The sequence below is a fragment of the Oryx dammah genome, unplaced genomic scaffold, assembly GCF_014754425.2.
Source record: "Oryx dammah isolate SB20612 unplaced genomic scaffold, SCBI_Odam_1.1 HiC_scaffold_2, whole genome shotgun sequence".
Classification (NCBI taxonomy): Eukaryota; Metazoa; Chordata; class Mammalia; order Artiodactyla; family Bovidae; genus Oryx; species Oryx dammah.
This window is the reverse complement of record NW_024070186.1, coordinates 91,537,885-91,599,109: the sequence shown is the minus strand read 5'-3', so window position 1 is coordinate 91,599,109 and position 61,225 is coordinate 91,537,885. Positions and strand designations below refer to the sequence as shown.

The 61,225-nt window shown below is 39.9% G+C and overlaps 1 protein-coding gene across 1 annotated transcript; it reads right to left on the bottom strand.

Moving 5' to 3' along the window:
* Positions 1-38,805: 38,805 nt before the first annotated feature.
* LRRC58 (leucine rich repeat containing 58) lies at positions 38,806-59,363 on the bottom strand. The gene is made up of 4 exons (XM_040250949.1): positions 57,433-59,363; positions 45,090-45,218; positions 43,434-43,711; positions 38,806-40,195 (listed from the first exon to the last, which is right to left on the bottom strand). Exons 1-4 carry the CDS (start codon positions 57,930-57,932, stop codon positions 39,987-39,989), a joined length of 1,116 nt encoding a protein of 371 aa, XP_040106883.1. The 5' UTR covers positions 57,933-59,363; the 3' UTR covers positions 38,806-39,986.
* Positions 59,364-61,225: the final 1,862 nt, after the last annotated feature.

Here is a 61,225-nt window from a genome sequence, read left to right as displayed (position 1 = left end):
TGCTGAGGACTGACTTCCCCAGGACCATCACTTCTACTTATCTCTTCCTTATCACAAACATTATAAAGTGGAGACAATGGAGAGGTTTCACACCCCTTCTTCCCCCCCTATTTTTATTATACATTAAAATAAACATCCTGAGGCACTTCTGAATAGGAATCTGAAGGGAACACATGTGGTAGGTGGCCGAACAAGTCCTGTCTATGGGTTGTCAATCTGCATGGCCTCAGTCCTCTATTGCCAGTTGCCTCTCTAGTCACTGCCCAGTAGCCAGGTCAAAGCAAGTCTAAATTCTGTAGCGACGGTCTGCCTGTCTCATCACTTGGTCCTCTGCTGCCTGGCAACCCAGCCTGAAGTATACAGACTCAGATTTAGGTTCATGTGATAAAGGGGTACTTAGATCCTCCCAACTGCCCCCCCACTGAGGCAAAGTGGCCACGAAAGAGAATATATGCTGCCATCAGAGGATGTAGCATACAGTCTATGAATTCAGTTTGACTTGGAGTATTTGTGTGATGGATGAGACCTGTTTCTGGTTAGTCCCAGGAGTATGCTGAATGAATCTGGCCTCCTTCTGTTTACATCCTTTAGAGTAGATTGTACAAAGGCTCTAGACTGGATTGGACACAGCAGAATATTCTGAAAGTGCCTTGGACATAAACAGACCTCAAGGCCTTGCTTGGGCTAGAGGCACCGCTCAAGAATTGCTCAAAATCTGACCTAATCAAAAGTTACATGATTCCCTTCAACAAACAGACTGAAGTCCATGCTCCTGTGTCCTTTACAAGTTGGCCTTTAGCTCTCCTGCTTTATCTCTTCCTGCAAACCTGCCCTAACCCTCCCTGACACCCCCTCTTCACCTTACTCAGGCCACACCAGCACTACAGCCCTGACTCGAATGTCTGCTCAAGTTACTCTGCCTGGAAATGCCCTTCCATGCCACAGGTGCCAGTCAGAGAGCCATAACTCCTTCAGAACATGACTCAAAAAGCACTTCTTCCTTGGAGAAGAAAATAACAATTTCTCCTGAGATAGCTAGTTCTCTTCCCCAACGTGGAAACACTGGCTACCCTCCACTCCTTCTCCCATATTTTCATAGCAGGTGTGACAACTTAATTACAGCACTCGGCATAACTATCTTATACAGGCCTTGTCTACATCGGTGTCAAAGGAACTGTGTCCTTTAAAGGCTTATTCCTTTATTCTTCTATTTGGGATGAATGCATTCCATCTTAAATAATCCCTCCTCATGCTGACAAGCTCTTTTCCACCATCCCCTCTGGGCTCACACCCTCAGGGGTACTCCATTAACAGACTCTGCTTTTTCCAAGTCACTGCTGTCAGCCTGTCTCCTGATCCAAATACTATTAATGCCCATTTTTCTGTATGCTCATTCTCCCCCATCCTTAGAAAGCAAGGCACCCTGCAAGATGGGTTCAGTATTACCAATGTTCTCTGGCTGTATCATCTATCTCTGTCTGAGTAGCTCATGATTATGACAAGCGTCTCCGAAAAACACCTTGAGAAGCCTAGATGAAAACCAATGAAAAAAAAAAAAGAAAACCAATGCCCCATGGAAACACATAAATATTTTATCAGGCTCTGAACAAGACTCTTACTCTTAAATATTTAAACCTCTTGAGAGCAGAATGCTCAGTGGCTGATTAGAGTCAATTTGTACTGGGATGGGGAGCAGAGAGGAGGAGGGGAATACAAGAGCAATGGCGGCAGCATTCTACAGTCTCTTTTAGGGACTGAGAAACACTGAAAGTATGCTTGAGGGCTCCCCAGTTTGCCTGGACACTCATTTTTCAAGTGCTCTCCCTCTCCAGTAGGAGAGAGATCAGCACCCAGTGGGGCTGTCTGGAGAAGGCGCTTGCTGGGGTATAGGCAGGCTGCCATATTGGGCACAGCCACCATAATCTTGCCATATTTCTCTCAGCACTGGTGGCATGAAGATTTTCACATAAAGTACATCGGACTTAAAATGAGGTAGACTCTATAAAATGTTCATGGCAGCTTTGTTCAAAATAGCCCCAAACTGGAAACAACCCAAGTATCCATGAATAAGAGAATGGGTAAATAAAAAGTAGATATTCATACAGTTGAATACTATCTTGGAATAAAAAGAAATGAGCAATTAATATACAACCACAAGGATGAATCTCAAAACACTGTGCTGAGAAAAAAGAAGGCAGACATAAAAGTACATACTGTGTGAATGCATTTATATGATGTCCAGGAACCAGAAACTATGATAAAAGAAATCATAACAAAGGTTGCTTCTGGGGGGGCGGGTAACTAGAAAGGGGCATGAGGGAAATTTCTAGGATTGAATTTTTTTATATCTGGTTTGGGATGAGGGTTTGTCAAAACTAGCCCAGCTTCTAACATAGGATTCAACTTCAAAGCACTGTGGGGATAAGAGTGGCTGCTTATCTCCAGGATCATCATTTATCTATAAAATATTGATTAACCTGAATCACTTACAAGGACTTCTAGTATTTTACCAAGGGTTATGCCACCCTTATGGGAGGCAATGTCTTATCTGTGGCATTTAATCATCTAATTAATTCAACAATTATTTATTTACTTATTGCTTACAATATGCCGTGAATAAGACAAAAAATTTCTTGTCCTTACGAAGCTTACATTTGAGGTGTGGAATATAGAGCTGATTAATAAAGAAAGAGACATACTATTCAATGCCGGGTAATGGTAAATGTAGTGAAGAAAACTAAAGTAGGGTCGAGGACAGGGACTGACAAAGTGTGGTTTTGGATTAGGTGGTCAAGGAAGACCTGACGGAGGAGGTCACATTTGAAAAGAGCCCTGAATGAACTGAGGAAAGAAGCAGTGTAAATATTTGAGGGAAGGGTGTTCAGGCAGAAAAGAGCAAGGAAGACAGTAAAGTGAGGGGAAAGATATAAGGTCAAAGAGGCCAGATCCATTAGGGCTTTGATAAGTCCCAGTAGAGAGCTGGATTTTATTAAAAGTGTGAGGGATCTTATTTCACTGGAGAATGTTAAGCAGGGGAGTGATATCATCCAACTTATGCTTCCCGGGTGGCTCAGATGGTAAAAAATCTACCTGCAATAAGCAAGACCTGGGTTCAATCCCTGGGTTGGGAAGATCCCCTGGGGGAGGGCATGGCAACCCACTCCAGTATTCTTGCCTGGAGAATCCCAAGGACAGAGGAGCCTGGCAGGCTACAATCCATGGGGTCGCAGAGTCAGGCACAACTGAGCGATTAAACACACACATGTTTTAAGAATGGGAAAAGGAAGCAATGAAGAGATATGCCTAGGATTCTTAGGGAAAAGTCGGAAGAATAAGATCCTTTCCTCCCCTACTCAAAGTGTTAATATCCTTCACACATCTATTTCTTGACCACCTTTCAATTTAAGTTCTGTATGTCTGAAGTTTTTCACAATAAAATGTTGGAAGGGAAAAAAAAGAGAAGTAGAGATCCCTTATCAAGCAGAACTCATCAGTAATAAATGAGAATGTTATGGTTTTCAATGCATTTCTGCAAAATAAAGGCTCTGATTTTTAACAAAACATGGAACATTCTTTTCAACTTTCAAATCCAACTTCTGGGCCCAAGTCAGTCCATGGTCCATTGTCTCTGTGGGAAGGCAGAGCCTCACTGCTTTTTTCTTCTCTCCCCCCCTGCCCCCACTTACTCTCTAAAAACCTACAAGAGAGTAGAAAGAAATGCAAATTTGGGAGAAGGAGGGACTTTTCAGAGTTCTATACTCCCCCAACCCCATCTGGAAATGCCCTATGGTCAAACAACAAAAAAGGAAATATTAAAACGCTGAGCAGGAAACAAACTGTTAAGCACCTACTGTCCACCTGAGAGAATCTCTCTCCTGTCTTTATCACTCTGCCACTATTTTGAGAGTCTTTTAGGCTGGAAGTCTAGGCTGGAAGTTGCTTCACCCTACCCACCCCGAGTCTCCCCTGGGCCACAATTCTGCTTTCACTAGACTTGGAAGTTCTCTATCCCGAGGCCACCATAACTCGACGTCTGCCAGGCTCAACCTTAGACTTTACTGGGAACAGGGAGAAGCTAAAAGCTGGAGTGAGAGAAGAGGAAATACAGGGAGCACTCTAGAGACAGTGATGGCCCTGAAGTGGAATTAGGTTGGCAAATTTGGGACCAGAGAGCCACCACTCGCCTCCCAAAAGATCTAACTCAAGCAAAGCCTGCCAAGGCATTTTATTCTCCAGACTCAAACTGCCTTGCATTGTATACTACCACATCCTCAGCCATTTATCTCCATATCCATTCGCTCCAACTGCAGCAAAGGAAGAAGCTACTTACTGTTTTGCAAGCCTGGCTGCTACCCAGCCTGCAGGGAGGCCTTCTATGCTGCATTTAGCCATTGGTAGAGAAAAATTAGTTTTCCTTTGCAGGCCTAGTTGCCTCATACAATTACATCACAAATTTTCCAGCTTTTAATCCACACTTCATGTAGGTACGGAATAATTTGATATTACCCTCCATACCCTGGTAAAAGGACTACACCAGGAAAGATGTTTCATTATAGGCTAGGACATAATTTGCCTATTATTCATGCACACACGTACCTAGGAAACCAACAAAGGGAAGAGTTAGAGCATGCCACGACGTCTCTCCCCACAGATTCCTATTCTAAAATGATAACAACTAAACTCAATTTTAAAGAAAAACTTCAAAGTTCACATTCCGCAGCGCTGCAAGTCAAGTACACCAAGATATCCACCATTCAAACACCGATCTAACAAGTGGCCTCTAGTTTCAGATAGAGTTACAAGGATGCTGCAGCTCCCGGGCGACTCTCTGCCCAGAACAAGGCAGTTCGACAGAAAGCAGAGCAATAAAACGTTCTGTATTCAGGACTTCACAACCCTCGTGAGGGAGTCCACCCTACCCGCCACCTGGCACCCTTAGGGTGCACTCCCCCCGACACCCCCCCATAGTCAGGTCTGGGGACAAGCCCCGTGAGGAGCCTCTACGGGTCTACATGCCGTTCTCGGATCCCTCCGTTTCAGGAGGCTATCGCCTGTTTAACAAAACAGAACAGCCGCAGCCCCTCTTCCCGACAAATACCAGTGCGCTTCTCTCCTCAGGAAACTGCCACGGGCATCCCTGGTCAGGGACCCCGGGCTCGCCTCCAGTTTCTAAGATAGTTTCTCCACCGTTTCCAAAGAAGCGGCCCAGATTCTGCCAAGGAGAGAACGCCCTTCCCCCCTTTCCACTTTTTACTTCAGAATTTAAGTGTTTGACGTTCTGTGGATATATCTTGCCCACAGAGCGCTCCTACAAACTCCCGCCTATGGGATCCTCCAGGGCGCGCTGCTCACCTCACCAGGTCCTGGACCGCCGAGGAGCGCCAGGCCCGCGGCTGGCGGCAGAACGCCGGCAGTGCCCCGGTCTCTCACGGGTTCGCGGGGCCGGAAGGGACGGGGAGGGGCGGGGGCCGTACCGCAGGGCGCCGCGCCCATCACCGCGCTGGGAGCCGGGAGGCGGGCGCGGAGGCGGCGGGACGGCGGCGCCCGGCTCTGCTGTCTGCGCGGGACGTCGGGTGCCTCAGGGGCCGCCCGGACCGGGCTCTGGCGGGGCCGCGCCTCCCGCCCCTCCCCTGGCACCGCCCCGCGCGCTGCGCCGGACCCCGCGCTCCGCCGCTCCGGGCCGTGCGGACCCGCGCCCCGCGCTTCCTTCGCCTGAACGGGGCTGTCCCGGGGGGGTCTCGGCGGCGGAGCGGGAAGAAAGACGCTCAGGCTCCAGTTCCCAAGAGCAGGAATTACGTCTGAGATTTTACCCGGGACTTTCTCCGGATCTCTCATTCTCTACAGCCAGACCCTATCCTGTGGAACATACAGAAAGTGAGAGGGACCAATTTGATAATTTTGTTTTACCTCAGAATTTCTCCTTTCTTTTATATACAGCCCCTGTATATTCTGCAAGATGGTGGGATTCTTCTCCCAGCGTGGTTCCCACTTTCAGTTCCAGTGTTCTCTTTCTCAGATAGGTGTATCCCCAAGCCCTCAGCTGCCAGGCACAGAAGGTTTAACATCTACCAAGGCCTGCCCTGTTTACCTCAAAAATGTTTGTAGAATCTTCTTTCTCTGCATTCCCGTATTGCTGCTCTTGTTAAACTTGATTACCTTGGCCCGAATCATTTTAAGTTTCCTAACTGGTGTTCTTGTCTCCTGCCTCTTCCTACTCCCAAAACAGAACTAAGAATGTTGCTTTCCTGAAAAAACAAACAAACAAACCTCCGCGGCCGCCCTCCTCCCCCACCGTGACCCACCATAAGCCCCCTCTGCAAGTGGAATACAGTCTAAACTACTTTCACAGTTGGAAACTAGCTTACCATTCTAACCTTCTGTCTGCTCAATACCTGTGTTCCAGTCATACTGTGCTGGGCCAATTGCCGTTCTTTGAATATATCCTGTTTAATGCCTCTGTGTGATTTGCTCACTCTGTTCTTTCATTCTGGATTTCTCTTCATCCCCATCTTTACCTGTTGAATTGTTACCAAACCTTCAGGAGCCTACTGAGATGCCTTCTTTAACAATGTTCTTCCAGAAACTCCCAGTCAGATCTGAGAGATCAATTAACTTCTCTTTCCCAACACTATGTGCTTCTGTTACAACACTTACTAAGTTGGTCTGTATGTTACAGCTGGCTGTGTCCTCTTGGCTCCCCACTGTGTTTCTGACTCAACTTCAATCCCATGGCAATTGGCGATATGCTTTTTAAAATGAATAACCATCCTTTGGTTGTATATAAACTTTGCTTATTGTAAAAATTCAAATACATAAAAGTATAAGGAAGGAAATAAACCCCCAACACACTGAAATAACCACTGTTAATGTTTTGATGATCATATTTTCATATATATATTTATGCACATGTCCATCCATCATTTATCCACAAATGGAATCATTTCATGTATGTTATGTTTAGGATACCCCCCTTTTTAGTCTTCTCTTTTCTTACCTGACTCTTCCCTCACTATTCCCCCTCTCAACTATTTAAAAAAGTTAAGCATGCATATATATGCATATTTTACAAAGTGAGGAATCATAGTGTAAACCTTTCTCTGCTTCTTGCTTTCCTCATTAAACAATGTCATAAAAATCCTTCCAGTTTAACTGGTATAGTGCTGATTCATTCTTTTATTTTAGAGGCTGCATAATGTTCCACAGCATGGATGTACCAAAATTAACTCAAGTTTCCCTATTTATCACATTCAAATTCTTAAAAAAAAAATTGCCACTGGCACCAGTGTTTCAATAAACATCCTTTATGTGTATCCAAATGCCCTGGTAATTTAATTTCTGAGGGACTGATTTCCAGGTATGAGATTGGTCTATTTAAAATGTTAATAGATTGCTTTCTAAAAGGCCATAAACAATTTACTTTGCTTATTTTTAGCCATTCTGCTAAGTGAATAGTGATAATTTGTTGTTCCTTTAATTTTTATTTCACTGTCTACTAGTGAAGCTGCTCGTTTTCTGTTTCCCCCTTTGGATATCCTGTTCTATGAATTGTTTATTCATATACTTAGTTCATCTTACTTTTTGAGTTATGGGTCTTTTTTCAAAGTGTAAGAATTTCCTGTATGTTACCCTGCTTAGCTTCTGAGATCATGAGATTGGGAGCATTCAGGGTGGTGTGGCAGTAGACATTATTATAGATAGTAACTATATATGTATGTCACAGGTTAACATGTCATATGTTTTGCAAGTACTTTTCCCAATTATTCACTTACTCTTTGTTTAGAATTTAAATACCAACTACAACTTATTCCAGTTTGTGGCAAGTTAATATCACATGCCTTAATTTCACAAGTCAATATAGCACTTAGAAAACTAAAATAGACTTTAAAGTTTCAAACTTCTTAGGGAAATCAATCTTCTATTTCAGTATTTTAAAAATTTGACATACCATCCTACTTTCTTATCCTTATCCCATACTCAGTCACTATTAATCCAAATTGCCCTATTCACAAATATACATCTGTTTATAGTACAGTATAAATTTCTATGTATTATTATCTGGCAGAGTCACATTAAATAGACCATTTTGATTCTTTAATATTCTGGTTAACAAGATGTTAACCCATTTAGTGGTCATCACTTATTTATTTTTCCCCAAACCCACTTATTTGGGAAAAGGCCTCCCATGCAATTCTAGAGATCTGCCAGGCTAGGAACCCCTCTTTTGACCATAATAGTGGGCATGACCCACACTAGAACAGATAGACTCTATGCTCTGGGAATTTGAATCCTTAATTTTAGACTGACACTGTCTTAAAATGATTATCCTTAATCCAAGCCACTGAAATCTTCAGCTCTGCCTTGTTTCTTTTTATTGTATATATTTTTGTTTAGAATTTAAAAACTAAAATTTATTCTCTTGGTGGGTGCCCTGGGCATTGTAATTAATATCCAAACCTAAAATAATCTAATTTGGGGTAATACCAACTTAATTTCAATAGCATACAAAGCTTTGCTCCAGTGTAACTCCATCCCCTCCTCCCTCTTTTGTGATATTTTCATGCAAATATTATTTGTATCCTTCTTGCACTATAAGCTGATCAACTCACTTTTATAATTAATTACTTTTTCATGCAGTTTATTTTAAAATCAATTAGGAGATGAGTACAAACAAGAAATAAATTTATAATGTCTTTTGTATTTATCTGCATAGTATGTTTCCCAGTGTTCTTTATTTCTCAGTGTGGATTTTAGCTACTGTCTAGCTTCCCTGGTGGCTCAGACGGTAAAGAATCCACCTGCAGTGCAGGAGACACAGGTTTGATCCCTGAGTTGGGAAGATCCCCTGGAGGAGGGAATGGCTACCCACTCCCATATTTTTGCCTGGAGAATTCCATGGAAAGAGGAGCCTGGCAGGCTACAGTCCATGGGGTCGCAGAGTTGGACACAACTGAGTGACTAACACACTGGCGCCCTCTTATTTCAGCCTGAAGGACTTGCCTTAGCATGTATTGTGGGCAGGTTTGCTAGCCAGAAAATCTTTCAGTTTTTGTTTCCTTGTAATGGTTGAATTTCTTCATTTATATCCAATTCTGGATATAGAATTTTTGGTTGACAGGTTTTTCTTTTTAGTTCAGTTCAGTCGCTCAGTCGTGTCCGACTCTTTGCGACCCCATGAATCACATTACGCCAGGCCTCCCTATCCATCACCAACTCCCGGAGTTCACTCAGACTCAAGTCTATGGAGTCAGTGATGCCATCCAGCCATCTCATCCTCTGTCGTCCCCTTCTCCTCCTGTCCCCAATCCCTCCCAGCATTCGAGTCTTTTCCAATGAGTCAACTCTTCGCATGAGTTGGCCAAAGTACTGGAGTTTCAGCTTTAGCATCATTCCTTCCAAAGAAATCCCAGGGCTGATCTCCTTCAGAATGGACTAGTTGGATCTCCTTGCAGTCCAAGGGACTCTCAAGAGTCTTCTCCAACACTACAGTTCAAAAGCATCAATTCTTTGTCTGAATGTATTATCCTACTTCCTTCTGGCTTCCATGTTTCTAACTAAAGTCAGTTACTAATTTTACTGATGATCCCTTGGATGTGAAGAGCTGTGTTTCTCTTTCTGCTTTAAAGGTTCTATCTTTGGTTTTCTAAAGTTTGACTCTAATATGCTCAGTTATCAGTCTCTTTGTGGTAATCATACTTACAGTGTGTTGATCCTCTTGGATACATAAGTTAATTCTTTTCATCAAATTTTGGAAGTTTTAATCTATCATTTCTTCAATATATTTTTGTCCTTTTCTCCCCCTCCTCTCCTTCTGGGACTCCCATTATGCTTATGTCAGGACACTTGATGGTGTCACACAAATCTGTGAGGTTTTCTCATTTTTCTTTTTTCTCCTTTCTGTTCTTCAGATTACATTATCTCAGTTGACTCATCATCAAGTGTGCTGATTCTTTCTTCTACCTGTTAAATCTGTCATTAAGCCTCTCTAGTGAATTTGTTATTTCGCTTATTGCAATTTTCAACTTAAAACTTTGAACTTCATTCTTTTGTAAAATAATCTCTTTATTGATATTCTAGATGTTGTGGGAAATCATTCTCATTCTTTTTAAAAAGCTCTTTATGTGTGATTTCTTTTAATTCTGTGACTATGTAATAGCTGACTTAAAAATCTTTAATAGTAGATAAAAAATAGGTTGACGTTAGCACTGGAACTCTGACCAAGTTAAGCTCCTAAAGCTCCCCCACTCCCTGTCACTCATGCTAATCCTTCTTAAAAAAAAAGATAGCCTCCATACTTCACCCTCTTGTCTCCTCATCTTGACTCCCTTTTAATTTTGTTCCACTTGTAATTTAAAAGAAGGCCCTAGTCTCTGCCTTAGCGCCATCTTTTGAGAAACCTCTGCACCATGAGAGCGAAGTGGAGGAAGAAGCGAATGCGCAGGCTGAAGCACAAAAGAAGAAAGATGAGGCAGAGGTCCAAGTAAACTTGTACACCTGTGGAAGCCACAGAAGCAGAAACAAGGGAAGCCAGAGGCCGGGGACACTGGTACAAAGTGTGGACTGCATGCCTACTATCTAGAACTTCTCAAGGGATCTGGAACATCTATGGCCATCCTGATCGCCTTGACCACCTTTGAGAGACCTACCTTGCTCATATCAAAGCCGTCCCTTTTGGTCCATTGCCCTGGACCTGTGAAAACTATGGACTAGTTCTCTTCTCAGTTGTGGCTGAATGTAACGTGTACAATAAATCATCTCTTTTGCTGTCTTAGCTGAAGAAAAAAAAAAAGAAGGCCCTAGATTTTTACCTTGACATTGACTTGAAAACCATTAGAATTCTCAGACTTCCCACTCTCTACCCAACTAGTAGCATCAGGAATTGAGACTTAGCACCTAGCTCAGTTTCTTAAGATGCTCCATGCCTAACCTCAAATTGACCTCCAAGTGTTGGCTTCAATTTGCATTACCAGGTAGAAGGCTGTGACAGGTTTGTGAATAGTACATTCTAGAATGGACCATTATCAGGATGGCACACATACTTTTGTTAACCATCAAATGTAAGAAATGACAACCCCTCCCTTTCCGTGACTTCTTGCCTTGGTCCAAAACATAGTTTTGCTTTCTCAGAAGTATTAAGGAGAAAGCATCAGTCCTTTTTGTTCTTTCACCTCCCAGTGTTTCTTATGGGAAATACAATGATTTGTGCGATTGTTATTTTAGAAAAAGGTTCACTGCATATACATAGCCATGTTCTTCCTTCACTTTCTGTGGAATGATCTTACCCACAGGGGATATGCAGTCTTCTTGTCTTCATGCAGTAGACTAGCTAGAACAGACTGCATGTATGTTTGTATAAGTTCTGCCTGTGCTTGGGTGGTTTGGTTCAATTTGAGATGAAGGAATGTGAAAAGTATATTTTGATTTCTGAACCAGGCTGTGTTCTCCAATCTAACATTACCATGAAAAACTGATACCTGGGGAATTCCCTGGTTGTCCAGTGGTTAGACCTCTATGATTTCACTGCTGAGCACCAGGGTTCAATTTGAAGAGAAAACTAAGATCCCACAAGCTGAACAGTACAACCAAAAAAAAAAGCTGATATTTGGATTATAGTCTGATTCCTGGATTTATATTTCTGTTGTTCAGAACTAAGAGGCAAAGGGATATGATTCTCCTTCTAGCATTCCAATTATTGGTGTTCATTTTGTGTAATATACTGCTAAGAGCTATGAGAAATTCAAAGGATTATGTACATGATCCTTGCCTTTTAAAAAATGTACAGTTTTGTAGTAGAGCTAAAACATTTAAACAATAACAATTCAAATAAGAATGTCATCATCAGATATTTTGGAATCATTTTCTGTTTTAGTTTTGCCATCAATACTAAAGATACAGATGTTATGGTTTCTGTTTTCAAAGACCATATGGAACAATCATCACAAAGAAAAGGGAACATGACTTCATTTAAGAAGGATAAGATTTCAAAGCACAAATGTGGGAAAAGATATTCCAGGTAGAGCAAATAACATGAGCATGAACTTAGAGGCAAGGCTTTCCAGGTGGCTCAGTGGTAAAGAATCCACCTGCCAATGCAGGAGACATGAGACACAGGTTTGATCCCTGCGTCAGGAAGAGCCCCTGGAGGAGGGCATGGCAACCCACTCCAGCATTCTTGCCTGGAGAAGCCCACGGATAGGGGAGCCTGGCAGGAAGGTCTCATAGAGTTGGACATGACTGAGCGACTGAGCATGCGTGCACACACAAACTCAGAGGCAAGAATCAAGGTAAGCAGTTTACTTTTGATAGAACTGGAGGGATCTTTGAGGAAAGCAATGATGATAACTGGACAGGTAGATTGGAACTAGACTGTGTGGTTTCTTGATTCTGGCCTAATTAGAGGCATTAGAGCCTAATGGGGTTAAGTATCAGTGACTCCAGGTAGAAAAGAAATCTCCCAATAGAAGATGAATGTCTTAAGAGGGGGAAAATTGTCCCCCAAATAAATACTTTCCTTTGTAATTTACTTGTTATACAGTTACAGAATATCAAAACTGGCAAAGACTTTAGAAATATTCTAGTTCAAAATTCTTTTTTTTTAATGAAGAAGCTCAGAGAGATGAAGTTAATATTCATACCTAAAAATCTTAAAGGTGATGCTAATGTGAGAAATCTACCCCAAGAAATAAAAATTGCAACAGCATCATTTTTGGAAAAGAAGGGGAAATGCTCTTCAGAATTCCAGTAACACAACAGGTAATTGTGGTGCTGGAGAAGACTCTTGAGAGTCCCTTGGACAGCAAGGAGATCAAACTAGTCAATTCTAAGGAAAATTAACCCTGAATATTCATTGGAAGGGCTGATGCTAAAGCTGAAGCTCCAATACTTTGACCACCTGAGTGATAAGCCGACTCATTGGAAAAGACCCTGAAGCTAGAAAAGATTGAAGGCAAGAGGAGAAGGGGGCGACAGAGGATGAGATGGTTGAATGGCATCACTGACTCAATGGACATGAGTTTGGGCAAACCCTGAGAGATAGTGAAGGACAGGGAAACCTGGCATGCTGTAGTCCATGGGGTCGCAAAGAGTCATACACAAATTAGCAACTGAACAACAACAACAAGAACTATTTCAGGAACACAAATTGAATAATTTCATATAAAGCAAGTGGGAAGACTTCTGGTCCTTACATGTATGGATACCGATCTTGAGTGAAACAGGAGTCACAGTAATTAGTAGATTATTTTTTCATGTTACAGTCATGTCCCTAAATGACTCTTTGGTTAACTTTTCAATCCCCAGCAAGTCTTTAAAGGTAAGAGACATCTTTTGTTGGTGCTTGCTGGAATGATGGGAGGCCATTGGAAAGGGCTGCCACTATGAGTCTTAGCAGGGAACCTGTCTCCTAGGCCTTACTTGTCAGACAGTCAGTTCCATGGGACAGGCAGAAACAAGATACAAAGGGGAACATCTGTGGGAAACAGAAGTAAACATCATATTAAGAATAATTAAATTAATAAAATGGACATTCTCCAAACCACTTTCGTCACCAAATGCTTAATGCACTGTGGCCCCACATAGCCAGAGGGAGAGTTTTAATGTACACGAGACTCCCTGAAACTAGATGTCCAGAATCCAAAAAAATTGATGCAAGCTGCCAGTCCTTTGAGGTTGAAAAGCTTTCTCATTGTCCAGCCTTTCTTGGGGATAGAAGTTGAGAAGGGTTCAGCTTTAGTGCTCTTAAGCAAATGTTTTTCTGTTTTGCTTTTTTAAGAGACAAATTTGTTTATTCATGTATGATACAATTCACCAATTTTAAACTTTACAATTCAGTAGTTTTTAGTATATCCATAGATATGACAACCATCATCATAGTCAATTTTAAAATAATTTTATTACCTAAAAAAAAACAAAAACTGAAGTCGCTCAGTCGTGTCCAACTCTTTGCGACCCCATGGACACCAGGCTCCTCCGTCCATGGGATTTTCTAGGCAAGAGTACTGGAGTGGGTTGCCATTTCCTTCTCCAGAGAACTTCCCGACCCAGGGATCGAACCCAGGTCTTCCACATTGTAGACAGACGGTTTCCATCTGAGCCACCACTTGATCTCAGCCAAAAGGCCAAGAAGCGAAAGAAACCCTAATTGATGAGAATGAAATGTAGAATTACTATATAACAATTGCAATTCTATGTATATACCCAAATGAATTGAAAGCAGGAATTCAAACAGATATTTGTATAATCATGTTCATGGCAGTATTATAGATGAGGCAAATGGTGGAAGCAATCTAAATGTCCACGAGCAGATGAATGGATAAACAAAATATTGTATATACATACAACAAAATATTATTCAGCCTTAGAAAAGAATAAAGGCTGACACGTGCTATAACATGGATGACAATATTATACTAAGTGAAATAAGCCAGTTACAAAATGACAAATACTATATGATTTTATTTATGTGCAGGGTCTAGAATAGTCAAATTCACAGAGACAGAAGTAGAATGATGATAGAGGCTGTGGAAATGTTACTGAAACAGAATGGAAATAAAAAATTTAGAGTGTATTTCATAATTTCTCCATATAGGTATATCTTCATTTAAGAATACATCATGACATTTTTCTTGTTAGTTCACAAGAATTTACTTCATTGTTTTTAACAGTTGTTTAGTAGTCCATTATATGAATGTGCCATTATTTGTTTTAGTATTCTCCATTGATAAAATTTGAGTAGTTTCTACTTTTTCACTGAAATGACACAATCAAGATATTTACACTGTTTCTTTGTGCTAGTTCCATTTCCTGGAAGTGGAATTTCTGAGTCAAAGGTTATGGACATTCAGTGTTATGTAATCTGCTTTTTAAAAAACCCTATTAATATATTATGAACCTCTTTTCAGGTCATTAAATATCTAATTTAGCTGCCTAATATAATTTATGGAGGTATTAAAATTTATTTTTCCAATCTCCTAACATAAGGAATTATTTCTAGATTTTCACTAGATTGTTTCATTGTAAACAACTTTGCATTAAACATTAGTTAAATCTTTGCATGCACACTTAAAATTATACTCTTCAGATGAATTCCTAGATATAGAATTGCTCTTTCAAGGAGCATTACATTAAAAGTAATAACTTTTATTGTTTTTTCTTATTATAGAAATTATAGTCATCCTAGATTAGAAAAATATAGATAAGTAAGAAGATCAAACACGAATAACCTCACTATCCAGAGGTAACCACTGGTAATGATGTGGAAATGGTGGTGGTTGGCAGTTTAGTCACTATGTTGTGTTCGACTTTTCTGACTCTATGGGTTATAGCCCACCAAGCCCTTCTGTCCCTGGAATTTTCCAGGCAAGCATACTGGAGATGGTTGCCATTTCCTTCTCCAGGGGATCTTCCCAACCCAGGGATCAAACCCATGTCTCTTGCATTGCAGGCAGACTCTTTACCAGATGAGCCACCAGGGAAGCCCCACTGCTAACTAGTCTGTCTGCATACTTTTTCTTTACACAAATGCAAATATAGAGTATATGCTGCTTTGAATCATCTATGATAAGCATTGTTTCAGTTATCTCCATCACCACTTTTAACATCTGTACAATATTCTGTCTTATAAATGCACCAGAATTGATTTGCTAAGTCCTTATTGCTGGGCATTTAGGGTCTTAATGTACATATTTTGAAAACTTTTCAGGTGAATGCAGTATATGTGTTAGGTTAGCTGCTCAGTTGTAGCTGACTCTTTGCGCCCCCATGGACTGTAGCCCACCAGGCTCCCCTGTCCATGGAATTCTCCAGGCAAGAATACTTGAGTGGGTTGCTATTCCCTTCTCCAGGGAATCTTCCTCACCCAGGGATCAAACCCAGGTCTCTTTCATTGCAGGCAGATTGCTTACCATCTTAACCACCAGAGAAGAACATATGGAAGCAATCATCTCCCTGTCAAGAAACCCTGAACAAAAGTTCCTGCCTGTTCGTGGACTATGGGCCAGGGGGAGGGAGAGAGAGAGAGGGGCTAAAAGTAAAAAGGTACTGAGTCAAAGCAGAGAAAAGTACCCAAAGTTCAGTTAAGGCCCCCAAAGAGGAGGACTGAGTAGAGACATCTAGGTTAGGAATGTAGCTATGTGTCTGAGCATGGCTGGTTGGATTAGGGAGAAGGAAGACTGGGTCCTTGACTGCAACTCCCTCCAGAAACTTGCAATGGATTGGCAGTGCATAGTCTGATGTGGGGAGGGCAACTTCTGTCCATGAGGCCTGCCAGGCAAAGCCCTGTAATTTTCAATGATCAGTTCTAAAATATCACACAAAGGATTTTGGCCTGGAGCTGAACTCTTGAATAAATAAAGACAAAACTTGTCCAGCATCCGTCCAACACCAGAGTATGCAAGAGTGCCAGTAGAAATGGAAGTCTGTCAGGGACTTGATAGAGAAGACTGAAATGATTTCTTTTGTGGTATATAAACTGATATCTGTGGGCAGGACAAAGAATTCCAGCATGACCAGGCAACTGAATGAGCCTGAGAATCCTAAGTGGGCTGAGCCAGGATCTGATGTAATGGGTCCCCTCCTTTTGGGAGATGAGACTGAGTCATCTTCATTATCCACTCAGCTGAGGGCTCTACTTTTGGAGTGAGTTCTAAGCACATGTTGTGTGAATGCTTGACTCTGTTCCAAGACCTCAGAAAGTTATAACAGCCTAATTTTATTTTTTCTTAAGAAATAATCTATTTTGGCTTGTCCCTCTTGAATTTCCTCTAAACCTTTTGGATATTTTTAGCTTTCGCTGTTTCACTGAGTAATGGATTCTCTCATTCCATGTCCCACTATATATATTGCATGTATTCAATTTTTCTGCTTCAAGATTCAAATACTTTGAAATGTAATGGAGAATAAGCATTCTTATCCTTCTGATCCTTCATGATTTAAGAAAATTTTTTCCCAACTTCTTTCAGTCTTCATTGTTTTGACCTGGTTTATTCCTGTTTAAAAAAAATGTGTTTTTTTTTTATCTATTGGCCACACAGCACTGCACAGTTAGTTCCCCGACTAGGGATCCAACCCAGGCCTCCTGCATTAGAAGCCCAATCTTAACCACTGGACCGCCAGGGAAGACCCTAGTCTATTCCTTCTTAACCCATTAGATGGATGATTCTCAAGCCTTCTGACTACCAGAAGTGGACATTCCTGTTTCACTAAATTATTATTGTGATTACTACTACCACTGTTATTATTTTAGTATCTGTCATAGGGAAGCACGATTATATGTTCTCAGAGAGGGACCCATAGTTGAATAACTTATGGTCCCTGATGAACCTACTATTCTCTTCCCTTGACCTGTAGAAGTAGCCCACTGGACCAAGTCTTTTGAGCAGAGATACATGAAGACATTCCAGGTGGGCAATCTCTTCGCTAGGCCACAGGGTTGTTTGACTTTTCAGTAAGGAACATAGATAGAAATTAATTTTCTTAACTCTTTTTGTCATGGAAGTAGGTTCCCATAAGGGTGACTGTGGTTAGACCTCACAGTTCTAACTTTTGCCTAGAGATTCTCCCTCAGTGTAAGAAGTTCTGACACCAACTTCTGAGAGTTAGGCCAAACTTCACAGGTTAAGGGCACGGTCCTCTATAAAACTGTCCTTACTTCAAACACCAGCTGCAAGTTCAGTGGTCTCCAGCCCACCTTCTTACTCACTGGCTGCAAATTTAGGAGTTTCCACTGTCCTCTCAGGGTTGATAACATTCTGGAATGACTCACAGAATTCAAGAAAGTGACATACTTACAGTTATAATTTTATTATAGTAAGAGAATATAAATAAAAATTAATGAAAGGAAGAGATATGTAGGGCAAAGTTGTTGGTGGTAATGGTGGTTCAGTTGCTAAGCGGTGTCTGACTCTTTGAGACCTACCAGGTCTCAAAGTAGCCTACCAGCCTCTTTGAAGCCTAACAGGCTCCTTTGTCCATGGGATTCTCCAGGCAAGAATACTGGAGTGGGTTGCCATTTCCTTCTCCAACGGATCTTCCCAACCCAGGAATCGAACCAGTTGATTGAACTACAAGGGAAGCCCCAGGGCAAAGTTGGGAGGTTTTCAAAAGCAAAACTTCCATCATCTTCAAGGATGCATTGCCTTCTGGTCAGCATATCAGTGTGCAACAATATGTAAAACAAAATAAAACTCACCTGAACTTTGGTTCCCAGAGTTTTTACTGGTGTTTCCTTATGTAGATATGATTGAAATATCATCCATGTGGCTGAGCTCAATCTCCAGACACTTCTCCTACCTGAAAGTTGAGCTGATATCATTTAAAATCTAATCCTCTAATCATATAGTTAGTCTTTCAGGTATGTGAAGCCCGCATCCTGAGCTACCTCATTAGCATAAACTATCAGAAATTATCTGAGGGGCCAACCACAAATAATAAAGACACTTATCACTGAAAATTTCAAGAATTTGGAGGTAATCACCCAGGACCTCCAGACAAAAGCCAGTTAAATATCTTATTATACACCTTCCTAAGTACCTCAACATTATCCTCACAGGGTGCTAGCTTCTCCTCTACTCTCCAGCATTCACAACAGGTCCATTGCCCTCGGATAGTACCTGTTCTCAGAGCTGACAGAGGCAAGACATCAGTTCAGTTCAGTTCAGTCGCTCAGTTGTGTCCGACTCTTTGTGACCCCATGAATTGCAGCACACCAGCCTCCCTGTCCATCACCAACTCCGGAGTTCACACAAACTCATGTCCATCAAATCGGTGATGCCATCCAGCCATTTCATCCTCTGTCGTCCCCTTCTCCTCCTTCCCCCAATCCCTCCCAGCATCAGAGTCTTTTCCAATGACTCAACTCTTCACATGAGGTAGCCAAAGTATTGGAGTTTCAGCTTTAGCATCAGTCCTTCCAAAGAACACCCAGGACTGATCTCCTTTAGAACGGACTGGTTGGATCTCCTTGCAGTCCAAGGGACTCTCAAGAGTCTTCTCCAACACCACAGTTCAAAAGCATCAATTCTTCAGTGCTCAGCTTTCTTCACAGTCCAACTCTCACACCCATACATGACCACTGGAAAAACCATAGCCTTGACTAGATGGACCTTTGCTGGCAAAGTAATGTCTCTGCTTTTGAATATGCTATCTAGGATGGTCATAACTTTCCTCCCAAGGAGTAAGTGTCTTTTAACTTCATGGCTGCAATCACCATCTACAGTGATTTTAGAGCCCCCCAAAATAAAGTCTGACACTGTTTTCACTGTTTCCCCATCTATTTCCCATTAAGTGATGGGACCAGATGCCATGATCTTCATTTTCTGAGTGTTGAGTTTTAAGCCAACTTTTTCACTCTCCTCTTTCACTTTCATCAAGAGGCTTTTTAGTTCCTCTTCACTTTCTGCCATAAAGGTGGTGTCATCTGCATATCTGAGGTTATTGATATTTCTCCCTGCAGTCTTGATTCCAGCTTGTGCTTCTTCCAGTCCAGCGTTTCTCAGGATATACTCTGCATAGAAGTTAAATAAGCAGGATGACAATATATATCCTTGATGTACTCCTTTTCTATTTGGAACCAGTCTGTTGTTCCATGTCCAGTTCTAACTGTTGCTTCCTGACCTGCATACAGATTTCTCAAGAGGCAGGTCAGGTGGTCTGCTAATCCCATCTCTTTCAGAATTTTCCACAGTTTCTTGTGATCCACACAGTCAAAGGCTTTGGCATAGTCAACAAAGCAGAAATAGATGTTTTTCTGGAACTCTCTTGAATTTTCAATGATCCAGCGGATGTGGGTAATTTGATCTCTGGTTCCTCTGCCTTTTCTAAAACCAGCTTGAACATCTGGAAGTTCACGGTTCATGTATTGCTGAAGCCTGACTTGGAGAATTTTGAGCATTACTTTACTAGCATGTGAGATGAGTGCAATTGTGCGATAGTTTGAGCATTCTTTGGCATTGCCTTTCTTTGGGATTGGAATGAAACTGACATTTTCCAGTCCTGTGGCCACTGCTGAGTTTTCCAAATTTGCTGGCATATTGAGTGCAGCACTTTCACAGCATCATCTTTCAGGATTTGAAATAGCTTCACTGGAATTTCATCACCTCCACTAGCTTTGTTCATAGTGATGCTTTCTAAGGCCCATTTGACTTCACATTCCAGGATATCTGGCTCTAGGTGAGTGATCACACCATCGTGATCATCCGGGTTGTGAAGATCTTTTTTGTACAGTTCTTCTGTGTATTCTTGCCACCTCTTCTTAATATCTTCTGCTTCTGTCAGGTCCATACCATTTCTGTCCTTTATCGAGCCCATCTTTACATGAAATGTTCCTTTGGTATCTCTAATTTTCTTGAAGAGATCTCTAGTCTTTCCCATTCTGTTCTTTTCCTCTATTTCTTTGCACTGATCGCTGAGGAAGGCTTTCTTATCTCTCCTTGCTATTCTTTGGAACTCTACATTCAGATGCTTATATCTTTCCTTTTCTTCTTTGCTTTTCACTTCTCTTCTTTTCATAGCTATTTGTAAGGCCTCCCCAGACAGCCATTTTGCTTTTTTGCATTTCTTTTCCATGGGGATGGTCTTGATTCCTGTCTCCTGTACAATGTCACGAACCTCAGTCCATTGTTCATCAGGCACTCTATCTATCAGATCTAGGCCCTTAAATCTATTTCTCACTTCTACTGTGAAATCATAAGGGATTTGATTTAGATCATACCTGAATGATCTAGTGGTTTTCCCTACTTTCTTCCATTTAAGTCTGAATTTGGCAATAAGGAGTTCATGATCTGAGTCACAGTCAGCTCCTGGTCTTGTTTTTGCTGACTGTATAGACTTGACTGCTGACTGCATCTTTGGCTGCAAAGAATATAATCAATCTGATTTTGGTGTTGCCATCTGGTGATGTCCATGTGTAGAGTCTTCTCTTGTGTTGTTGGAAGAGGGTGTTTGCTATGACCACTGTGTTCTCTTGGCAAAACTCTATTAGCCTTTGCCCTGCTTCATTCCATATTTCAAGGCCAAATTTGCCTGTTACCCCAGGTGTTTCTTGACTTCCTACTTTTGCATTCCAGTCTCATATAATAAAAAGGACATCTTTTTTGGGTGTTAGTTCTAAAAGGTCTTGTAGGTCTTCATAGAACTGTTCAACTTCAGCTTTTTTCAGCATTATTGGTTGGGGCATAGACTTGGATTACTGTGATAATGAATGGTTTGCCTTGGAAACGAACAGAGATCATTCTGTCGTTTTTGAGACTGCATCCAAGTACTGCATTTTGGACTTTTTTGCTGACCATGATGGCTACTCCATTTCTTCTAAGGGATTCCTGCCCACAGTAGTAGATGTAATGGTCATCTGAGTTAAATTCACCCATTCCAGTCCACTTTAGTTCTCTAGACATACTCTGTAGCTAATTATTAGAAGTCAAGTATATACACATAAAATAGCCCAACATCTAAACAACAAATACTCATATGATAGCACGGAGATTGGGGCTCTGTATTCCCAGTCTGATTTCTTTTTCTTCTTGCTCCTATAGAAGACAAAGTAAACTGAGAAGCTTGGTTCAACCAGGAGCTTTGATCTTCAAAAATGTTGAAGGGAGACTTCCCCGGTGGCCCAGTGGTTACAAATCCTCCTGCCAATGCAGGGACATGCGTTTGATCCCTTATCCAGGAAGATTCCACATGCCATGAGGCAACTAAGCCCGTAGGCCACAACTACTGAGCCTGTACCCTAGAGCCTGCGTTCTGCAACAAGAAAAGCCATCATAATGAGAAGCCCACACACCCCAAATAGAGAAAGCCCAAGTGCAGCAACGAAGATCCAGCACAGCCAAAAGTAAATAATTAAACTTTTTTTTAAAAAAAGAAGAAATGTTAAAGGGAATGTTAGGAAAGGTTTGGCAAACAGGCATTCCCATTTGCTGTTGATGGTAATGTACATCAATATAACCTTTTTGGAGAGTAGTTTGTAAATAACTAAATGCATGTAACAAGAAATTGAGAGGGACTTTTTCCTCTTCCTAAATTGCATTTTAAACCCAAAGTTCATACTGTTGGACACTAGGTAAGAAAAACTAGAGATGTATACATCTACAGCCATCAGTCACCTTGAGATGGGAGTCAAATACTTTCCCAGGGCTTATGGAAGGAAGCAAAACTGGCACTCCTACCATCAACATACCTCAACAACATGCTGAGCCAATTTAAGAAGACTCAGAAAGAGTGGGAAGAATGGTCACTGGTGGTCTTGTGAGAAAAGACAATCACGATCACCATGAGAAGCTTTTCATTATTTGTGAGAGGGAAGGAAGGATGCGCCCTCCTCCCTGAACCCAGCTGAATGTAACTCCAAGGGTGGCAACGACACTTGGTTGTTCTGTGGGTTGAGAGGACCCTACAGAAGGTTTCTGGGCTTGAATTACCTTGCCAGTACTTCATCTAAGAAGGTTACCCATTCAGGGAGCAACAGCTGTGAAGTGGACCCCCGTGATCCCATGGTGGGTGCTCAGGAAGAGGCTGAACTACAGCCATGTTGCCCATGTTGGGGATCGTGAGACACCTCCACAGAACTAAAGATCTTGCTACCTGCCACAAGCATCAACCATCCACCTGGTCAGCCAGAGAAACAGCATAGCCAACAAGAGATGTTTAAAGTCAAGAAGAATTTGCTTTTTTCCCACCTCCATTCCTCCTCTGTTCTATCATGAAGGAGTCCTTCCAAGTATCTCAAGGGAAAAGGAGAGCTTTGAATCAGCTTTGAAGTTTTAAATGGACTGGAAAGTTATGGAATCTGCTCAAGACACCGTTAAAAGCCTGAAGGGTGTTCAAAATAACACAGTTGAAAATGATGGTTTGAGAAACAAAACTTTCACATTTAGACTCTACAAAGAAAAGTCTTTAAAATAAACGAGTTACATGCATATGCCCTTTGATCCTGGAATTCCACAGTTAGGAACTGAGACTAAAGATATAGTAACTAACATATGACATATTATATATACAAGGATGGTTATGGCAGCATTATTTGTAATAGCAAAAATAGCAGTTACAAAAATAAAAAAATAATAGCAACAAAAAGTTAGAACCAATATGATACTATCCATAGAATACTTGTTAAATCAATTATCTTATAAACACATGTTTAAAAACAACAACAAAAAATTGAAGTAGAATTATATGTGTTGACACAGAAACAGTTCCAAGATTTTTTTTTAGGTAAAAAAGCAAAGGCAGCACAATGGGCATAAATCTTTAAAATTAAAAAATCTGCTTGTATAAATATTTTTTAAGTATAGAATACATATTGTATATTGTTGTTTTTTAGTGGCTAAGTCATGTTCAACTCATTTGTGACACCAAGGAATGTAGCCTGCCAGACTCTTCTGTCCATGGGATTTCCCAGGCAAGAATACTAAGTGGGTTGCCATTTCCTCTTCCAGGGGATCTTCCCAGCACAGGGATTGAACCCATGTTTCCTGCACTGGCAGGCAGATCCTTTACCACTGAGGCGCCAGGGAAGCCCCACATACTATATATACTGATATATAAATTAAAAATAATTCTGGAAGGATCCACAAGAAATATGAGTGGTTTCCTTTGGCACAAATGACAAAGAGACTAATTTTTCATTTGATACCTTCAGGTGCTATTTGAATTTGTTACTAATTTTTTTTTAACGAGAAAATTAAATAGGTTGTACAATGTGAATGTACTTAATGCTACTGAACTGCACACTTAAAATGGTTAAAATGATGTTGTATGTCATGTCTATTTTCTGCAATAAAAATGTAAATAAATGAATGTAAATTCATTTTAAATAAAAGAACTATCAAGAGGAGAATAAGGAGCTGCAAGAAAAGAGAGAATGTGAGAAAGCTCTGAGCTGGCAATAAACACAAGTCCAGTGCCTTGTCTTGGGCTCTCACTGAAGGCTCCTGCACAGGAGGCCTCCTCGGGCTTTCATGGAAGGGGTTTCAGAAAGGAGCCAGGACATAAATATTTGTCTGGAGTAAGGTGGGGAGGGGAATCTGGTGATTTTTCATTTTCACAGGAGTTGTGGTTACACTCACTATTGTATGAAATTAAAGAGTAGGAAGATTTATTGGGCAGCGTGACCAGTTTTCTACCTGAGTAACCAAGGTTTGACTTATACAAAGTCCGGTATAAAACCGGGGCTGGATTCATCATGGATGAGACACTGCCCTAGACTCATGAGCTCCCAGAATATCAGTGCTGGAAAGGGCTTCAGGCAGACCCTTCTTTCACCTTGGGACACTGGAACCAGGGAGTGACACATCCTGGTCCAAGTTACACAGAAGCTCAGTGACTGGCTAGGATTATAAGTCAGATCTCTGGGCCCTTGGTCAAGTACTGTTTTTCTAAAAGTGATATCAGCACTGTTCTAGTCGACTTAACTCTCTTCACTCAATTTCTCTTTCTGTTTATTACCACTGCTCCTCAGATTTGAAGGTCTGGTGTTCGGTCTTATTTCTTTGATGCATTGTAGGATTCTCATTGATGGTGTTCTAGAATGTTTACACTGTATTCCATATGTGAGATTATGGTTTTGCACTATTTTTCTTCAAATTTATGATGCATATTGTTTCATGCTTTAGAATCTCTGAAATCAAGGTGCCACTGACAATTGCCATAGGCCAGGCCTAAGTTGTGACACAGCTGTTATGGCTGTGCCTTGTGTGAACTTGTCTGAAACCTTCCATTGACACCTGCAGCAAGAGTAAGAAAGATGTGGCATCAAAATTTGCCAATATCAGCATTTTGGGGGCGGGGGAAACCCAGAGACAGCAATGGACCCTTCTCTGGAGAAAGGCGGTATTACCAATGCTTTGGTGGTACAGTATTTTACAGAACAGTATTTTACAGAAAACACAGACATCATCAGCTTTGGATTGAAAAGTGATTCAGAAGAATTTGACTCTGAATATGAAGACCTTCTTTTTTATGATGCACAAGAGTGATAGAAGATAATCTTTTAAAATAAGCCTAAATTTGAGTAAATTCAAAATAAAAATTCTAAGTCCTAAGTGTTTTTGTTATGGTACATAAAATAATATGAATTTTGCATTCATTGGCATCTTAGATGAAATATGTCAACTATTTCAAGCTTTGATATTAAATCTTAAAATGAATTGAAGAGTTCTATTTTTTGCTTTAGGTTTTGACCATTTAAAATAACATAAGAATTAACTAAAGGTCAACTAAGGCTCAACTATGAATTCCATGTAATCCTGGGGTCTTTCCAATGCAAAGTTTTTAAATACATTTCAAGATTTTCTGTGTGAGGTGGTCTATTTATATTTATCTTACCTTAGGATCCATTTTGGTAATTTGTATTTTTATTAGAGAATTTCCCATTTTATCTGGGATTTCAGTTTGTTGCCATAGATTTCTTATGCTTTAAATTTCTCCTCCTCTGTAATTTTCTATAGAATTCTTTTTTTGTTTCTACAGAATTCTTAATTTTATCTGTTGCTCAGCTTCTTTTTCTTAATCAGAGTGGATCTTCCTCATCTTTTGCAGAGAAAGGCATTTATATTTATTTGTAGTATCTACTTATTTTCTATTAGTTTAGCTTTAATCTTAATTCCCTCTTCCTCATTTCTTTTGGTTTACTTTGTCACTCTTCTCTGCCTCCAGTTTCTTAAGATAGAAACTCTACTACCCATATTTTTTACATTTTTTCTTTAATAATTAAAACTAAGATATAGATTTTCTTCTAAGTACAGTTTCTACTGTGACATTTGGGTTTTGGGATAAAGTGTTCTCTTTTTCACTACTTTATAGATACTTTGCAATTTTGTTTTGATTTCCTCTTTGTATGGTTTTTGCTCATCCTTACATTATTTGTTTTCAACTTTATTAATATCAGAGAATGTGGTTTTAGAATCTGTTAAAGTTTTCTCTGCAGTCAAATGAGTGATTTTTGTAAATATTCTATGGGTACCCAAAAATGTTTTGTTGCTGCTAAGTCACTTCAGTCGTATCCGACTCTTAGCGACCCCATGGACTGCAGCCTACCAGGCTCCTCCGTCCATTCTAGATTTGCCTAATTCTGAAATAAAGTATTAAAGTTTCTGCTATAATTGTTTTTTGAAATTCCTCTTGTATGTAACTTTTTATGATTTCATAAATCATGGCTAAGTTAAATAGAGTACTTAACTCTGTTATATTTGTATCTTATATAACAACATTTTGCTGTTATATTGTTTGGTATATACATTTATACATTCTCAGTCTATGATGATCTCTAGTTTTTATATATCTATCCGTTCAGTTCAGTTCAATTGCTCCTCTCATGTCAGACTTTGTGACCTCATGGACTGCAGCACGCCAGGCCTCCCTGTTCATCACCAACTCCTGGAGCTTGCTCAAACTCATGTCCATCGAGTTGGTGATGCCATCCAGCCATCTCATCCTCTGTTGTCCCCTTCTCCTTCTGTCTTCAATCTTTCCTGGCATCAAGGTCTTTTCTAATGAGTCAGTTCTTTGCATCAGGTGGCCAAAGTATTGGAGTTTCAGCTTCAGCATCAATCCTTCAGGACTGATTTCCTTTAGGATGGACTGGTTGGATCTCCTTGCAGTCCAAGGGACGCTCAAGAGTCTCCTCCAACACTACAGTTCAAAAGCATCAATTCTTTAGCACTCAGCTTTCTTTATAACCAAACTCTCACGTCCTTACATGACTACTGGAAAAACCACAGCTTTCACTAGACAGACTTTTGTCAGGAAAGTAACGTCTCGGCTTTTTAATACACTGTCTAGGTATGTCATAGCTTTTCTTTCAAGGAGCAAGCGTCTTTTAGTTTCATGGCCGCAGTCACAATCTGCAGTGATTTTGGAGCCCCTCAAAATAAATCTCTGTTTCCACTGTTTCCCCATCTATGCCATGAAGTGATGGGACTGGATGCCATGATCTTAGTTTTTGGAATGTTAGTTTAAGCCACTCTTCATCTATACTGATCCATTATCCTAAGTTTTGTTGCTCACTACTGTCTCCTTCCTTCTTTATCACCTCATGCTCTCTGCTATGGCTAATCTGTTTTTTGGATGGAGCCTTTTCTGAAGTATTTTTGTTAGTGGGAAATGTAGCAGTTAGTTTCTGACTTCTTACATATCTGCAAGGATCATTCGTTCACCCTGACAACTGAATGTTGTCTTGGGTGGTCATGGATCTCGAGTTGCAGTCCTCTTTTGTCAGATGTTTGTAGATGCTAATTCTCTAAATTCTAGCTGCTGGTAATAAGATACAATGTCTGATTCTATTTTCATTATAATAAGGAGCCTATTTTTTCTATACGAAAGCTGGTAAACATTTCTTCGATTTCAGGAATCTTATCAGGATATTTGTGTGTGTGTTTTCATTATTTCAGTCTGGAACTTAGAAAGACCATTCAATCTATAGACAGAGGCTATTTCTTGTTCCAAGGAAATATTCTCCTTTTCTATATTTGATTATTGCCTTCCCTTCATGTGTGGCTTTTTCCTCATCCTGATGTCCCAGTATTATATGCTAAGCCTCTTGGAGCTCAAGAGCAGAGCTGTTCTCAAGAACAGAGCTATCCTTCTCTTCTATTCTCTCATGATTTCAATTACACTTTTTCTTTGCTCTGTGCTTTGAGATACTTTCTCCATACCTTCTCTTTTAGCCCACTAATTTAGTCTCAACAGTGACCATTCTTTCCTTTCATTCATGCACAAAATTAAATTGGAAAATCTTTTCTTTCTTCTACCCTCCTTCTCTCCCTCCCTCCGTCCTATTCTTTTTTTTCTCTTCCTCCCTCTCTCCCTCTCTTTCAGCTCCAGAGGGCTTTCTTTTTTCCAGCATTTCTATCTTTCTGATATATGCTTTGTCTGTTCTGACTGATCCTTTCTGCTACTATTGTTATGTCCATTTTTTACTCAGTGGTGCTCAGGGCTGGCAATGAGTTTCCTCAGAGACTGCAGCCTTAGATATTGTGGAAGGCAAAGTGGTCTCTCTTTGAACTTCCTGTGTGGAGAGAAGCTGTCCACAAGACTCGACTGAAGCAGAGAGGGGGATATACTGTTTCCTGTTCTTCATAGATTCTCTCAGCCTTGGAGGCAGGAAAGGTACAGCTCACTATTCAATTCTTTCTTGCTTTCTTCAGACCAGAAAAATCAATCTTCATCCTTAAGATCAACAAGATCTCTCAGAGCCAAGTTTTCCCTAGCTTTATGAGTTTATTCTACCCCTGGGCATTCCCAATGGTGGTCTCTCTTATTTATAGTCTTTGATAAGGGGATCCTGGCACCCTATCTTCCCTCTGAGACTCATTCAAAGCCTCACTTTCATTCATACACTCATAGTCTTAGCTGCCACTCAACAAAAATATCGGAGTTGCTAGTTAAAGAGAAGGCAGCTCTACTCAAATTGCTATCTTCTCAGTGTTCTAAATCTTACTTACTAAGCCCTTGGAAGGCATGACTGCCTCTTATGTCCTCCATATCTAATCCTGTGACGTACACATCACTATTATAATCAAGATGGAGAAGGAGAAGGGAGAAGAAAAGAAGGGGAGGAGGAGGAGAATGAGGAGGAAGGAAAGCAGGATACAAGTACTAAAAACCTTCAGTGATACAGCTATCTTTTGGAGATTGGTTCTTAGTGCCAAGGGATTTCCTTAAATCACTATTTGCATCTTCATGACCTTCCCACTTTCCTAAGTGCCCAATTTTATGACAGCATATACCCATGGGGCCTTGTTTTCCTGGATCTGCCAGTATGAATGATTGCCTAATCCTGACTTGGTGTTCAAGCATACAGGAAAGAGATTAGATGCTGACTGTTGCTGCTGTTTAGTCACTAAGTCATGTCAAACTCTTTGCAACCCCATGGACTGTAGCCTGCCAGGCTCCTCTGTCCATGGAATTCTCCAAGGATGGAGTGGGTTGCCATTTCCTTCTCCAGGGGATATTCCCAATCCAGGGATCAAACCCGCGTCTCCTGCTTGGGAGGCAGATTCTTTAGCACTGAGCTACCTGGGGAGCCCTAGGCGCTGGATACCTGAGACTAAAGGGCATCTGTAGAAAAAGCACTCTTATGGGGAATAGGCTCAATGACAGGCAGATCCCTCCAAATCTTGTAAATACTGATTTGACCCAAATCAAGTTCCTCTCCTTAATGGTATCTTAAACAGATTATATTTACCTGAGAGTACAAAAAAAAAAAAAAAAAAAAACAAAAAGAGTAGATCTTCTCTTTGGGATAGTTTATAACAATTAACATGTACATAGACACATATGATGATTTATATGTATATGAATATACAATCTCACTTTGGTTCCAGTCACCAACCTTCAACACAGGGAGATCCATGAAACACTCAGGCAAGTGTCCTTTTTTCCTTCTGTATACATCAACTCCTGTATACATCAACTCCTGTATCTATACTAGTCAGTCTGTTTCCTAGTCAGGAACACAAGTCAAGGAGTTTCGTGCAAGGGTCACTGTCAAGAATTCTCTTTTCTCAACTCATCATAGCTTTATGTACAGTTCTTTTATTATTGGATTTATGTCTCATCTGCACAGAACTGTGACCTTGCTGTTCTTGCAATTTTCTCTAATAGATGTTGCACAAATACTTAAAAGGCAGGAACTGTTGGAAGTGTGACTCCTTTTATAGTGGTGGGAGTTTTGGACTGGGAGAAAGGATAGAGAGGAGGTACCGAGAGGAAGGGAACAGCAGCATTTGGGAGCCAGGCAAAGGCTCTAGGACAAAATAGTGCATACAGGCGTGTTCACAGACACACACTCATACACACACACATACAACACACTCTGGTCTTACTAGTGTCATTGTGCCTTTCTGCTGATAGTTTACCAGTTGCCAAAAGGGTACCTTCAGACTGCTGCTCCCAGTGCTCCTTTCCCCACGGTGAGCCACTGCTGACCTGCATCTCTGCAGTATATCCTCCAGCACTAGCAGAAGAAAGGCTCTGTGAGGGCACAGTGAGAAGCAGCTGCCTGCAAGCCAAAGAGAGGACCCTCATCAGAAACTAGCCCTGCTGGCAGCCCGATCTTGGACTTCTAGCCTCCAGCACTGTAAGAAAGCAGGACTCCAGCCTCCCTGACCTTCCCTGAGTTCAAAGAGCAGATTCCAACAATTGCTAATCAAGGAAGGTGCAGGCAGAAAACCACTTGAGGCAAGATTAAAGGGACCGAGACGCTCAAAATTAGGAGACGACCACCTGAGACCCTGCAGGCACCCTAATCTCATCAGTAACCCCACTTTTGTGAAACTGCAGAACAAAGAAGAATGCAAGACTGTCACTGCCTTGATCCTCATCACACACCCCTGACTGACCTTTCCCTGTTTACCAGGGAGGGGAGCACAATTCTTGAGGCACTACCCTACAGTGTTTCCCTTTTGCCTAGCAAGGGAATAAAGCCACTCTTCCCTCCCCTCCTCGTCTGACAGATGTTTTCATATCAATCTGGCTAGCACAGATCACAAGAACCTTAGGAAATACTTCCTCCAGTGACAATTGTTAAACTTTAGAATTGCTATGTAAGTAAAATTTTCTCTAAGGTATTTAAAAATAGGATAGGTTCTTACCCTGATGGTTGAGCTGTCTTCTGCGTAAAGTGGTCTGATGAAGACTTCTCAAACTCTGTCAAATCTTTCATTCTGCGATCACTTAGAACCACAGAGAAATTCATATAGCAGGCCACAGTTAAAAATGTAATTACAGTCGTGTCAGAGCTTAAGTCATAGGGATCTAGCAACCATCTGATTCATTTTTATCCACTGGTCATTTACACACATGCCTTTCTTTTATGAGATGCTGCCCTCAGCAGAAATAAAAATGATTGTTTCAAAGCTGCCTATTGACTTGTCATCCACTACAACAAACCCTTAGAAGTGATATAAAGGGTAGAATTTTAATTGCAGAGTCAGGGGCAAAGTCCTCATTACTCCACTAACACTGCCGCTGGCTGCATGAACACTGGTTTAAGAGGAAAGATTAAAAGACCTAAATAGAGGTGACTAAAAAGGGTGTGGTAAGGGATGCAAGAACTTACAAATATTTGAGAGCTACAAAAATAGAAGTTTTGAACACAGATAATTGTAGACTCAAAGTTAGGAAGAACCTCAGAGATCACTGTTGAGCTTACAGTTTAAAATTAAAGTGACGACAAATTTCAAAAACTAGCTTTCTAGCTGTAACGTAAGTTTAATTTCCAAGAAGTTAAACTTATTTCACAAATCTTTATTTAGTTCAGCTTAAAAAAAAAAAAAACCCAAAGCAACATTAAATCCAGTCTTTATTTACAGAAAATACCCACAGTAACATTTTAAGAATAGTTCCTTTTCTTTGCGTTTCCATGGCATCATGAGCAAGTTTACTCTTCCATTTAAATCTCCAAATAACTAGATATTTTAAGATTGCATTATTTTTCAGATTTAAGTAATAAAATAATCATGTAATATCATAGCTAGATCTAAAAGAAACTAAGGGTAGAAATTAGGCATAGTGTTTATAAGTGTGTAATTGAGTTGAACATTTCTTACTGTTTCCTAGCAAGAGAGTTTATATTTATGGATGATCTATAGTGTTTTTATGTAGGCGGATAGCTACATTTTAAAAATCTTACTTAAAAAAAGTTTCTTGGTATTGTCAACTTCATCCCTGCTGTTAAGGATATTAGCCACTTATTTATGTGCATGCTTAAGTTGCTTCAGTCACGTCGGACCTTTTGGGACCCCACGGACTGTAGCCCGCCAGGCTCCTGTCCATGGGATTTCCCAGGCAAGAATACAGCAGTGGATTGCCATTCCCTTCTCCAGGGAATCTTCCCGACGCAGGGATTGAACCTGAGTCTCTCATATCTCTTGACTTCACAGGCGGATTCTTTACCACTAGCACCACCTGGAAAGCCCCAGCCATTTGTTTACTTGCGGTCAAAAGCAGCAGTGCATGACTCAACGAGGTTTTCCTTACCTATGGAAAGGCTATCTCTTGCTTTGTGACTTTTAACTTGAAACATCTGACCAAGTCGTCCTTTTATGAAGGTTTCTGGTCACACTGATCTGTTTTGCTGCTTTTGTATTCCACCATTCAGCAGATATTTAGTTGAGGCTGGCTTCAATCTGGCCAATCCACTTGAAAATATCATCTTACAACCACAAAATGCTTTCAGTTCAGAAAAGAGGTAACAGACAGGGAGACGCAAAGAACATTGGATTAGTGATCATTGCTTGGTCTAAGTAGGCATTCAATTAAAACTTTTTTTTTCCAATAGATAAATGGATTCTAGCTTCAGCTCTGTCACAATTAAGATATCTTAAGACAATCTGGGCAAGTCACTTCATCACTCTCTCCCATTTCTTCATCTGTAAAAATCCTAGTTACTGATCTCATTACCACAAAGGGACTTTCACAAAATAAGCACTCTTGCTGTGTAACTGAGTCATGGAGAAGAGCTTCTGTAACTACTGATGCCCAGACTTCACCTCTAGAGATCAGGTTTCAATTAGTCTGGTGGTAAGGCCCCATACTTTTGTGTATTTTGAAAGCTCCCATGGTGGTGCTGTATAGTCCATGGGTCACAAAGAGTTACTACTGAAGGACTTTCACTTTCACGGTGGTTCTAAAGTGCAACCAGGGTTAAGAACAGCTGCCCAGAAATCGGGCAGCATTTTACCTCCTTCAGATCTGTGGTGTTAAGTCAGTCTCAGGAAATGTTATCTAAGGGTACAGGACCCATGCAGGGGAATCTGAGTTTGGTTTGTTATACTCGTTAAGGAGAGTAGAAATTAAATTCTGATTTGATAAAGCTAAATATCCCTTTCTCAAATCTATGTCAATTTCTTGATTTCAGACACAGAGAAGGGAAAGGGTATGAACAAACCCACACCAACAAACTTCATCAAACCTAGTCCTACCTCAGTGTCATGAAGATTAAACAAGGCAGACTTTTGAATGTGCTCTGTAAATATAACGAGCCACCCAAGTATTTATCCAACCAGTAAAAATGCAAAATTCTGAAGTGACAGTGCAAAATCTTATTTCGTCACACAACAGAGTACATATTAATTAGAGAAGGTAGCATACTGTAGTGGAGACAGCACTGACCTGGGAATCTTAGATTTAAGATTCAGTCATATGAAGTCTTGGACAAGTCTCCCTGGACTTAAACTTTTTCATCTTTTAAAAAAGCGAGTCAATTTCAGACCTCTAAGATTTCAATACCTGATGTTCAGATGGGACACATCCAAATCTCAGACAGCCTCTGGAATGTTTGGGCTCTCTCTGTGGTACCACAGAATTAGATGAGCCATTAAGACATTGTTGTTTTAATACTTGCTCTAAAGAGAATATCCTTAACTGGACAGGTTAGGGAGTTTTACCCTCAGGGAAGATCAGTTACAACTGACATTTTTTTCTCTTGTACCCTCAAATTTCTAAGCCCATTTTTATCTTATAAGACTAAGTCTTCTTATATACCCACCAGGTAAAGTGTTCTAAGCCTTTCCCATTTCAGCAAATTTTAAACAACGGCTGTTTTGCAAAGTGTGTGTCTTTCCTACCCACTTTGTTTACCAAAACTCACAACCAATCATGATATTCTTCCAAATTCCAGAAATATGTCAGTTGTTCTAGAGTTAGGCAAAATAATGGCAATGAATAAGTACTGTAATATCAATGTGCTCAGTTAATACTATACTACTTTGCATTAAGATTGCTTGGTTCTGGACTAAATGCAAGAAATAACTTGACTTTCCACTAGCAAAATGACCTCACCAATTTCATTTTAGAGTATGCATGTGTAAGTCTGTTAAGACTGTGAAAGGAGGAAGAAAGCATCTGGTCTAGTTCATCTTTCATCCTTTGCATCTGGCACAGAGAATATAAATGCTTATATATGCTTAATGTATTATTCATGGGTTGAAAAAATTCAATGAATAGATGAGCAATGGCACAGCAAGTAATCAGGCAAAAACCAACAGCATAAGATTTTTAAGTAAATGCTTGTCAATTAAAAGACTTTTACTTTTCCAGAATACAGAATTAGATTCCAACAAAACACTTTTAATAAAATAAGGCACAATGTTTGATAAGGCAAAATTCACACAGGGGGTTAATGTTAGATTACATTCTTTTGTGTGTCCTGGGTAAAGGAAAAGGAGGTATAGAATTGAATTAGCTTCAATATTCTGATTAGAGCATTTACCCTTACAGGTAATATATAAATCTGATGCAATAAACTGTAACTTGTTTTGAAAATAAAATGTAATTACTGAGTCACATTGCTTAGTTACACTGTTACTACTGTTTTAAACATCTATATACCTATAGATATATTAATTCACAAGATTTCAAATACAGAAAATTAAGAACTCAGATAATAAGATGTAATTTAACTAAAGTAAAAGTACATTTATTTTCAATATCCTTTGTTGATACTTTAAAACCTCAAACTTTACAAAAAGTTAAAATACTGGTTATATAAAATATTTCTCCCATTATATTTTTGTTTCTCAGGAATACAAAGTGGGCTCAGAAATGCAACAGATACCAATTACAGACACAAAAGTCTTTCCATGACTGTTGTAAAGTGATTGTTGAGGTTAATACTCCTTTTCAATAACATATCAATGCCAATCATTTAAGTTAGTGGAAGAATTCTCTTAAAACACTAGTTGCAGACAGAACTAATCAATTTAGTAATGTTTCTGTTGAACCACCGATAGTGATGTCAATCTTATCCCCGGTTTCTTCCTGTAACTGGAATTGAAAATACAATAGTTTTACCCGATTTATTCACAGCCAAAGAAAGTAATTTCTGGTAAATGAGGATAGTCTCTCCAACCATGGCTTTCTGGTATAATGGTATATAACCTTCATTATACTAACAAATTTAATATTAAGTAGATTGAATACTGTCTCTTGCAATAAACTGAGACTGGTAAACAACTTCTAGGTCGAAGTCAGTAGCACCCAAATCAATATCACCCTGTGAATGTCTGATAATGCGTCATGTGTGTTGTTAGTGAACTGTTATTTTCTACATCAATTCTTAGCAAATATGAACCAAGAGACAGAAAAAGCACACGGATATCTACATATAAAAATATTAAAACATACTCCCCTTTTAACCTGGTATTACAAAGAAAGCACAAAATATGCTAATAATATTTTTATATGATACTATTAATATGCACTGGCTAGGAACTGGTAGCAGATGTATTTTCTTTATGAAGTAATATGAAAAGAGAATATACCTTTCCACTGATTTTATTTCAGGGACCCTAATCCTTCTGTGATAGTATGCCTAATTAGGACTCCATCTCCAGAAGGCCTAAACTCACAGGCATTAGGCCTGGTTTTGGGGAAGAAGCCCTTCAGGATCACAGTCATTCTCCCTTCACTCAAAAGCAAGCGGTCACAAGACTGTCGCATACAACTTAATGGCACAGTTCCCCAAACTTTGGCTCTAGAAAGGGAGATTTAAGGCACACACTTTCTGAGCACAACTGAAGGCACTGCTACCTTTAAAAAGATCATGACTATAAGATACAAAATTGGATGCTATTAAATTCATCAGATTAATGTTATACAGACTATAGTGCTTAATACAGGAACAGTGAAGGTCAAAGACCTTTCTAAACAGTGGAAATAAGAATTATGGATTCCAGGTCATGTTGCCTAAAACCTACACAGCAGTCTTTACTGTTGTTAAATACTCAACACAACTTCAAAAATATTTTGGACTAAATGGGGAGAAATATTTATACTGACATAAAATCTCTACTTTGGATGAGAAGACCATTTCTTCTCATTCAGGTAAAAATTAGGTATTTCTAAATAAATGCAGCTTTACTAATTTTATATACTACATATATATATACACACTATGATAACAAGTTCTACCTACAAAGGGTCTTATTTAGAATAACTTTTTATATAAATAGCTACTGCTAAGATGCTTTGTAAGATCAAACTTTATTTGCACTAATTATTTGCCTAGTATTTTTTGTCTTTTATATAGTGAAAAGGTAAACATTAACCAAGTGTGTACCACAAATTCCAGGTTAATGAGGTATTACTTTCTCCCTTTGCAAAGACCAAGGTTAGCTGTAAGAAAATCCTATTATTTGCTGGCCCTGCATTATGGCGGAATGTAGACAATCTCCCACTAGCAGAAGCTGAAGAAATTTTGTGATAAAGGCTTTCGGATGGTAGTTAGTGGGCCACTTAATTTCAAAACAATTTAATCTGATTTTAAAAAGCTTTCTTGGCTCAAGGATCTCCCGGAGTGACTTCTCTTTCTCTGTCCTTTGTTGTTTCTAAAGATTTCTTTCACTTAACACTCCAGCAATCAGCCTTTTTCTTGTCTTCTGTTTAAAACTGGTATTTTTACAATGTATGCTAGACTTTGTCTGCAGTGTTTCCCCACACTATGGACTGCTTTCAACTCTACATTTAACACAAACATTTCTCAAATTGGAGATACAGTTTATAATGCAAGTCTTTACTTTTAAATTTGTTAACTTATTAAAGTTCCAAATATCAAGAATTTTAGAGTAAGAGACTCTTCTTAAATCAGCAAGCATTCAGAAGTAAAATACGAATAGTAACCCTCAGATCTACCTTTACTACACAAATATGGGGAATGCTGAAAACCCTGACTTGGCTTGTCCTTTGGTCAGCCAATCCCTGGCACCATGGAAACAAAACATTCTATTACCTAATCTTCCTATTTCCTAAAAATCCTAGGACTATTTCACCAGCTCAGTTTGGTGACACTTGAGAGAACTGGATTCTAGGAATAAAGATGACTAAGAATGTTCAATTCCAAACCTGCAATGAAGAATTCCATTCTAAACACATTAATGTTCATCCTACCCTCTTCCTTCCCCCGCTGTGAATGCTTTGGTTAAGTAGCTTTATCCACGTTAAGTTTTGGTCACTAAAATTGCCCAAGTGGAGCAATAACAAAAACTTACACAAAAACAAGTGACTTAGCACCTAGAGACACTATCAATTTAAATATGCAGTTAGCTATACGAATCTGGAACTGTATCTCACTCCTGGTTAATTTTTATAGCCATCAGTTACCAAAACAAGGAAGACAGAGAAAAGAAACAGGGAAAAGCTTAGAAATTATTAGCAGCTCTTATAAAAGATTAAGTCAAGATTTTAAAAAAAGAGATAAAACTGACAGCTAAAATGTAGATTTCAGTAAAAGTAACCAAAGACAGCTGTATACTAATCAGAGATTTTCAAATATACATACAAATGTGACATCTTGCTATATACAATGTATACATCTATATTGTGCAAGGAAGACTAGACACTGTTTCTGGTTGGACTGAGTTAAGTCTATAAAAAATCAATCAGAATATCTTCTTTCCTGGAAGCTGGCAAGGTTAAGTACCGTATCTACATTAGAAAATTATCCAAGCTGTTTCTTAAATCAAACTGGTAATGAATTAGGAAGTAAACCTAAAGCATTTCAGCCAGAAAAGATTTGTTCCTATCAACTTTAGTCTTTTACTATGCATACATTATTTACTTTCTATGAAAATATTTTATGAATCTTACCTAAATCGCTTACTTTCAGAACACTGTGGCCTTGCCACTTAGGCACTGCCTAAGCCATCTTCATCTTTCAGTTTTGTATTAACAGTATGTCGTCTACATGCATGTTAAGCCACTTCAGCCCTATCTGACTTTTTGCGACCTTGTGGACCATAGCCTACCAGGCTCCTCTGTCCATGGGATTCTCTAGGCAAGAATACTGAAGTGGGTTAACACGCCCTCCTCCAGGGATGGAACTTGCGTGATGGAACTTTCGTCTCGTGTCTCTTGCACTGGGAGGCGGGTTCTTTACCTCTAGCACCACCTGGGAAGCCCAGTTGTGTGGCTCAAATGGCAAAGTAAACAAAGACTTTTTATTACTTCCATTTTATGATATAATCACCTATGTACTACTCTGCTAGGCAGTAGAAATATACTACATTACTTCTATAAACATAGATAATTTCTGGATCAAAAGGAAAAAGGAATCTTATTACAACAGAGTAAAGGGATTCACTCCATAGCAGCGTTTCACAACTGCAGTCATGAAACTTTCATGATGTTTCATGAATTAACATATAATAAACAAACAAACTATCCTACGGTATATTCTCTTCTATAATAAAAAAAAATACATACATATGACAAAAACCTAACATATGTACATATCATGATTATACAACAACCTGCTTTGAAGAAAAGGTGTGCCCAGTCATGAATGCCGGAAGTCAGAAGGGAGATCATCTGACGTTCCAATTGTTTCAGGACTGTGTCTTACGCTACAGGTAATACTGTCCAACAAACCATTATGTTATTACAAGTAAGTCATCTAATGATTGCTACTGTGCGCTGTGTATTTTATATTACAGTGTCAACCTATAGTTGTACTATTAGTTTTTACTGCATACTAGGTTAATAAAAATTTGGTCATTTCTACTGGTAATATGTGAAGCCATTTCTCTGCTATATTTTAAGGCTGTATTAATACATTTAAAGTATTTTATCAATATATTATTTTCAAAAAGTACTCCATGGTTAAACTTATTTTAAAAACTGTTCTACTGTGTAAAAACAATGACTGCTGTGCCCAATTTTGTTTCACTTGTTGTCATGTTTCTCTACTACCACCACGTCGCTTCAGTCGTGTCCAACTCTGTGCGACCCCATAGACGGCAGCCCACCAGGCTCCCCCGTCCCTGGGATTCTCCAAGCAAGAACACTGGAGTGGGTTGCCATTTCCTTCTCCAGTTTTCCTTTAAAATTGGAGGAAGTTACAGTTCAGTACACACAGGCAGTCGTATCCGACTCTTTGTGACCTCATGGACTGTAGCCCACCAGGCTCCTCTGTCCATGGAATTCTCTAGGCAAGAATACTGGAGTAGGTTGCCATTCCCTTCTCCAGGGAATCTTCCCGATCCAGGGATCAAACCCAGGATCTCCTGTATTGCAAGCAGATTCTTTACTACCTGAGCCACCAAGAAAGCCCTTTCACACACAGGCAAAGGAGCCACAGTGGACTCCTAAAACCTGTAAAATCATTCTCCTGTTCCTTTAATGCAAGATATAAAGAAGTTTCCTATCTAACATCTCTCTTCTGTTGAAAGAAATCTGATAGATTTTTCCATCAAAACCTATTATTCTTTCTTAAGTTAAGCTGGCTGGCTCCCCATTAAGTACAAAAGTGATTCGTTTAGACAAAAATGAAGTGAAGGTGGCTATGAGCTCAGATGTCAGATATACATTTGTTTACCTAGCTCTGTTAAAGCATATTTTAAACCATTCTGCATAGTATGTCAGGTTATAGGCTGCTCTGGTATCATTTCTTGAATAAATTTCTAAATTCTTGTTATGATTAAGGCACTATTACAGTCACTGCTGGATTATACAAGGATAACAACAATCACATAGAACAAAGGAGCAGAACTGAAGAGTTTTTAAACCCCACATAAGAGTTATATCCCTTCCTTTGCCAATTAGGTCCTACGTAACCATCTGTGAGCTTATCTGAAAAACTGTAATCTAGACATATGGGCAATACAAGAAAGGAGGGTTAATCCTGTTATGGTATAGGTTCAACCTAAACTCAAGGACAACATTACAGTTGTGGTAATTTCTATCTTCATGTCAACTGTCACAAGCCAAAGCACTGGTGGTTTATTATAGTACTGCTCTGCAGAATGTTCGATTCTGCTGTGTGATTCATGCAAAGCTTGAAAACTGCAAACAATCAGCTAAATTTGAAACTGCCATTCACAGTGAATTATATTCCAAGAATCCAAACATGGAACTGGGCTTCTTCCTGCTGAATGGCGAGAAACACAAAATCTCAACTGTCATGGACATTGAAGATCCAGTGTTCACCTCAAAGTCCACTCTCTTTTCTAAGCAACTCTGCTCAGTCTTTGAGTGTTTCACACCACCCTGCACCCTTTTCAACCAAGAAGAACTTTCTGCATTCTGTGTGCAGCCACACTAGCTTCATCTTCTGAGTCGGATTCGCTCTGGGATGTGGAGCTGTGAGAGGCAGAACTGCAAGGGGAAGAGCATTCTGGCGAACACAGGTAGTGCATCAGAGGGAGGCGGTATTTCCCACAGAAGTCCACAAATTTAATTTGTCTGACACAGCAATCAAAGTAGACTCCTGGAGAGAAGGAAGAATAAGTACAAAGTAATCATTACAAAGCAAAGCAAAGAGCCACGGTTTCTTTTTTAATCCTATATTCATTACTCTGAAAAAATATCTTACAGTCTTCTTTTTTGAGAATCTTAAGCAGAGGTAGTGGCTGCTTCCGTAGTTGTTTATAGAAATACTGGAAGGTCTTAGAGATATCAATCTGACTGCAAAGAAAAGGTCAGGAGATTTACTTTAAAGAGAGCTGACATTAAAAGGACACTGTTGACTCAGCTTGTTCTTTCTGGTGACTTGGTGGACAGTAGCTGATGGAGATTATAGGATACCTAAAGTGCCCTTTAAGCCACTCCGTGGTACTACCATACAGTCAAGGAACTTAAAAAAAGGAAAAACACACACACACACACACAAAACTCCTTTGATAATAATCTTAAAGAATTAATTATTATACCCAAAATTGCAGAAAGGAGATGATTTTTGGTACCCCTGTCCTTATGTAATGAGAAGGAAAAATTAAAAGTTAACCAAATGACATCATATCTCCACAGGGTCTAACTGGACAGCTTCAAAGTTGTTTCACTACCGATCTCACCTGACTTTCATGCTATTATATACTGCGACACAGACTGAAACTAGTAATTAGCATTTCTGATGCCTAATTTAGTGCTCCTGATCTGTGGCCCTTCAGCTACGTAAAAACACAGCTAGTAATGACAGGAAAGCAGAGGCTGCTGTGTCATGGGCTTCCAGCTGTTCCTCCTCCTGCACATCTCTAACTACAAAGGCTGTTACAACAGTTGCAGTATAACTGGAACACCTAGAACCCTGGGTCCCATCGCCTCTCTGGAGAAGAATCTCAACCTTTACACTCTACCTAAGATTCCTCTGGCACCAATTACTCTGTGTATATAACATATGGGACCAAAATAAAAAGATGTGGTCCAAGCAAAGGACAACTTTTCTCCTATTTATTTTTCTTCTGTTATTTCTCCACTGACTTTCTGATTTTGTGATCCTGTAGTAAGTCAGTACAACTGATAGTTCAAAAAGGGAAATTCATAGTATGTTACTTCAAACAACGTAGGAAAGTGGACCAATTCAGTAAACTGATCAATCATTATTAACAATAAGTCCCCATAATGTGCTAGCTTCTAAAACAGAAGTAATAAAGCATTTATAAAATTAAGCATTATAGAGTTGCTGTTGCTTAGTCACTAAGTCGTGTTTGACTCTGCAACCCCACGGACTGTAGCCCACCAGGTTCCTCTGTCTATGGGATTTCCCAGGCAAGAACACTGGAGTGGGTTGCCGTTTCCTTCTCCAGGGGATCTTTTCCCCCAAGGGACTAACCCTGCATCTCTTGCATCTTCAAGCACTGGCAGGAGGATTCTTAACCACTGAACCACCAGGGAGCCCATTATAAAACAGTATAATACTATCTGTCATTTGTAAGATCTCTAGACTATACAAAGACAAATTATCTCACTAAATAAAAAATTACTTTTGTTTATATAGTTCAACAACTAAGGAATCTAAGGGGGAAAAATGTCAATGGTTCACTTCAGATTATTATCTCAAATTTTAAGCTAATAATGTAAAAAGTATTTTTGTTCCTAAGATAAATAACATAGCAGTATACTAAAGAACTCATTAAGAAGCCATTTAAGAGAGACAGGAGAATTCTTGTAGAGGTCCATTTCTAGAAAAGAAAGAAAGTGAAGTTGCTCAGTCATGTCCGACTCTTTGCAACCCCATGGACTGTAGTCTACCAGGCTCCTCAGTCCATGGAATTTTCCAGACAAGAGTACTGGAGTGGGTTGCCATTTCCTTCTCCAGGGGATCTTCCTGACCCAGGGATTGAACCCAGGTCTCCTGTATTGCAGGCATACGCTTTACTATCTGAGCCACCAGGGAAGGATAGATTCAAAGAGATTAGATACAGACTATTAAGCCTGAGGGCCTGGTGTGAGTGTTGTCTCTTGCCACTGTTAAAGTCAACTTGGAAAGGAGAACCAGAGAAAACCAAAAGCACTTCTAACTTGGCACAGCAATCTCTACTTCTAAGAATAAGTACCCAGAAATGGCCCAGAGCAGTGTCATTTTTCTTTTTTTAAACTATCAGTATCCTTTTGACCTTTAATATTCTTTGAGAAACTTAAGTCACCTCTCTTTTTAATCTTGTAAGTTTTCAAGGTATAATAGGACCTTGAGAGCCGGGGAAAACCTCAGCTCTGATCATATTTATGCAGCATTTTCCTGGCACCCACATTTATCCTACAATAATAAAAACCTTCCTGTACCCCTTTAAGTTGGATTTTTTAAAAAAACAAGTCTTTTATGAGGGAGACAAAATAAACTTACCTACTATCATTTACCGATTCCACTCCACACACCCTGGCGCTTCAGGCCCTTCATAACCTGGCCTCAATGTACCTTTTACTCTTCTCTTGTTACTCCTTTAACTGTATATTTTAGTGAAATTGTTACTCATCTGACATTTTTTTGCTTTCGTTCCCAATTTTACGCTCTCCCCAGCTGAAAATTTTTCTATCCTCAATCAAACCATATCAAAATTCAACTCATGTTTCAAGAACTGTCTCATCTTTTCCAGATCTAATAAAGGTACTTTCTCCCTTCTATGATTTCCAATAGTATTTTGGATTCTGACTTTACTCTGAGTTACATTACATTATTCAATTCTCTCCAAATGCTCTAAACTCAGGAAATTTTAAATCATGAATTTAAAAGAATATAGAATTCCAAGATAAATTCTGAAATTGGGACTTGTTCATCCTATTCTCATACATTTTGAATTATACTTTACAAAGGTACCTGATACTCAGAATGCTAAGTCTAAAAAAATGTCCTTCAAATAAACATGAAAGGTAGCTAAACATTTTAGAGACTCTTCTAAAGCATTTAGAGCTATTTATGCTTTGTTTCCTCTCTTATTACCAATTTAGCTTATCCTATGATAGTTCCATGACAGGATAAGACTTTTTTGCCTTGTGTATGAATTTGAAAGTACCATGAAAAGAAGAAATAAGGAAAGAAAGAAGAGAGGGAGGGAGGAAGGAAGGAACACAGACAGGGTGAAATGTCTCACCATCTGGTAAAAGGGTGAAAAGATCAAGCAAACAGAGACAAACTACCTTTTTCTGAAAGAAGACAGCTAATTATAACAACATTTAGATCATTAATTTAAAAAGTAACTAAATGAATGGGTAACAGGACACAATTAACTTACCTCCACACTTTGGGTTTGGACAATTGCTGGCTAAACTCAAGTATCTAAGAAGATTCCCAGGAAGATCATAGGGAGTGTAGGAAATATTTCGAATTTTAATGGTCCGTGCAGCTAACTCCAGGAGAGTTGGAGGATCATAGGTTAAATCTCTAACAAAACGAACAACCAGTGGGTTCCCTCGCAAACTCAGTTCTTCCAAATGAATAAGGTTGAGGATCTCTCGAGGCAGGTATGTCAGCAAGTTATTGTGAAGACTAAGGGAACGAAGTGAATGCAACCTAGAATGAAGGCAGTACAAAAATCAACAGCCATAAAGCAAGGTAACTACTCAGAAAGTTAAGTGAAGAACTCAATTTCCCCATAAGAATGAGCCATTAAGATTAGTATCAATTCAACTAAAATTAAAAGATGCTGAAACTAAATTAGAACCCAAATTTGTGTATGTCATGGAATCTTAAAGAGCTCCAAATACTTAGAAAGTATTCTGTGTTAGCTGATATAAATACTAGATGTGAAGGCTTTTTTTTTTTTTTTTTTTGGCATGCTTTAACATTCAGATACCTAAAAAAGCAAAGATTTTAAATGCAACAGGAATCAAGCTCCTTCACATTATCTCACTGGGTGTGAATGCTACATAGCAAATATGAGTCAACAAAATTCCATAAAACCTTGGGGAATCTATGCCAAAGTAATACCCTATTTTTGATTACAGATAAGAGGCTCAACAACTATGGAAAACAGCATGGAAGTTCCTCAAAACATTAAAAACAGATGTGTAATATGATCCAGCAATCCCACTCCTGAAAATATATTCAGACAAAACTATAATTCAAAAAGATACATGTACCACTATTTTCACAGAAGCACTATTTGCAACAGCCAATATGTGGAAACAATCTAAATATCCATCGACAGATGAATGGATAAAGAAGATGTACACACACGCACGCGCACACACACACACACACACAATGGAATACTACTCAGCGATAAAAAGAATGACATAATGCCATTTGCAGTTATATGGATGGACCTAGATTATCATACTAAGTGAAGGAAGTCAGGAAGAGAAAGACAAATACCATATGATATCACTTACATGTGGAATCTAAAATATAACACAAATGAACATATCTATGAATCAGAAACAGACTCACAGAGAAAACACACTTCTGACTGCCAAGGGGAAGTGGAGTAGGGGAAGGAGGATTGGGAGTTTAGGCTTAGAAGATACAAACTGTTACATACAAGATAAACAATACTGTCCTACTGTACAGCACAAGGCACTACATTCAATATCCTTTGATATACCATAACAGAATATGAAAAAGAAGACATATATATGTATAACTGAATCACTCTGCTGTATAGCAGAACTTAACACAACACTAAATCAACTATACTTCAATAAAATTTTTTAAAATAATAAATCTTAAAAAGAGAAAAGAGGCTCAGTAATTTTGAGGAATATGTCAGAACATTTAAAAGTAAAATTAAAAATAAGCAACCCAATTCACAGCATACCTCAGAGCTTTCTGTATCATTTACTTTGATAACACTTAATTCTTTTCCACATACAAACCACGTGGGTGAATGCTGGACAGTAATTCCTAAGCACGGATATGTGTGTACACACAAACTCCTGAAAATACTCACTGTGAAAGCTGAGGAGGCACACTCTGGATTTTGTTGTCACATAATACCAAGTAATTTAGAGAAGGCAGGTTTCCTAATTCTGGTGGTATTTCTTTGATGAAGTTTCCTCCCAGATATAAACACTCTAAACTGCAAAAATAAATAAAAAAAAGTTGGACAAGTACCTCATTGTCTTTATTAAAATGAACACGTATCATCTATCCATTCAGCAAATGTTTTATTCAGGATTTGTTTATACAGTCTTCAAAAGAAGAATGCAATCTTCAGGGAGCTCATATTATAGGTAAACAGACAAGACACACCAATGTGAGATAGTATTATAATTAAATGCAAAATAAGGCATCAAATAAGCATAACGGGATTAAAATACCAAAATGAGCAGACCAATCCATAAATGATATAAGGGTTTAACAAGTAGAGAAATAATAAAAGGACATTAGTTCTGATTAGAAAGGCTCCCGAAAATGTTGTGACTTCAGCTGGATTATGAATTTAATCCATTTAGGATAGCAGGAAAGGGGAACTTCAGGTTGGAAAGAGGGTTTTTATGGGATAATGAGTATACCTTTTGACACATGAAAGAATTCATGTTGAGGAACCCAGAGTACAGCTGGAGAAAGGTCAGATTATAGGAGCCCTGTATTCTATGCTGGTGGGTTTGGATTCGATACATTATCATTTCACTGAAGAATGGAAAAACACACTTAAGTTTATATTTCTTCTTTGCTATTATAGCAACTGTAAACTTCAGAGGCTAACTAAACAAATTAGGCAAAACGGAACCACTATTATGAAATTAAAGTTCCAGTTAATCGTCTAATAATGCTAACAATATTTTAGACACAGCAAATATTGCACCAAAATGCACTGCTACTCCTTGTGGTGATGACCGGTAGACAGGCTCTCTCCAAAACTTTCTGGAGCAAGGACAGCAGAGGTGGCAGAATCAGTTCTTACTATATACCTAAAATGTATACATACAGAGCTTTTCCATTACTATATTATTTTGTCTTCCTGCTGTATCTGCTAACTCAGTAGACACTATCCTTCTTTTAAGACAACTTTAAATGCAGGGAAAAGTAAGTCTACTCAACTGTTACCCAAATTTCCAGGTTAAGAATTAACTGGGACACTTTTAAAGCTTTAAAAGCCAGACCCCATTCAGATCCACTAAATCAGAGTTCCATGGGAAGGACCTGAGCAGTGGCAGATTTTAGGGTATAAGCTATAATGTTAAAGGAAAAAACCAAATTACCCTGCAGAGTTACAGTGAATTACAATCTAAATTAGCATTTAAGAGCACTCATTACCCTATAGCTCCGCCAATACTTACTATCATCACTTGCTTTCTCTCTCTTTTTTTCCTATTTAATATTTTTTTTTACTACTTAGCCGGTGTGAAAAACGATACCATTCTGTACTTGTAAGCTTCTCTCATTATTAGTGAAGGTTAGCATCTCTTTGTGTTTGGAGCCATTTGTACATCTTTAGAAAACAGCCTGTTCCTATCCTTTACCTGTTTTTCTCATGGGTTATATGGCTTTCTCTTATTAATCTGTTGGGAGTTTTGTTGTTGTTAAAACATATGTTCTGCATAACCTTGTGCTTCTGTGTCCTAGAGCATTTGTTCACATTTTATATGTGTAAAAAGAATGTGGAGCTATTAGGATTGAGCTTGTTAATTGTGCAATTCAAATTTTTTATAGTCTCTCATGATTTCACCTTCTTATTCCAATGGTTAATTTTCTATCAGAACCATGGTCTTTCTACTTCCCTTTAGTGTGAGGATCTTACATGCGTGCTAAGTTGCTTCAGTCGTGTCTGACTCTCTGTGATCCTATTGGCTGCAGCCTGCCAGGCTCCTCTATCCATGGGATTCTCCAAGCAAGAATACTGGAGTGTTTTGCCATGCCCTCCTCCAGGGGATCTTCCCGACCCAGGGATTGAACTTGAGTCTCCTCTGCACTGCAGGCAGATTCTTTACCACTGAGCCACTGAAGAAACTTCCCTTCAGAGTTTTGTCAATTTTTGCTCTCTTTCTCCTCAAAATATGGAAGCTATACTGAAGATCCATTCAGGTTCATGACTATTATAACTTCTTGTTGCATCATTCCTTAATTCACATGAAGCATTTCTCATTCTTCCTTCTAATCCATTTTACCTTAAAATCTACTCCTCTAATTATCAATACTGTCTACCAGTTTTATTTTTGTTAGTATTTATATCATTTAATTGTAGCTCCTCCATTTACCAGTGTAAGAATTTGTACCCATTACTTAATCGCATTATCTCCCAGTTTCCTCTTTAAAATGGAGTAACATTACTATATCATAGAATCAACAAATAAGAACTAGGCACTGACCATGTGCCAGGTACTGTTCTGCGAATATAGTGTAAATAAGACCAAGTTCTTGACCTTAAGAAGAAGTAAATCAATAAATGTATACATATTATGCCAGATAGTTTTAAGTGCTATGAAGAAAAATGGAGGTAATCAGACAGTGATGGAAGTGATACTGTAGATGTTATTGTTATTGTTTATAGTCGCTAACTCGTGTCCAATTCTGCAATCCCAAGGACTGCAGCACACCAGGCTCCTCTGTCCAAGAGTTTGCTCAAACTCATGTCCTTTGAGTTGATGATGCTATCTAACCATTTCATCCTCTGTTGCCCCTTTCTCCTTCTGTCCTCAATCTTTCCATGCATTAGAGTCTTTTCCAGTGAGTCAGCTCTTAGCATCAGGTGGCCAAAATATTGGAGCTTCAGCTTCAGTCCTTCCAATGAATAATCAAGGTTGAATTCCTTTAGGATTGACTGGTTGGATCTCCTTGCAGACCAAGGGACTCTCAAGAGTCTTCCCCAGCATCACATTTGAAAGCATCAATTCTTTGGGACCCAGCCTTCTTTATGGTCCAACTCTCACATGTGTACATGACTACTGGAAAAAATCAGTAGCTTTGACTATATGCACCTCTGTCGGCAAAGTGATGTCTTTGCTTTTAATATCTCTAGCTTTGTCATAGCTTTCCATCCAAGGAAGAAGAGTCTTTTTAATTTCATGATTGCAGTCACGATCTGCAGTGATTTGGGAACCCAAGAAAATAAAATCTGTCACTGCTTGCACTTTTCTCCCTTCTATTTGCCATGAAGTGATAGGACTGGGTGCAATGATCCTATTTTCTTTTTCTTTAATGCTGAGTTTCAAGCCAGCTTTTTCACTTTCCTCTTTCATTCTCATCAAAAGGCCCTTCAGTTCCTCTTCACTTTCTGTCATTAGAATGGTTGTATATCTAAGGTTGTTGATATTTCTCTTGGCAATCCTGATTCCAGCTTGTACCTGCATATTAGTTAAATAACAGGGTGACAATATACAGCCTTATTGCATTCCTTCCCAATTTTGAACCAGTCTGTTGTTCCATGTCCATTTCTAACTGTTGCTTCCTGACCTACGTAAAGGTTTCTCAGGAGATAGGTTAGGTGTCTGGTACTCCCATCTCCTTAAGAATTTTTCACAGTTTATTGTGATCCACACAGGCTTTAGTATAGTCAATGAAGCAGAAGTAGATGCTTTTGTGGAATTCCCTTGCTCTCTCCATGGTCCAACAATTGTTGGCAATTTTATCTCTGGTTCCTCTGTCTCTTTGAAACCCAGCTTGTACATGTGAAAGTTCTCAATTCACATACTGCTGAAGCCTAGCTTGAAGGACATTAAGCATAACCTTGTGTGATGAGCACAACTGTAAGGTAGCCTGAACATTCTTTAGCATTGCCCTTCTTTGGGACTGGAATAAAAACCAACCTTTTCCAATCCTGTGGCTGACGCTAGGCCTTCCAAATTTGCTAACATATTGAGTGCAGCACTTTCATGGCATCATCAGCATCATCTTTTAGGATTTGAAATAGCTCAGCTGGAATACCATCACCTCCACTAGCTTTGTTCATAGTAATGCTTCCTGAGGCCTGCTTGACTTCATGCTCTAGGATGTCTGGCTGTAGGTGAGTGACCACACCATCATGGTTATCTAGGTCATTAGGTCCTTTTTGGTTCTTCTGTGTATTTTTGCTACGTCTTCTTAATCTCTTCTGCTTCTGTTAGGTCCTTACCATTTCTGTCCTTTATCATGCCTATCCTTGCATGAAAAGTTTCCCTGATACCTATTTTCTCAAAGAGATCTCTAGTCTTTCCCATTCTACTGATTTCCTCTATTTCTTTACATTGTTCATATAAGGAGACGTTCTTATCTCTCTGTGCTATTCTCCAGAACTCTGCATTCAGTAGAGTACACTGGGTGGCCAAAAAAGGTTTATCTTAGGAGGTGACACCTGAATGGAGATCTGATTGAAATGACTGAGGGAGTACAAATCTCTGAGTTGGAAAAAAGCTTGGTGTGCTGTGAAAGAGCGACACAGCCAGTGTGGGTACATCAGGGTGACAGAGGGGGGTTAGTGGAGGTTGGGGAAGTCAGAAAGGTAGCCTGGGAAAGCCAGATCACAGAGGACCTTTGGGCCTTAGCAAGGATTTTGAATTTGTCCTAGGCAGAAGAGGTGTGAACAAAGGCTAGTTGTGTAACTACACTTACACTTCAGAAGGATCACTTCAGTTACTGTATGGAAAACAGCAGAAGTGGCAGGGAGAGGCAAGTGCAATGGGAGGGGTGAGAGCAGGAAGACCAGACTGGAACCTATGGCAGTCAAGTTCAGATGTAAAATGATAGAGAGGTGCTTGATACATCTTTTTCTACCCTTTAACTTTAAACCTACTGAGGTATTTCTATTTTAAGTGAAACTCTTGTAAACAGTGCACAACTTGAATGTTGATATGTTTGCCCTGGTGTTTTCTGTTACCATGGTGTATCTCAATATTTTTTTCCCAACAGCCTGCTTTTGGTTGTGTCCATCAAGTTTCCTTCTGTCTCATTCCTCCTCTATTATTTTGAATTGTATGTACTACATCTATTTTGTTAGTAGTTACCCCTTCAATTTTCTTTGCCCTTCTTCTCACGCCCAAACATGCATCCATGCTCCCTTCTCTGTCATCTTCGTATTACCATCTAGAATTAGTTCTACCTTGATTTGAAAATAAACTGAAATTTATTCCCAATCAATACTTACTCAGAATCGTCAGTAAGTTTTATCAATTTCTCTGTTCACCACTGTTTCTGGCAGTTGCTATTTCTTTTAAAGTTCATTTTTCTTGGAGTACATCCTTTAGAAATTCTTTCAGTATGGACTCACAGTTGTTCATCTTTAAGTCCTTTATCACTGATGTTTTTATATTTTCCCTTCACACCTGAATAATAGCTTGACTGGGCATAAAATTCTAGGTTGAAAAATACTTTTCCTTAGCATGAGGAAGATATGGTTCTACTATCTTGTTACAGCCCATATTATTATTATTCTTTGAAGGCAATCTGCTTTACTTTTTATTAGGAGTTTTCATGATCTTTTTTCTTTATCCTTACTGTTCTAAAGGTTTTTTTTATGATGTATCAAGATACCAGTTTAGAGTGCTCTCTTTCTTTAATTGTGGGAAATTCTCAACTACTATTATTTCTGGCACTGCCTTTCCTATATTCTCTCTATTCTCTTTCTGGAATTCCTAGCAAATAGCACTCTGAACTTCAGGATCTATTTTCCACCTCTGCTAACATTTCTTTCATACTTTCTACTTCTTTATCTTTTTGTGTGGCATTTCAGAGTATCTCAGTAATCTCTTTTTGCTTACTGATTCATGGCTCACCAGCTGACTTCAGGCTGCCAATCAGCCCACTGAGTTCCTAGTCAGATATTTTTATTTCTAGAAATTCCAGTTGGAGTTTTCATAGTTATCAGTTTTAAAACGTCTTCTTATTTTTGCACTGATGATGTTCCCTCCTTTATCCTCTGAAGTTAGGAAATAAACCTAGAGTCCTTTATGGACTGCCTTATATGTATTTTCTCAGATAAAATTTCTTTTATTTGTTGATTTTCTTATCTGTATTTCATAATCTCAGCCTTCCTTGATGTATGGTGATTCAAAGAGCCAATTTGAATCTGAATCTCTGTCATTTAAAAAATATACTTATGATACCTCTTTTCTATTTCTTATTGGGTGAATCTTTTCAAGACTGCATTTCTCTCTTTAGATTTACAATGCTCAATAAAAGTAAATAGAAAACTTTAATCCTGATAGCCTATTTTATTTTTCTCTTTTAAGTATTATCTTGTGGCAAAAATCAATAGTTCAGTTCAGTCACTCAGTCGTGTCTGACTCTTTGCGACCCCATGAATCGCAGCACACCAGGCCTCCCTGTCCATCATCCAACTCCTAGAGTTCACTCATACTCACGTCCATCGAGTCAGTGATGCCATCCAGCCATCTCATCAATACAATACAATACAATACAATACAAAAATCAATAGTCTGGATACAAAACTGAATTCTCCTACATGTAAGTGCTTAAGCACTGGTGAAAGAGGTTCCTAGGCAAGCTTTTTTTTTTTATCTTACAGATTATGGTTTAAGTTATTTCTCAGTTACTTAGAAATTTCTATTTTTCAAACATGAGAGCTACAAGAATAGACTGGAATGGAACAGAGTAGAGTAGAAAAGAATATTTGGAATCCAAAACAGAAACTTCTCTGGGAAAAGAACACTTTTTAGTGAGACCACTAGGAAAAAAAATTTTAGCATACTGGGAAGTCCTTTTATAAAGGATCTGATAGTAAAATAACAACTTGCAATTCAGTCTAGTGAGGAAGAAAAGAAAAGAAAGTGATGAAACGGACAAGTGAATCTGAGAGCAAATATAAATATGGTCCTTTCTATACATTTAAGTCAGGAACTAAGAGAAACTACCATCTGGTAGCCAGTTATTACTTAGTGTTTTCTCTCAGTGTTTTGGAGTTGGTGGGGAAGTACACAGAAAGGATGCCAAACTTTTAATAGTTAACATGACTTTGGCAGAAAAAGATATGATGTCCCAAAATATAACCAAATCTATGATTTCAAAACCATATGAATCTCTGTGCAACTGATGGGTATCATTCATTAACATATACAATCAGCATATTAAATTTACATTTTCAGGCTTATGTACCACTTTCAAACTCAAATAATTCCCAAAGTTGTTGGACTTAAAGGTTTTCAATGATTTGTGGGAATTACATTTCTAAAACACACTCTACTATTTCCAAACATGCTTTTCTGTAAGGATAAAGGAAACTAGTGTAGAATTTAAAGCAAAACTGTAGTGTTTATGTTTAAAAGTTCTTGTGTTTGTCAGCATTGCACCTCTGTTCCTCAGCCTTGAAACAATTCTATTCTTTTGGTGTTTGACAAATAATAAAAATCAGGAAAATCATTCACAAAATTTAGAGGAGAATTCTTCCTTTCATTTTTGTTTAGGGTTAACAGGCCTACCTTAAATTTGTTTCCTGAAGAGTATATCACCTCTCCAATCCTTAGGGATACTGGGTGCCTTTCTTCTAGGAAGCCCAGTAACCCACCAGAAACATACACCAGGCTCCCCTCAGGGCCAAACAACTGAAACACAGGTGTAAGTAGGACATGTTTGTTTCTCCACCCAAACAAAAATGATGTTAAATATAACAAAAATACTCCTGAGTCCTATATTATGGTTGGTAACAGAGCTGGAATTAAAGTAAGATAGAATGGTTCATAAAGATGCAGAAAACAGAAAATAAGAAAAACACAGAAAGCTAAGAATCATACACTTGTGGATCGAGAAAGCTGTTTTCCTGAGGTAGCATGTCTATACTAAATCATTTTCAAATACTCACCACAGGCTTTTGAAGTACATTATATGTTCAAAAGCAGCACAAGGGAGGAATCATTTCTTGGTATTTGCCCCAGACTAAGGCATTGAAAGAAAGAAGTTAGAAGGAAGAATTGAGAGCCAGAGAAAAACTCAGTATGTGACTCTAAATGGGGTAAAGAGTTTTGATTTAAATTTTACTGCATTCTATTTATCATCTGATTGAGTCCTCTCCTTTGTAAGATATCAACCTATTGCATGTTAGCTTCAAAACATTCCAAGACATTAATATTTAGTTTTTATTTCTATCACAATTCTCATATTTTTAATTTCTAAAGCCACCCGGAAAAGGTCAGTTTTCATTCCAATCCCTAAGAAAGGAAATGCCAAAGAATGCTCCAACTACTGCACAATTGCACTCATCTCACATGCTAGTAAAGTAATGCTCAAAATTCTCCAAGCCAGGCTTCAGCAATACGTGAACTGTGAACTTCCAGATGTTCAAGCTGGTTTTAGAAAAAGCAGAGGAACCAGAGATCAAATTGCCAACATCCGCTGGATCATCAAAAAAGCAAGAATTCCAGAAAAACATCTATTTCTGCCTTATTGACTATGCCAAAGCCTTTTGACTGTGTGGATCACAATAAACTGTGGAAAATTCTGAAAGAGATGGCAATATCAGACCACCTGACCTGCCTCTTGAGAAATCTGTATGCAGGTCAGGAAGCAACAGTTAGAACTGGACATGGAACAACGGACTGGTTCCAAATAGGAAAAGGAATACGTCAAGGCTGTATATTGTCACCCTGCTTATTTAACTTATATGCAGAGTACATCATGAGAAATGCTGGACTGGATGAAGCAACAAGCTGGAATGAAGACTGCTGGGAGAAATATCAATAACCTTAGATATGCAGATGACACCATCCTTACGGCAGAAAGAGAACTATAGAGACTCTTGATGAAAGTGAAAGAGGAGAATGAAAAAGTTGGCTTAAAGCTCAACATTCAGAAAACTAAGATCATGGCATCAGTCCCATCACTTCATGGCAAATAGATGGGGAAACAGTGACACACCTTCTTTTGGGGGGCTCCAAAATCACTGCAGATGGTGAGTGCAGCCATGAAATTAAAAGACACTTACTCTTTGGAAGGAAAGTTATGACGAATCTAGACAGCAGATTAAAAAGCAGAGACATTACTCTGCCAACAAAGGTCCGTTTACTCAAGACTATGGTTTTTCCAGTAGCCATGTATGGATGTGAGAGTTGGACTATAAAGAAAGCTGAGTGCCAAAGAATTGATGCTTTTGAACTGTGGTGTTGGAGAAGACTCTTGAGAGTCCCTTGGGCTGCAAGGAGATCCAACCAGTCAATCCTAAAGGAAATCAGTCCTGAACATTCATTGGAAGGATGGATGCTGAAGCTCCAATATTTTGGCCACTGATGCGAAGAACTGACTCATTTGAAAAGACCCTGATGCTGTGAAAGATTGAGGGCAGGAGGAGAAGGGGACGACAGAGGATGAGATGGTTGGATGGCATCACCGACTCAATGGACATGAATTTGAGTAAACTCTGGGAGTTGGTGATGGACAGGGAGGCCTGGTGTGCTGCAGTCCAGGGGTCACAAAGAGTCAGACATGACTGAGCAACTGAACTGACTGCCTGACTGTAAGCCACATCAGGCAAATAGTGAAACAGGTCATGGTGAAAACAAGAATTATACCTACTTTTCCAACATTGTAAGAACAAAACCAAGTTTGTCCATATATTAGCTGAACAGTTACACCTACTTGTTGAATAAGAACTTCATATTTTGATGGAAAGAATCTGCATCCACAACCTCATGATTCACACTGAGCCTAATTTACTCCAGCAGAATGAATTTAATGATAAAAATAGGATTTTCACCTTGTACTTATTTGTTATTCTTCACAGTCATCTTTCAGAAACCACTTATTAAAAATTTTATCACTAGGATCAACTGAGTACAGGAAACACACACCAAGATAACCTGCTAAATCTGGAGGGTCAAATCCATCAATTAAGCCAGGACTATTGTTATTCCTTCCCGGAAGGATGGAAGGTGGGGACAAAGGGAACCTTTACATGGATTATACACTCTGCACACAAAATACATCAAGGTTACCAATGAGGTCGAGGGAGCCCATGTATATTCTAAGAGAAAATGGTGTTCTTGGGCAGGTACTTTAGTTAGGGTTTGAGTATGCCTCTCCTTTTTTGAAGCTTTAATGTATTATTTCAGTAGTAAGTAGTAAGCAGCCTATGAGGATTGAACCACATGAATCTCACCATCACTATTTGGCCTCAAGCAAATCACTGATACTAAATCTCATTTCTTCATCTGTAAAGAGAAGAGGGTGAATCAGGCCAATTGCCTAGGCTGTCTCTTCTTCTAAGAGGGTGAATCAGGCCAATTGCCTAGGCTGTCTCTTCTCCTAAGAGTATACAGCATTTCTACATGACCCTTTCAGCCTACATTCAACTAGTGTCTCTATTTGTGAGATTTTAATTGTGAAAATTAAAAAGCATATTCAGAGGACCTACCCCAAGGCCTGCCGCGTTGTAAGTATTAAAACAAAATGGGACTTTTGCCTATCTTTTTCCCCCATGTGATGGAAATAATATTTATCCTGAGTTTTCCTTAGTATGTTAAAAAAATTCAAATGAGAATGTTGTACTGCTGCTGATAAGTCACTTCAGTTGTGTCCAACTACATAACATCAAAATTAGAAAGAACAAGGTCTGACAATTTTACATTTAAATTCCTCTCCAACTCTTCTGTTTCTTACTACATCTCCTAGCATCACCCTAGTATAAGTTACCATCATCTCTCATTTTACTAGAAAAGACTCCTTCCAACCAGCCCTCAAAGTCTCTTCTCGGCTCTACTCACTCCCCACTCTATTCCTGCACAGCAGCAAGACAGCCATGCTTTTATAAAACTCAGGCGTACTTCAAATGAAATCCAAGCTTTACCATGGCCTTCAAGTTATGACACGGCCTAGGATCTGGTCCAAATTTATATTTGCCACCTTTCCTGTTGCTTACTTTCTCACTATGCTCTAGTACAATGTCCCTCCTTTCAAAATTTTGGCCTTCAGTCCCTCTTGCCTCTGGGTTTTCAAGTGCACTGTTCCTACAACCTGGACTGATCCCATCCCATCCTCCTTAACTCCTAACTCTACCTTTAAAAGTTCACCTCAAACATTACTTGCTCAAACCAAACTAAGTTATTTCATTTCAATGCACTCCTACTTCTTCACAAAACTTACAACAATTGTAATTAGATAATGCAGTTAACAGCTGTTTAACCTCTCCTCTGTTACAATGCCCCAAGAGGGCAGGATCCCTTTCATCACTGTGTCCCCAGCACCTAGGACAGTGCCTGACACAGGGTAGGTACCTCATAACAATCTGCTGGTGAGTAAACAAAGGGACATCTTGTCCAAACGCCTTCCTTTGCAGATTAGGAAACCGTAGTCAGGATATGTTAAGTGACTTGCCTAAGCTTGGGACACCAAGAGTTCTTACTCTCACATCAGTGTTTCTTTCACTACACTGAACTCTGAGATCCCTTTTACTCTGAGCTCTAATATCTGGTTATCTCAGAAAACTCAGTAAAGGATGCAAAAATAGTTTACAGATGGTAGTTACTTTTCTTTCACTTTGGACAAAACACTTGCTTTATTTCTCACTTTATTTAAGGGACTTTTGTTACTTCTCTGCTTCCTTTTTCCATTTAATTCAACATATATTTACTGAATAATCCAGTCAATGAGGCAGATCTGTAAACACGGAGTTACAATCAATAAGGTTAAGTGCAATGGCAGGGTGCATGAGGTACAAAAGAAGTACAATTTAGACAATAATTGTTGTCCAGGAAGCAGTAAAGGAAAGAAACAAAGAAATGGCCTTCAAAACAAGTTTTGAAGGATGTACAGGAGTTTGCCAAAGTGCAAGCAACATTCCAGACAAAGGGAACAGCAGTACAGAGGAACTGTACCCATTCAACACATATTTAGTCAGTGCCTACAAGGTAAAGCGCACAGATTAGTGAACTCCACAAATACTGGAATACCACAAAACCACAAATTGCTGGTATCGCTACAGAGAGAACGGATGGAGCAGGAAATGTAGTGAAAAGCAAGGATCAGCTCCGAGTACCTGATATGTCACGCTACAAAACACAAACATTGGTTTATAGGCATGGAAAACCACCCAAGAATTCGGAGTAAAGAAGTGACATCCGCGGATTTACATTTGTTAGAGTGTGTGCTCGGTTCGATCACTCCCCCAGACCCCAAAAGACGACAGAAAAACTGTCTTGAAAATCTGCACGGGACAAATACAACAAACCAAACGCTGCTGTCACACCCATGACCTTATTAGATCTTCACTCCAACTCCACGAGTTGGCAGGGCAGTACTCGCAGTTAAAGAGTTCAAAAAGAGCCTGGACTAAGATGCGTACGTGACCCCACGGCGCCAAGACCAGGTGGGGGACTCCGGAGCTCCCGGACCCCGTCCCGGGCCTCCCTACTCTCAGGAAGGCACCCGCTCACCTCCTCAAGTTCTCGATCTCGGCCGGGATGCTCTGAAGCTGGTTGCCGCCGAGGCTGAGGGTCTGCAGCGCGCGCAGCTCCAGCAGCGAGGTGGGCACCTCCTGGAAGCAGTTCCCGCTGAGGTTAAGCACCTGGAGGCTGCGGCAGAGCGGCGACTGGGCCAGGCCCTTGGGGAGCGCGCCCGGGCCGCCGAGCCGGTTGTTCTTGGCCAGCAGCGTGCGCAGGCCGCGCAGCGCCAGCAGCTCTGGCCCCAGCGCGGTCAACGCGTTGCCACTCACGTCCAACAGCTGGAGGTGCGGGAAGCCGCTGCCCAGCGCCCGCGGCAGCGACACCAGACGGTTGTGCAGTAGCAGCAGCCGCAGCAGCGCCTCCCGCGCGCCGCGCCGCTCCTCGCCCCGCGCCTCCAGCTCCGACTCCAGCGCCTCGAGAGACACGCTGAGGCGAGACAAGTTCAGTTCAGCCTCCCCGGCTGTAGCCACAGCCGCTCCAGCCTCCTCCATCCCGGCCGCCGCAGAGGGCCGCGCTCGACCCACAGGCCGGGAGCTCCGCGGCGCCCCGGAACCTGAACCGCGGGCTGCGTCGGAAGTGGCGCGCACGGGCGCTAACCCCGCGCGCCCCCGCCGAGTCACACGACGCGAGGCGGCTGGGTGCGCGCGCCGCTCCGGGGCCGGGCTCCGCCTCACGCGGCACTCGGCGCGCGGTGCGGTCTGGGCGCGCCGGGCAGGGGCGGAGACCTGGCGTCCTCGGCGCTATCCAGTTACCCTAGAATCCGGCAGTGTGTGGGCCGCCTCGCTTTATAGTCTTTGGCGTCGGCTGACCTGCCCCCTGGGGTCGAGGACCGCCTCGGTAAACAGCCCGAGGACAGTTTAGTTGTTTCGCTTTGAGGGTTCGCGCGTCACGGTGCCCCGCCTTCTCGGTTCCTACCCAGTTTAGGAGTGGGGCCCCTGGTCTGCGGGATTCAGCGAACGCGCAGGAATGTAGTGATTCACCTCCGTGACTTCAAGGCCCAGGAATTTCAAGTCCCGGGATTAACCGAGACGACTTTGAAGGGCGGAGGCAGCTGGACTAGAAAATCGGAAATCTAGGTTCTTACCTGGGGTTCAGCTCTTAAATAGCCTTATTTCCTCGTACAAGGGATTTAATTTCAGTTTCTCCACCCGTAAAATATGGATAATCCTTGCCCTCCTTGCCCTACAGCATTTTTTAAAGGAATGTGTATCAAATAGGGGCCTTTCGCCATTTTAGCTGAAGTACTGTGGTTTTTTGGTTTAAGTTAAGTGGCTGGAAATGAATCTGGGAGCCATGGAGGAGTTTTAGTTAATTCGAGACAGCTCTAAGTAATTGATCAGTTTAAGAACGCGGAAAGCGTTGTGGATTGCCATTTCCTTCTGCAGATTGATGTTTTACTTCAGGGCAAAAACCACAATTTAACTGTGAAAATCTACACTCTGGCTTTAAGTCAGTATTTCTAATTAACATTTTCTACCTGACCCTAAACTAAATCTTTTCTGAAATTGCTTTTTATAATTTTGGAAAGTCATGAATAGAAATAAAAATATTTAGTGTCCTTTTTACAAAGTTTATCCATAAAAGTGTTAAAAGATTGTGTGTAACCAATTCCATTAAATTGCTTTCTTCCTGAAAAGGAGAATAAAGTACTTTTTTCTTGCCATTTGTGTTTTTAAAACCTAGTAAATTTGAAACCTGTTTCAAAAGGGCCCTTTTAAAAATTAGACTGTCGTTACTTTGGATCAAGATTATATTAGCAGGAACCTAATACATGAAAATTGCAAATATTTAATACAGTTTTATGCTCTTAAAAATGTGAATGTGCCTGTGATAAAAATAAACTTACAGGAATGTAATATAAAATGAGAAAAAAGAATTCAAATATGATTCAGAAATAGAGAAGATCACAAATCAGTGAAATTAAGGGAGGAAAGACAAAATAGTCTCAGAGACTGAAGTAGAAAGTTTTAAAGCTATGTTGAGAGTAATGGAAGGATCCCCCTATTGTTCATAAGAACCCTATCTCAGGTACTTTGTTGAAGCCAAATGGGTCTAAATAAAGCAGCATCCCTCCATAATCTAGTAGGCCTTGATACTGTCCAGTCAACTTGGAGCGTTCTGAAAACTCCCTGGGAGGTGAAGGAGCTTTAGTGGTTTGTGAACCTTCACAGTGATGGAGGCAATGGGGACTCCAGGAAATGTGAAGGGAAAAGGAGGCAGCATGGTCAGCATGGTGCATTATCTAGGGAAAGAGAGAGGGGGTATAGGGAGCTGGGAAAAGGCATGGCATGCTTGCCCACTTAGCAAAACTTCACCAGCAAGTCACTTTTGGGTCAAATTGACTGTTTCAGGATAAGTCTCCTGACTAGAATGTTACTGGGGAAAAAAAGGGGGAGACAAATGAAGAGCTCTTTCTGCTTCAGCCACCCTGTCCAGGTTTCCTGAGGGCAGGAACTGTGTCTCTTTACCTTGGCCCCACACCTGAGACATGGTAGGCACTGGGCAAGTGAATGAAATAAATACATGTATAGGTTTTGGCATGCCTGACTAGGATGGCTGCTATTGCCTAACTGTAGAAGAAACAAAAAATAATCCGAAGAATTATTTTATAAACCATACTCGCTGGGAGACCATGTCCTAAAGTATATAAAATGTGGACTTTGGCTTTTATCAGATAGAGGTTTCAAGTCTCACCTCTGGAAATCATATTTCTCTTAATCTTGATTTTGTTACTTAATCTACTTAAGTCTTGATCTAATTATCTGATTATTACCTATTTTGTAGGGTTATTATAAGAGTTAAATCTAAAAGGTTTAGCTCAATGTGTAGCATAAAGTAAATAATCTGTAAGTGGCAATTATTACTACTACTAATAGCAGTTATTGTTATACCTATTACTCTCTTCCACTTCTTAGTTTATGATCAGGGTAAAAAGAAATAAAGTTGAGGACAACCTTTACTCAATTTTCTGCACAAATGGTGGTTTTCTCTTCTGGACCAGGCAATGTTTTAAGGATTAGAATTTGAGAGATTTGTCTGAACTCTCCTTGCCTTTGATCTTGACACCCAAGATATATGCTTATTACTCTATCTCCAAATTATATCAAAACCTCATACCTCCTAACCTTCATCTCAGCTACCTCTAATAAGCAGTACTTTCATTATTTCAAGCTATGTATCAATCTGTCTCCCTCCTCTCCTAACCTCATGTCTCTTCATTCCTTATCTGATGAAGGTCAGTTGCTTAGCCTGGCATGCAGTGTTTTAGATTATTTCCATTGCTGAGTCACTCTGAGGTTGGCTTGTCCAGTTTGGCCTGGGATGGTTTAAAGTTCTGACATTTTACCAACTGTAGTCCAAATCTCAAAAAACAGTTACTTTCTATTTAAGGCAGCATAGAAGGCAGAGGGAGCTGTAATCTTTCAATCTATTCTGAGGAGGAGTCCACCTCTCTGTTTACAGGAGCCTAGAGTGAGTCTGCCGGAGAAGGCAATGGCACCCCACTCCAGTACTTTTGCCTGGAAAATCCCATGGATGGAGGAGCCTGGTAGGCTGCAGTCCATGGGGTCGCTAAGAGTCAGACACGACTGAGCAACTTCACTTTCACATTTCACTTTCATGCATTGGAGAAGGAAATGGCAACCCACTCCAGTGTTTTGCCTGGAGAATCACAGGGACGGGGGAGCCTGGTGGGCTGCCGTCTATGGGGTCGCACAGACTCGGACACGACTGAAGTGACTTAGCAGCAGCAGCAGCAGCAGCAGAGTGAGTCTGCAGCCAGTTT

What these genes read in the sequence shown, in the direction of transcription:
- LRRC58 (XM_040250949.1), bottom strand. Translation starts at nt 57,932, where the DNA reads ATGGAGGAGGCTGGAGCGGCTGTGGCTACAGCCGGGGAGGCTGAACTG. An exon ending in GTGCCTCCTCAGCTTTCACA is followed by an intron (nt 43,712 to 45,089) that starts GTGAGTATTTTC and finishes CCTTCATTCTAG; the next exon opens with GTTGCATTCACTTCGTTCCC. An exon ending in TCCAAACCCAAAGTGTGGAG is followed by an intron (nt 40,196 to 43,433) that starts GTAAGTTAATTG and finishes CCTTCTCTCCAG; the next exon opens with GAGTCTACTTTGATTGCTGT.